This window comes from Labrus bergylta, chromosome 13 (genome assembly GCF_963930695.1).
Source record: "Labrus bergylta chromosome 13, fLabBer1.1, whole genome shotgun sequence".
Classification (NCBI taxonomy): domain Eukaryota; kingdom Metazoa; phylum Chordata; class Actinopteri; order Labriformes; family Labridae; genus Labrus; species Labrus bergylta.
The window spans coordinates 30,492,870-30,564,958 of NC_089207.1; positions in this window are offsets into that span (position 1 = coordinate 30,492,870).

Here is a 72,089-nt window from a genome sequence, read left to right on the forward strand (position 1 = left end):
ATCTTAGACTTTTTTGAAGTCGAAAAAATTCATGAACATTTTCAACTTTTTTGAAGTGTAAATCTTTTCATGAAAATTTTCAAACTTTTTGAAGTCGAAATCTTTACATGAAAATTTTCAAATTTTTTGAAGCAGAAATCTTTTCAAGAAAATCTTTGACTTTTTTGAAGCTGAAATCTTTTCATGAAAATCTTAGAATTTTTTGACGTCGAAAAAATTCATGAACATTTTCCACTTTTTTGAAGCCGAAATCTTTTCATGAAAATTTTCAAACTTTTTGAAGTCGAAATCTTTTCATGAAAATTTTCAACTTTTTTGAAGCAGAAATCTTTTCATGAAAATTGTCAACTATTTTGAAGCAGAAATCTTTTAATGAAAATTTTTAACTTTTTTGAAGTTGAAAAAATACATGAAAATTTTCAACTTTTTGAAGCAGAAATCTTTTCATGAAAATTTTCAACTTTTTTGAAGCCGAAATACTTCATGAAAATTTTTGACTTTTTTGAAGCCGAAATCTTTTAATGTAAATTTTCAATTTTTTGATGCCGAAATAGTTCATGAAAATTTTCAACATTTTTGAAGCCGAAATCTATTCATGAAAATGTTCGACTTTTTTTAAGTCGAAAAAATTCATGAACATTTTCAACTTTTTTGAAGTGTAAATCTTTTCATGAAAATTTTCCACTTTTTTGAAGCCGAAATCTTCTCATGAAAATTTTCAAGTTTTTGAAGCAGAAATCGTTTCATGAAAATCTTAGACTTTTTTGAAGTCGAAAAAATTCATGAACATTTTCAACTTTTTTGAAGTGTAAATCTTTTCATGAAAATTTTCAACTTTTTTGAAGCCGAAATCTTTTCATGAAATTTTTCAAGTTTTTGAAGCAGAAATCTTTTCATGAAAATCTTAGACTTTTTTGAAGTCGAGAAAATTCATGAACATTTTCAACTTTTTTGAAGTGTAAATCTTTTCATGAAAATTTTCAACTTTTTTGAAGCCGAAATCTTTTCATGAAAATTTTCAAGTTTTTGAAGCAGAAATCTTTTCATGAAAATCTTAGACTTTTTTGAAGTCGAAAAAATTCATGAACATTTTCAACTTTTTTGAAGTGTAAATCTTTTCATGAAAATTTTCAACTTTTTTGAAGCCGAAATCTTTTCATGAAAATTTTCAAGTTTTTGAAGCAGAAATCTTTTCATGAAAATCTTAGACTTTTTTGAAGTCGAAAAAATTCATGAACATTTTCAACTTTTTTGAAGTGTAAATCTTTTCATGAAAATTTTCAACTTTTTTGAAGCCGAAATCTTTTCATGAAAATTTTCAAGTTTTTGAAGCAGAAATCTTTTCATGAAAATCTTAGACTTTTTTCAAGTCGAAAAAATTCATGAACATTTTCAACTTTTTTGAAGTGTAAATCTTTTCATGAAAATTTTCAACTTTTTTGAAGCCGAAATCTTTTCATGAAAATTTTCAAGTTTTTGAAGCAGAAATCTTTTCATGAAAATCTTAGACTTTTTTCAAGTCGAAAAAATTCATGAACATTTTCAACTTTTTTGAAGTGTAAATCTTTTCATGAAAATTTTCAACTTTTTTGAAGCCGAAATCTTTTCATGAAAATTTTTACCTTTTTTAAAGCCAAAATCCTGTCATGAAAAATTTATACTTTTTTGAAGCAGTAATCTATTCATGAAAATTTTCGACTTTATTCAAACTGATATTCTACATTTTCTAACTCAAAGTGTCGTTTCAAAGTAAAAATACTGTTAGAGGGAGTGATTCAGACAAAATTAGATGAAACAGCTGTACTGGTAACAAATGAGCGCAGTTACATGAAATGACATCAAAATCATCATTCCCTGAGCCAGACAACGCTATTAACAACTTTAGTGATCAAATTGAGCGTATCTTGCGAAGCTGAGCTCGAAAGTGACATGAAACATGTTTTTGAGACATAAAGTGACACTTACAGTGAATACCTGTCCTGACTACATTTTCTAACTGAAAGCGTCGTTTCAAAGTAAAAATACTGTTAGAAGGAGTGATTCAGACAAAATTAGATGAAACAGCTGTACTGGTAACAAATGAGCGCAGTTACATGAAATGACATCAAAATCAACATTCCCTGAGCCAGACAACGCTATTAACAGCTTTAGTGATCAAATTGAGCCTTTCTTGCGAAGCTGAGCTCGAAAGTGACATGAAACATGTTTTTCAGACAAAAAGTGACACTTACTGTTCAGACTGCATTTTCTAACTCAAAGTGTCGTTTCAAAGTAAAAATACTGTTAGAAGGAGTTTTTCAGGCAAAATTAGATGAAACAGCTGTAGTGGTAAAAAATGAGCGCAGTTACATGAAATGACATCAAAATCAACATTCCCTGAGCCAGACAACGCTATTAACAGCTTTAGTGATCAAATTGAGCGTATCTTGCGAAGCTGAGCTCGAAAGTGACATGAAACATGTTTTTCAGACATAAAGTGACACTTACAGTGAATACCTGTTCTGACTACATTTTCTAACTGAAAGCGTCGTTTCAAAGTAAAAATACTGTTAGAAGGAGTGTTTCAGGCAAAATTAGATGAAACAGCTGTACTGGTAACAAACAACGATATTAACAGCTTTAGTGATCAAATTGAGCGTATCTTGCGAAGCTGAGCTCGAAAGTGACATGAAACATGTTTTTCAGACAAAAAGTGACACTTACTGTTCAGACTGCATTTTCTAACTCAAAGTGTCGTTTCAAAGTAAAAATACTGTTAGAAGGAGTTTTTCAGGCAAAATTAGATGAAACAGCTGTAGTGGTAAAAAATGAGCGCAGTTACATGAAATGACATCAAAATCAACATTCCCTGAGCCAGACAACGCTATTAACAGCTTTAGTGATCAAATTGAGCGTATCTTGCGAAGCTGAGCTCGAAAGTGACATGAAACATGTTTTTCAGACATAAAGTGACACTTACTGTTCAGACTGCATTTTCTAACTCAAAGTGTCGTTTCAAAGTAAAAATACTGTTAGAAGGAGTTTTTCAGGCAAAATTAGATGAAACAGCTGTAGTGGTAAAAAATGAGCGCAGTTACATGAAATGACATCAAAATCAACATTCCCTGAGCCAGACAACGCTATTAACAGCTTTAGTGATCAAATTGAGCGTATCTTGCGAAGCTGAGCTCGAAAGTGACATGAAACATGTTTTTCAGACATAAAGTGACACTTACTGTTCAGACTACATTTTCTAACTCAAAGTGTCGTTTCAAAGTAAAAATACTGTTAGAGGGAGTGATTCAGACAAAATTAGATGAAACAGCTGTAGTGGTAACAAATGAGCGCAGTTACATGAAATGACATCAAAATCAACATTCCCTGAGCCAGACAACGCTATTAACAGCTTTAGTGATCAAATTGAGCGTATCTTGCGAAGCTGAGCTCGAAAGTGACATGAAACATGTTTTTGAGACATAAAGTGACACTTACAGTGAATACCTGTTCTGACTACATTTTCTAACTGAAAGCGTCGTTTCAAAGTAAAAATACTGTTAGAAGGAGTGTTTCAGGCAAAATTAGATGAAACAGCTGTAGTGGTAAAAAATGAGCGCAGTTACATGAAATGACATCAAAATCAACATTCCCTGAGCCAGACAACGCTATTAACAGCTTTAGTGATCAAATTGAGCGTATCTTGCGAAGCTGAGCTCGAAAGTGACATGAAACATGTTTTTCAGACATAAAGTGACACTTACTGTTCAGACTACATTTTCTAACTCAAAGTGCCGTTTCAAAGTAAAAATACTGTTAGAAGGAGTGATTCAGACAAAATTAGTTGAAACAGCTGTACTGCTAACAATCAACGATATTAACAGCTTTAGTGATCAAATTGAGCGTATCTTGCGAAGCTGAGCTCGAAAGTGACATGAAACATGTTTTTGAGACATAAAGTGACACTTACTGTTCAAAACATGTTTCATGTCACTTTCGAGCTCAGCTTCGCAAGATACGCTCAATTTGATCACTAAAGCTGTTAATAGCGTTGTCTGTCTCAGGGAATGTTGATTTTGATGTCATTTCATGTAACTGCGCTCATTTGTTACCAGTGCTGCTGTTTCATCTTATTTTTGATGAATCACTCCTTCTAACAGTATTTTTACTTTGAAACGACACTTTGAGTTAAAAAATGTAGTCAGGACAGGTATTCACTGTAAGTGTCACTTTATGTCTCAAAAACATGTTTCATGTCACTTTCGAGCTCAGCTTCGCAAGAAAGGCTCAATTTGATCACTAAAGCTGTTAATAGCGTTGTCTGGCTCAGGGAATGTTGATTTTGATGTCATTTCATGTAACTGCGCTCATTTGTTACCAGTGCTGCTGTTTCATCTAATTTTGTCTGAATCACTCCTTCTAACAGTATTTTTACTTTGAAACGACACTTTGAGTTAGAAAATGTAGTCAGGACAGGTATTCACTGTAAGTGTCACTTTATGTCTGAAAAACATGTTTCATGTCACTTTCGAGCTCAGCTTCGCAAGATACGCTCAATTTGATCACTAAAGCTGTTAATAGCGTTGTCTGGCTCAGGGAATGTTGATTTTGATGTCATTTCATGTAACTGCGCTCATTTGTTACCAGTACAGCTGTTTCATCTAATATTGTCTGAATCACTCCTTCTAACAGTATTTTTACTTTGAAACGGCACTTTGAGTTAGAAAATGTAGTCTGAACAGTAAGTGTCACTTTATGTCTCACAAACATGTTTCATGTCACTTTCGAGCTCAGCTTCGCAAGATACGCTCAATTTGATCACTAAAGCTGTTAATATCGTTGTTTGTTACCAGTACAGCTGTTTCATCTAATTTTGTCTGAATCACGCCTTCTAACAGTATTTTTACTTTGAAACGACACTTTGAGTGAGAAAATGTAGTCTGAAAAGTAAGTGTCACTTTATGTCCCAAAAACATGTTTCATGTCACTTTCGAGCTCAGCTTCGCAAGATACGCTCAATTTGATCACTAAAGCTGTTAATAGCGTTGTCTGGCTCAGGGAATGTTGATTTTGATGTCATTTCATGTAACTGCGCTCATTTCTTACCAGTACAGCTGTTTCATCTAATTTTGTCTGAATCACTCCTTCTAACAGTATTTTTACTTTGAAACGACACTTTGAGTTAGAAAATGTAGAATATCAGTTTGAATAAAGTTGAAAATTTACATATAAAGATTTCAGCTTTAAAAAAGTTGAAAACTTTCATGAAGTATTTCAGCTTTGAAAAAGTTGAAAACTTTCATGAAGTATTTCGACTTCAAAAAAGTTGAAAATTTTCATGAAAAGATTTCATTTTCAAAAAAGTTCAAAATTTACATGAAAAGATTTCTGTTTCAAAAAAGTTGAAAATTTCAAGCTTTTTAAAAAGTTGAAAATTTTCATGAAGTATTTTTGCTTCAAAAAGTTGAAAACTTTCATGAAAAGATTTCGGCTTCAAAAAAGTTGAAAATTTCAAGCTTTTTAAAAAGTTGAAAATTTTCATGAAGTATTTTTGCTTCAAAAAGTTGAAAATTTTCATGAAAAGATTTCTGCTTGAAAATTTTCATAAAAGTATTTCTGCATTAAAAAAGTCAAAGATTTTCATGAAAAGATTTCGGATTTAAAAAAGTTGAAAATTTTCATAAAAAGATTTCTGCTTCAAAAAAGTTGAAAATTTTCATGAAAAGATTTAGGCTTCAAAAAAGTCGAAGATTTTCATGAAAAGATTTCTGCATGAAAATTTTCATGAAAAGATTTCTGCTTCAAAAAAGTCGAAGATTTTCATGAAAAGATTTCGGCTACAAAAAAGTTGAAAATTTTCATAAAAAGATTTCTGCTTCAAAAAAGTCGAAGATTTTCATGAAAAGATTTCGGCTACAAAAAAGTTGAAAATTTTCATAAAAAGATTTCTGCTTCAAAAAAGTCGAAGATTTTCATGAAAAGATTTCGGCTTCAAAAAAGTTGAAAATTTTCATGAAGTATTTCGGTTTCAAAAAAGTTGAAAATTTACATGAAAAGATTTCAGCTTCAAAAAAGTTGAAAATTTTCATGAAAAGATTTCTGCTTGAAAATTTTCATGAAAAGATTTCTGCTTCAACAAAGTTGAAAATTTTCATGAAAAGATTTCTGCTTCAACAAAGTTAAAAATTTTCATGAAAAGATTTAGCCTTCAAAAAAGTTGAAAATTTTCATGAAAAGATTTCGGCTTCAAAAAAGTTGAACATTTTCATAAAGTATTTCTGCTTCAAAAAAGTTGAAGATTTTCATGAAAAGATTTCGGCTTCAACAAAGTTGAAAATTTTCATGACAGGATTTTGGCTTTAAAAAAGGTAAAAAATTTCATGAAGTATTTCAGCTTCAAAAAATTTGAAAATTTTGATGAAAAGATTTCTGCTTCAAAAAAGTTCAAAATTTTCATGAAAAGATTTCGGCTTCAAAAAAGTTGAACATTTCCATGAAGTATTTCTGCTTCAAAAAAGTTGAAGATTTTCATGAAAAGATTTTTGCTTCAAAAAAGTTGAAAATTTTCATGAAGTATTTCGGTTTCAAAAAAGTTAAAAATTTACATGAAAAGATTTCGGCTTCAAAAAAGTTGAAAATTTTGATGAAAAGGTTTCATTTTCAAAAAAGTTGATAATTTTTATGAAAAGATTTCTGCTTCAAAAAAGTTGAAAATTTTCATGACAAGATTTTGGCTTCAAAAAAGTTGAAAATTTCCATGAAAAGATTTCAGCTTCAACAAAATTGAAATTTTTCATTACAGGATTTTGGCTTTAAAAAAGTTGAAAATTTTCATGAAAAGATTTCTGCTTTAAAATTTTCATGAAAAGATTTCTGCTTCAACAAAGTTGAAAATTTTCATGAAAAGATTTCTGCTTCAACAAAATTGAAATTTTTCATTACAGGATTTTGGCTTTAAAAAAGTTGAAAATTTTCATGAAAAGATTTCTGCTTCAACAAAATTGAAAATTTTCATAAAGTATTTCGGCATCAAAAAATTTGAAAATTTACATTAAAAGATTTCGGCTTTCAAAAAAGTCAAAAATTTTCATGAATTATTTCGGCTTCAAAAAAGTTGAAAATTTTCATGAAAAGATTTCGGCTTCAAAAAGTCAAAAATTTTCATGAAGTATTTTGGCTTCAAAAAAGTTGAAAATTTTCATGAACTATTTCGGCATCAAAAAAGTTGAAAATTTTCATAAAAAGATTTCGGCTTCAAAAAAGTCAAAAATTTTCATGAAGTATTTTGGTTTCAAAAAAGTTGAAAATTTACATGAAAAGATTTCAGCTTCAAAAAAGTTGAAAATTTTCATGAAAAGATTTCTGCTTTAAAATTTTCATGAAAAGATTTCTGCTTCAACAAAGTTGAAAATTTTCATGAAAAGATTACTGCTTCAACAAAGTTAAAAATTTTCATGAAAAGATTTAGCCTTCAAAAAAGTTGAAAATTTTCATGAAAAGATTTCGGCTTCAAAAAAGTTGAACATTTTCATGAAGTATTTCAGCTTCAAAAAATTTGAAAATTTTGATGAAAAGATTTTTGCTTCAAAAAAGTTGAAGATCTTCATGAAACGATTTCTGCTTCAAAAAAGTTGAACATTTTCATGAAAAAATTTCAGCTTCAAAAAAGTTGAAAATTTTCATGAAGTATTTCGGTTTCAAAAAAGTTAAAAATTTACATGAAAAGATTTCGGCTTCAAAAAAGTTGAAAATTTTGATAAAAAAGGTTTCATTTTCAAAAAAGTTGATAATTTTTATGAAAAGATTTCTGCTTCAAAAAAGTTGAAAATTTTCATGAAAAGATTTTGGCTTCAAAAAAGTTGAAAATTTCCATGAAAAGATTTCAGCTTCAACAAAATTGAAATTTTTCATGAAAAGAGTTCGGCTTCAAAAAAGTTGAACATTTTCATAAAGTATTTCTGCTTCAAAAAAGTTGAAGATTTTCATGAAAAGATTTCGGCTTCAACAAAGTTGAAAATTTTCATGACAGGATTTTGGCTTTAAAAAAGGTAAAAAATTTCATGAAGTATTTCAGCTTCAAAAAATTTGAAAATTTTGATGAAAAGATTTTTGCTTCAAAAAAGTTCAAAATTTTCATGAAAAGATTTCGGCTTCAAAAAAGTTGAACATTTCCATGAAGTATTTCTGCTTCAAAAAAGTTGAAGATTTTCATGAAAAGATTTTTGCTTCAAAAAAGTTGAAGATCTTCATGAAACGATTTCTGCTTCAAAAAAGTTGAACATTTTCATGAAAAAATTTCAGCTTCAAAAAAGTTGAAAATTTTCATGAAGTATTTCGGTTTCAAAAAAGTTAAAAATTTACATGAAAAGATTTCGGCTTCAAAAAAGTCAAAAATTTTGATGAAAAGGTTTCATTTTCAAAAAAGTTGATAATTTTGATGAAAAGATTTCTGCTTCAAAAAAGTTCAAAATTTTCATGAAAAGATTTCGGCTTTAAAAAAGTTGAAAACTTTCATGAAAAGATTTCGGCTTCAAAAAAGTCAAAGATTTTCATGAAGTATTTCGGCTTCAAAAAAGTTGAAAATTTTCATGAAAATCTTCGACTTTCTTCATGCTGGCTGAGTTTTTCTTTGTTCTATCTTTTGAAATCAATTTATTTTATGATTGAATATTCCAAGTATTCTTTAAATATCTTGTTTTTGATTACCACCAATCACTATTTCCATTTTTACTTTCATGCTTTATGAACAAAAATAGCTTTTTTTATTACTACATCAAGTTTACACACATGGGTCAAAAATGACCCATACATCCAAGTGTGATTTAAAATTAAATGAATTAATACTATAATAATAATTTGTTTCAAGTAATTACTTTAGCAGTGAGTGGAGCCAAACACTTATGTATTTCATATTTGCAACATGTTTATTTGTCATTTTGTCACACATACACATACCTCTGATAACAGATAACACGGCTGTTGAACTGAACTGTATCTGTAATTTAACAACTGTAAACTGGTGAATGTGACCAAACAAAATGAAATACAACTGAACACATCACTAGAGCACAAATTGCCTTCTCAATTTTGACATGCCTCACAAATGATCACTAAGAGTTTGTGCTCCTTGCACACAGGCCTGGTGCACTGGGAACACTAGCTGCTGACTTTTCTGTCTTTGGTAACTGGGCAGATCGTGCACCTCTTCCTCTTCCTTTGGCCCTCCTGTCTGATGTCCTCTTGTGGCTGGGTGGTGGCTGTGTTTTGTTTTTTAAACCCACATCTTCCCATTGTTTCTTCTTCTGACTGCTGTCATCCACTGCTTTGTCATCATGCATAGTGCTCAGGAGGACAACAGCTTTTCCCTTCTTCTGCACATAGCTCACCATGGTCATGTTGCCATTGAATCCGAATTCTGAGCTATGAATCTCCCGTGATTTGGATGGCTTCATGATAGGTGGTATGTCCGATTTGTTCTGGCAAAGAGTCCCAACAATGGTCAGGTTCTTCTCGAGGAGCTTCTCAGCCAGCGGGACACTGGTGAAGAAGTTGCTAATTGTGATGTTGAGAGGGGGAAAAGATTGTAAATTTACTCAACATGGAATTCTTTAAACTCTAACGCCATAATCTGTTGCATTGCATTGCATTTTATTCTGTTTTACTATTTTGCTTACAGAGAAATCAAATAAAAAAATAAAATACACATTATTAAAGATTGGGAAAAAGTATGTAGGTATATTGTGCTAAAACTTAATACATTAGTTTCTCTATTGTACTTTACATTCACCTGTCTGTCTGATTCCACTGCACAATTGCTGGACGACATTCTCTCCAAGGTTCCTCTGAACCTCCTCTCCTGGCTGTCTCCCGGTATAGACAATTCCATCTATTGCATAAGGTACCCTTGCGTCGCACATCCAGAAGATTTTTATCCCATATTTTGCAGGCTTGCTGGGCATGTGTTGCCGTAACTTGCACCTGCCTCGGAATGGCACAAGCTGCTCATCTATGGTGACACAGTCACTGGGGATGAACTTTCTTCTGCAGTTGTCCAGGAAACAGTCCCACACGTACCTAAATGTCGCCATGTGGTGTGTTTCCAGTCGCAGAGCCCTGGTCCTCTTGTCGTCAAACCGTATGACGCGGCGGATATCTTCATATCTCCTAAGCCCCATGGTGGCCTTGTAAATTGGATTTTGCAGCGGATCCACAAACAGCTCCCGCAAGGCCACATCCCAGCTCTTCTCCCCCCCTGTAAGAATTGATGAAGGCCATCAATTCTTCTTTATCAATGCTTCTCCACTCTTTCCCTTTTGCTGTGGCTGTTCTTTGTCCCTCTAAGTTGGTACATATTAGAACCTCCTCAATGATGTTGTCACTCATGAACATATCCCAGGCATCTTTTGGTGAAACAGCTGGTGATCCAGGTGTAGGTCCTGGGCAGCTCCTCAGAATGTTATGGCTTCTTGTTCTGCCATGAATGGGGGGATTCTCATTCCAGTAAGATCCGTTTTTACTCAATCTATTGGACTGGGTCTGAGTTTCCTCTTCAGAGGACTCATCAGATGAGTCTTCTGTATCATCAGAGGAGTCTTCTTCATGGATTCCCAGACACACCCACAACTCCAGCTTGACCCTCTGGCAAATATTCTGGGTCATCATCATCAGAAATTTCAGACTCTGAATCAAGACAAATTGCCTCCTCATCTGGTTCTTCCTGCAGCATCGCTACAACCATCTCAGTAGTAAATCTGGGACCAGCCATACTCTGGATAAAGAAAATCAAAAGCACAATACAATTTTCAGATGCACATCAATATACATACACATACATACAGTTTTATTTTGGTGACTTGGCTAAGTAGCTTAGCTAAGTACTTTGCTAAGTAGCCTAGCAATCTACATAATAGTTAGCTAACTACAATAGAATTAGCTAACTAAAATAGAAGTGTCAACAGCTAGCTAGCTAATAGTAATTACTTGTAACTTTCTGACAAGTAATGTACTCACTCTCAAGGTAACCTAAACCTAATCAAATGTTATGTGCAGTTATCTTTCACAATTGTCATCAAATATTTTCTAAAGTGATGTTAGAACAATTTAAAAACAATACTTACATGTATTAGATGTTCCAAGGGAGCTGTGCTGAGCTGTGAAATGTCTGAAACAACCACGTTTCACAGCAAATGCTATAGTAAATGCATGTGGGTCGTTTCTGGGGTCGTTTCTGACTTGATGTAGAAATACAAAAGCTGTGCTCGTTCATAAAGTAAGAAAGGAAAAATACAAATGATGATTTGTGCTTAACAAAAACAAGATATTTACTGCATACTTGGAAAAGAAAATGATAAAATGTATTTATTTCAAAGATATATCATAGAAACACTCAGCCATACATGAAATAACATAGAAAGTGGATTCATTTTTGACCCATGTTGTGCATTAGAAGGGTAATGATACAAAAATGTTTTTTATTCAAAAAGTAAGAAAGGAAAAAATAAAATAAGGATGTATGATGATCAAAAACAAGTTAATTGAGGAATACCTTGAATACTGAATGAAGAGATGAATTTATTGCAAAGATGTAGAAAATAAAAACTCAACCGGGTCACTTTGACATTTTTAAAGCAGAAATACTTCATGAAAATTTTCAACTTTTTTGAAGCCAAAATCTTTTCATGAAAATTTTCAACTTTTTTGAAGCAGAAATCTTTTCATGAAATACTTCGACTTTTTTGAAGCCGAAATACTTGATGAAAATTCTTACCTTTTTTAAAGCCATAATGCTGTCATGAAAATTTTCAACTTTTTTGAAGCTGAAATCTTTTCATGAAAATTTTCAACTTTTTTGAAGCCGAAATCTTTTCATGTAAATTTTCAACTTTTTTGAAGCCGAAATCTTTTCATAAAAATTTTCAACTTTTTTGAAGCAGAAATCTTTTCATGAAAATTTTCAACTTTTTTGAAGCCGAAATCTTTTCATGAAAATTTTCAACTTTTTGAAGCAGAAATCTTTTCATGAAAATCTTCAACTTCTTTGAAGCCGAAATACTTGATGAAAATTTTCAACTTTTTTGAAGCCGAAATCTTTTCATGAAAATCTTCAACTTCTTTGAAGCCGAAATACTTGATGAAAATTTTCAACTTTTTTGAAGCCGAAATCTTTTCATGAAAATTTTCAACTTTTTTGAAGCCGAAATACTTCATGAAAGTTTTGGAATTTTTTGAAGCCGAAATCTTTTAATGAAAATTTTCAACTTTTTTGAAGCAGAAATCTTTTCATGAAAATCTTCGACTTTTTTGAAGTCGAAATAGTTCATGAAAGTTTTCAACCTTTTTGAAGCCGAAATCTTTTAATGAAAATTTTCAACTTTTTTGAAGCAGAAATCTTTTCATGAAATACTTCGACTTTTTTGAAGCCGAAATAGTTGATGAAAATTCTTACCTTTTTTAAAGCCATAATGGTGTCATGAAAATTTTCAACTTTTTTGAAGCTGAAATCTTTTCATGAAAATTTTCAACTTTTTTGAAGCCGAAATCTTTTCATGTAAATTTTCAACTTTTTTGAAGCCGAAATCTTTTCATGAAATACTTTGACTTTTTTGAAGCCGAAATACTTGATGAAAATTTTCAACTTTTTTGAAGCCGAAATCTTTTCATGAAAATTTTCAACTTTTTTGAAGCCGAAATCTTTTCATGAAAATTTTCAACTTTTTGGAGCCGAAATCTTGTCATGAAAATTTTTACCTTTTTTAAAGCCAAAATCCTGTCATGAAAATTTTCAACTTTTTTGAAGCAGAAATCTTTTCAAGAAAATCTTTGACTTTTTTAAAGCTGAAATCTTTTCATGAAAATCTTAGAATTTTTTGACGTCGAAAAAATTCATGAACATTTTCCACTTTTTTGAAGCCGAAATCTTTTCATGAAAATTTTCAAACTTTTTGAAGTCGAAATCTTTTCATGAAAATTTTCAAATTTTTTGAAGCAGAAATCTTTTCAAGAAAATCTTTGACTTTTTTGAAGCTGAAATCTTTTCATGAAAATCTGAGAATTTTTTGACGTCGAAAAAATTCATGAACATTTTCCACTTTTTTGAAGCCGAAATCTTTTCATGAAAATTTTCAAACTTTTTGAAGTCGAAATCTTTTCATGAAAATTTTCAACTTTTTTGAAGCAGAAATCTTTTCATGAAAATTGTCAACTATTTTGAAGCAGAAATCTTTTAATGAAAATTTTTAACTTTTTTGAAGTTGAAAAAATACATGAAAATTTTCAACTTTTTGAAGCAGAAATCTTTTCATGAAAATTTTCAACTTTTTTGAAGCCGAAATACTTCATGAAAATTTTTGACTTTTTTGAAGCCGAAATCTTTTAATGTAAATTTTCAATTTTTTGATGCCGAAATAGTTCATGAAAATTTTCAACATTTTTGAAGCCGAAATCTATTCATGAAAATGTTCGACTTTTTTTAAGTCGAAAAAATTCATGAACATTTTCAACTTTTTTGAAGTGTAAATCTTTTCATGAAAATTTTCCACTTTTTTGAAGCCGAAATCTTCTCATGAAAATTTTCAAGTTTTTGAAGCAGAAATCGTTTCATGAAAATCTTAGACTTTTTTGAAGTCGAAAAAATTCATGAACATTTTCAACTTTTTTGAAGTGTAAATCTTTTCATGAAAATTTTCAACTTTTTTGAAGCAGAAATCTTTTCATGAAAATTTTCAAGTTTTTGAAGCAGAAATCTTTTCATGAAAATCTTAGACTTTTTTGAAGTCGAAAAAATTCATGAACATTTTCAACTTTTTTGAAGTGTAAATCTTTTCATGAAAATTTTCAACTTTTTTGAAGCCGAAATCTTTTCATGAAAATTTTCAAGTTTTTGAAGCAGAAATCTTTTCATGAAAATCTTAGACTTTTTTGAAGTCGAAAAAATTCATGAACATTTTCAACTTTTTTGAAGTGTAAATCTTTTCATGAAAATTTTCAACTTTTTTGAAGCCGAAATCTTTTCATGAAAATTTTCAAGTTTTTGAAGCAGAAATCTTTTCATGAAAATCTTAGACTTTTTTGAAGTCGAAAAAATTCATGAACATTTTCAACTTTTTTGAAGTGTAAATCTTTTCATGAAAATTTTCAACTTTTTTGAAGCCGAAATCTTTTCATGAAAATTTTCAAGTTTTTGAAGCAGAAATCTTTTCATGAAAATCTTAGACTTTTTTGAAGTCGAAAAAATTCATGAACATTTTCAACTTTTTTGAAGTGTAAATCTTTTCATGAAAATTTTCAACTTTTTTGAAGCCGAAATCTTTTCATGAAAATTTTCAAGTTTTTGAAGCAGAAATCTTTTCATGAAAATCTTAGACTTTTTTGAAGTCGAAAAAATTCATGAACATTTTCAACTTTTTTGAAGTGTAAATCTTTTCATGAAAATTTTCAACTTTTTTGAAGCCGAAATCTTTTCATGAAAATTTTCAAGTTTTTGAAGCAGAAATCTTTTCATGAAAATCTTAGACTTTTTTGAAGTCGAAAAAATTCATGAACATTTTCAACTTTTTTGAAGTGTAAATCTTTTCATGAAAATTTTCAACTTTTTTGAAGCCGAAATCTTTTCATGAAAATTTTCAAATTTTTTGAAGCAGAAATCTTTTCAAGAAAATCTTTGACTTTTTTGAAGCTGAAATCTTTTCATGAAAATCTTAGAATTTTTTGACGTCGAAAAAATTCATGAACATTTTCCACTTTTTTGAAGCCGAAATCTTTTCATGAAAATTTTCAAACTTTTTGAAGTCGAAATCTTTTCATGAAAATTTTCAACTTTTTTGAAGCAGAAATCTTTTCATGAAAATTGTCAACTATTTTGAAGCAGAAATCTTTTAATGAAAATTTTTAACTTTTTGAAGCAGAAATCTTTTCATGAAAATTTTCAACTTTTTTGAAGCCGAAATACTTCATGAAAATTTTTGACTTTTTTGAAGCCGAAATCTTTTAATGTAAATTTTCAATTTTTTGATGCCGAAATAGTTCATGAAAATTTTCAACATTTTTGAAGCCGAAATCTATTCATGAAAATGTTCGACTTTTTTTAAGTCGAAAAAATTCATGAACATTTTCAACTTTTTTGAAGTGTAAATCTTTTCATGAAAATTTTCCACTTTTTTGAAGCCGAAATCTTCTCATGAAAATTTTCAAGTTTTTGAAGCAGAAATCGTTTCATGAAAATCTTAGACTTTTTTGAAGTCGAAAAAATTCATGAACATTTTCAACTTTTTTGAAGTGTAAATCTTTTCATGAAAATTTTCAACTTTTTTGAAGCCGAAATCTTTTCATGAAAATTTTCAAGTTTTTGAAGCAGAAATCTTTTCATGAAAATCTTAGACTTTTTTGAAGTCGAAAAAATTCATGAACATTTTCAACTTTTTTGAAGTGTAAATCTTTTCATGAAAATTTTCAACTTTTTTGAAGCCGAAATCTTTTCATGAAAATTTTCAAGTTTTTGAAGCAGAAATCTTTTCATGAAAATCTTAGACTTTTTTGAAGTCGAAAAAATTCATGAACATTTTCAACTTTTTTGAAGTGTAAATCTTTTCATGAAAATTTTCAACTTTTTTGAAGCCGAAATCTTTTCATGAAAATTTTCAAGTTTTTGAAGCAGAAATCTTTTCATGAAAATCTTAGACTTTTTTGAAGTCGAAAAAATTCATGAACATTTTCAACTTTTTTGAAGTGTAAATCTTTTCATGAAAATTTTCAACTTTTTTGAAGCCGAAATCTTTTCATGAAAATTTTCAAGTTTTTGAAGCAGAAATCTTTTCATGAAAATCTTAGACTTTTTTGAAGTCGAAAAAATTCATGAACATTTTCAACTTTTTTGAAGTGTAAATCTTTTCATGAAAATTTTCCACTTTTTTGAAGTCGAAATCTTTTCATGAAAATTTTCAAGTTTTTGAAGCAGAAATCTTTTCATGAAAATCTTAGACTTTTTTGAAGTCGAAAAAATTCATGAACATTTTCAACTTTTTTGAAGTGTAAATCTTTTCATGAAAATTTTCAACTTTTTTGAAGCCGAAATCTTTTCATGAAAATTTTCAAGTTTTTGAAGCAGAAATCTTTTCATGAAAATCTTAGACTTTTTTGAAGTCGAAAAAATTCATGAACATTTTCAACTTTTTTGAAGTGTAAATCTTTTCATGAAAATTTTCAACTTTTTTGAAGCCGAAATCTTTTCATGAAAATTTTCAAGTTTTTGAAGCAGAAATCTTTTCATGAAAATCTTAGACTTTTTTGAAGTCGAAAAAATTCATGAACATTTTCAACTTTTTTGAAGTGTAAATCTTTTCATGAAAATTTTCAACTTTTTTGAAGCCGAAATCTTTTCATGAAAATTTTCAAGTTTTTGAAGCAGAAATCTTTTCATGAAAATCTTAGACTTTTTTGAAGTCGAAAAAATTCATGAACATTTTCAACTTTTTTGAAGTGTAAATCTTTTCATGAAAATTTTCAAACTTTTTGAAGTCGAAATCTTTTCATGAAAATTTTCAAATTTTTTGAAGCAGAAATCTTTTCAAGAAAATCTTTGACTTTTTTGAAGCTGAAATCTTTTCATGAAAATCTTAGAATTTTTTGACGTCGAAAAAATTCATGAACATTTTCCACTTTTTTGAAGCCGAAATCTTTTCATGAAAATTTTCAAACTTTTTGAAGTCGAAATCTTTTCATGAAAATTGTCAACTATTTTGAAGCAGAAATCTTTTAATGAAAATTTTTAACTTTTTTGAAGTTGAAAAAATACATGAAAATTTTCAACTTTTTGAAGCAGAAATCTTTTCATGAAAATTTTCAACTTTTTTGAAGCCGAAATACTTCATGAAAATTTTTGACTTTTTTGAAGCCGAAATCTTTTAATGTAAATTTTCAATTTTTTGATGCCGAAAAATAGTTCATGAAAATTTTCAACATTTTTGAAGCCGAAATCTATTCATGAAAATGTTCGACTTTTTTTAAGTCGAAAAAATTCATGAACATTTTCAACTTTTTTGAAGTGTAAATCTTTTCATGAAAATTTTCCACTTTTTTGAAGCCGAAATCTTCTCATGAAAATTTTCAAGTTTTTGAAGCAGAAATCTTTTCATGAAAATCTTAGACTTTTTTGAAGTCGAAAAAATTCATGAACATTTTCAACTTTTTTGAAGTGTAAATCTTTTCATGAAAATTTTCAACTTTTTTGAAGCAGAAATCTTTTCATGAAAATTTTCAAGTTTTTGAAGCAGAAATCTTTTCATGAAAATCTTAGACTTTTTTGAAGTCGAAAAAATTCATGAACATTTTCAACTTTTTTGAAGTGTAAATCTTTTCATGAAAATTTTCAACTTTTTTGAAGCCGAAATCTTTTCATGAAAATTTTCAAGTTTTTGAAGCAGAAATCTTTTCATGAAAATCTTAGACTTTTTTGAAGTCGAAAAAATTCATGAACATTTTCAACTTTTTTGAAGTGTAAATCTTTTCATGAAAATTTTCAACTTTTTTGAAGCTGAAATCTTTTCATGAAAATTTTCAAGTTTTTGAAGCAGAAATCTTTTCATGAAAATCTTAGACTTTTTTGAAGTCGAAAAAATTCATGAACATTTTCAACTTTTTTGAAGTGTAAATCTTTTCATGAAAATTTTCAACTTTTTTGAAGCCGAAATCTTTTCATGAAAATTTTCAAGTTTTTGAAGCAGAAATCTTTTCATGAAAATCTTAGACTTTTTTGAAGTCGAAAAAATTCATGAACATTTTCAACTTTTTTGAAGTGTAAATCTTTTCATGAAAATTTTCAACTTTTTTGAAGCCGAAATCTTTTCATGAAAATTTTCAAGTTTTTGAAGCAGAAATCTTTTCATGAAAATCTTAGACTTTTTTGAAGTCGAAAAAATTCATGAACATTTTCAACTTTTTTGAAGTGTAAATCTTTTCATGAAAATTTTCAAACTTTTTGAAGTCGAAATCTTTTCATGAAAATTTTCAAATTTTTTGAAGCAGAAATCTTTTCAAGAAAATCTTTGACTTTTTTGAAGCTGAAATCTTTTCATGAAAATCTTAGAATTTTTTGACTTCGAAAAAATTCATGAACATTTTCCACTTTTTGAAGCCGAAATCTTTTCATGAAAATTTTCAAACTTTTTGAAGTCGAAATCTTTTCATGAAAATTTTCAACTTTTTTGAAGCAGAAATCTTTTCATGAAAATTGTCAACTATTTTGAAGCAGAAATCTTTTAATGAAAATTTTTAACTTTTTGAAGCAGAAATCTTTTCATGAAAATTTTCAAGTTTTTTGAAGCCGAAATACTTCATGAAAATTTTTGACTTTTTTGAAGCCGAAATCTTTTAATGTAAATTTTCAATTTTTTGATGCCGAAATAGTTCATGAAAATTTTCAACATTTTTGAAGCCGAAATCTATTCATGAAAATGTTCGACTTTTTTTAAGTCGAAAAAATTCATGAACATTTTCAACTTTTTTGAAGTGTAAATCTTTTCATGAAAATTTTCCACTTTTTTGAAGCCGAAATCTTCTCATGAAAATTTTCAAGTTTTTGAAGCAGAAATCGTTTCATGAAAATCTTAGACTTTTTTGAAGTCGAAAAAATTCATGAACATTTTCAACTTTTTTGAAGTGTAAATCTTTTCATGAAAATTTTCAACTTTTTTGAAGCCGAAATCTTTTCATGAAAATTTTCAAGTTTTTGAAGCAGAAATCTTTTCATGAAAATCTTAGACTTTTTTGAAGTCGAAAAAATTCATGAACATTTTCAACTTTTTTGAAGTGTAAATCTTTTCATGAAAATTTTCAACTTTTTTGAAGCCGAAATCTTTTCATGAAAATTTTCAAGTTTTTGAAGCAGAAATCTTTTCATGAAAATCTTAGACTTTTTTGAAGTCGAAAAAATTCATGAACATTTTCAACTTTTTTGAAGTGTAAATCTTTTCATGAAAATTTTCAACTTTTTTGAAGCCGAAATCTTTTCATGAAAATTTTCAAGTTTTTGAAGCAGAAATCTTTTCATGAAAATCTTAGACTTTTTTGAAGTCGAAAAAATTCATGAACATTTTCAACTTTTTTGAAGTGTAAATCTTTTCATGAAAATTTTCAACTTTTTTGAAGCCGAAATCTTTTCATGAAAATTTTCAAGTTTTTGAAGCAGAAATCTTTTCATGAAAATCTTAGACTTTTTTGAAGTCGAAAAAATTCATGAACATTTTCAACTTTTTTGAAGTGTAAATCTTTTCATGAAAATTTTCAACTTTTTTGAAGCCGAAATCTTTTCATGAAAATTTTCAAGTTTTTGAAGCAGAAATCTTTTCATGAAAATCTTAGACTTTTTTGAAGTCGAAAAAATTCATGAACATTTTCAACTTTTTTGAAGTGTAAATCTTTTCATGAAAATTTTCAAACTTTTTGAAGTCGAAATCTTTTCATGAAAATTTTCAAATTTTTTGAAGCAGAAATCTTTTCAAGAAAATCTTTGACTTTTTTGAAGCTGAAATCTTTTCATGAAAATCTTAGAATTTTTTGACGTCGAAAAAATTCATGAACATTTTCCACTTTTTTGAAGCCGAAATCTTTTCATGAAAATTTTCAAACTTTTTGAAGTCGAAATCTTTTCATGAAAATTTTCAACTTTTTTGAAGCAGAAATCTTTTCATGAAAATTGTCAACTATTTTGAAGCAGAAATCTTTTAATGAAAATTTTTAACTTTTTTGAAGTTGAAAAAATACATGAAAATTTTCAACTTTTTGAAGCAGAAATCTTTTCATGAAAATTTTCAACTTTTTTGAAGCCGAAATACTTCATGAAAATTTTTGACTTTTTTGAAGCCGAAATCTTTTAATGTAAATTTTCAATTTTTTGATGCCGAAAAATAGTTCATGAAAATTTTCAACATTTTTGAAGCCGAAATCTATTCATGAAAATGTTCGACTTTTTTTAAGTCGAAAAAATTCATGAACATTTTCAACTTTTTTGAAGTGTAAATCTTTTCATGAAAATTTTCCACTTTTTTGAAGCCGAAATCTTCTCATGAAAATTTTCAAGTTTTTGAAGCAGAAATCGTTTCATGAAAATCTTAGACTTTTTTGAAGTCGAAAAAATTCATGAACATTTTCAACTTTTTTGAAGTGTAAATCTTTTCATGAAAATTTTCAACTTTTTTGAAGCAGAAATCTTTTCATGAAAATTTTCAAGTTTTTGAAGCAGAAATCTTTTCATGAAAATCTTAGACTTTTTTGAAGTCGAAAAAATTCATGAACATTTTCAACTTTTTTGAAGTGTAAATCTTTTCATGAAAATTTTCAACTTTTTTGAAGCCGAAATCTTTTCATGAAAATTTTCAAGTTTTTGAAGCAGAAATCTTTTCATGAAAATCTTAGACTTTTTTGAAGTCGAAAAAATTCATGAACATTTTCAACTTTTTTGAAGTGTAAATCTTTTCATGAAAATTTTCAACTTTTTTGAAGCCGAAATCTTTTCATGAAAATTTTCAAGTTTTTGAAGCAGAAATCTTTTCATGAAAATCTTAGACTTTTTTGAAGTCGAAAAAATTCATGAACATTTTCAACTTTTTTGAAGTGTAAATCTTTTCATGAAAATTTTCAACTTTTTTGAAGCCGAAATCTTTTCATGAAAATTTTCAAGTTTTTGAAGCAGAAATCTTTTCATGAAAATCTTAGACTTTTTTGAAGTCGAAAAAATTCATGAACATTTTCAACTTTTTTGAAGTGTAAATCTTTTCATGAAAATTTTCAACTTTTTTGAAGCCGAAATCTTTTCATGAAAATTTTCAAGTTTTTGAAGCAGAAATCTTTTCATGAAAATCTTAGACTTTTTTGAAGTCGAAAAAATTCATGAACATTTTCAACTTTTTTGAAGTGTAAATCTTTTCATGAAAATTTTCAACTTTTTTGAAGCCGAAATCTTTTCATGAAAATTTTCAAGTTTTTGAAGCAGAAATCTTTTCATGAAAATCTTAGACTTTTTTGAAGTCGAAAAAATTCATGAACATTTTCAACTTTTTTGAAGTGTAAATCTTTTCATGAAAATTTTCAACTTTTTTGAAGCCGAAATCTTTTCATGAAAATTTTCAAGTTTTTGAAGCAGAAATCTTTTCATGAAAATCTTAGACTTTTTTGAAGTCGAAAAAATTCATGAACATTTTCAACTTTTTTGAAGTGTAAATCTTTTCATGAAAATTTTCAACTTTTTTGAAGCCGAAATCTTTTCATGAAAATTTTCAAGTTTTTGAAGCAGAAATCTTTTCATGAAAATCTTAGACTTTTTTGAAGTCGAAAAAATTCATGAACATTTTCAACTTTTTTGAAGTGTAAATCTTTTCATGAAAATTTTCAACTTTTTTGAAGCCGAAATCTTTTCATGAAAATTTTCAAGTTTTTGAAGCAGAAATCTTTTCATGAAAATCTTAGACTTTTTTGAAGTCGAAAAAATTCATGAACATTTTCAACTTTTTTGAAGTGTAAATCTTTTCATGAAAATTTTCAAACTTTTTGAAGTCGAAATCTTTTCATGAAAATTTTCAAATTTTTTGAAGCAGAAATCTTTTCAAGAAAATCTTTGACTTTTTTGAAGCTGAAATCTTTTCATGAAAATCTTAGAATTTTTTGACGTCGAAAAAATTCATGAACATTTTCCACTTTTTTGAAGCCGAAATCTTTTCATGAAAATTTTCAAACTTTTTGAAGTCGAAATCTTTTCATGAAAATTTTCAACTTTTTTGAAACAGAAATCTTTTCATGAAAATTGTCAACTATTTTGAAGCAGAAATCTTTTAATGAAAATTTTTAACTTTTTGAAGCAGAAATCTTTTCATGAAAATTTTCAAGTTTTTTGAAGCCGAAATACTTCATGAAAATTTTTGACTTTTTTGAAGCCGAAATCTTTTAATGTAAATTTTCAATTTTTTGATGCCGAAATAGTTCATGAAAATTTTCAAGTTTTTGAAGCAGAAATCTTTTCATGAAAATCTTAGACTTTTTTGAAGTCGAAAAAATTCATGAACATTTTCAACTTTTTTGAAGTGTAAATCTTTTCATGAAAATTTTCAACTTTTTTGAAGCCGAAATCTTTTCATGAAAATTTTCAAGTTTTTGAAGCAGAAATCTTTTCATGAAAATCTTAGACTTTTTTGAAGTCGAAAAAATTCATGAACATTTTCAACTTTTTTGAAGTGTAAATCTTTTCATGAAAATTTTCAACTTTTTTGAAGCTGAAATCTTTTCATGAAAATTTTCAAGTTTTTGAAGCAGAAATCTTTTCATGAAAATCTTAGACTTTTTTGAAGTCGAAAAAATTCATGAACATTTTCAACTTTTTTGAAGTGTAAATCTTTTCATGAAAATTTTCAACTTTTTTGAAGCCGAAATCTTTTCATGAAAATTTTCAAGTTTTTGAAGCAGAAATCTTTTCATGAAAATCTTAGACTTTTTTGAAGTCGAAAAAATTCATGAACATTTTCAACTTCTTTGAAGTGTAAATCTTTTCATGAAAATTTTCAACTTTTTTGAAGCCGAAATCTTTTCATGAAAATTTTCAAGTTTTTGAAGCAGAAATCTTTTCATGAAAATCTTAGACTTTTTTGAAGTCGAAAAAATTCATGAACATTTTCAACTTTTTTGAAGTGTAAATCTTTTCATGAAAATTTTCAAACTTTTTGAAGTCGAAATCTTTTCATGAAAATTTTCAAATTTTTTGAAGCAGAAATCTTTTCAAGAAAATCTTTGACTTTTTTGAAGCTGAAATCTTTTCATGAAAATCTTAGAATTTTTTGACTTCGAAAAAATTCATGAACATTTTCCACTTTTTGAAGCCGAAATCTTTTCATGAAAATTTTCAAACTTTTTGAAGTCGAAATCTTTTCATGAAAATTTTCAACTTTTTTGAAGCAGAAATCTTTTCATGAAAATTGTCAACTATTTTGAAGCAGAAATCTTTTAATGAAAATTTTTAACTTTTTTGAAGTTGAAAAAATACATGAAAATTTTCAACTTTTTGAAGCAGAAATCTTTTCATGAAAATTTTCAACTTTTTTGAAGCCGAAATACTTCATGAAAATTTTTGACTTTTTTGAAGCCGAAATCTTTTAATGTAAATTTTCAATTTTTTGATGCCGAAAAATAGTTCATGAAAATTTTCAACATTTTTGAAGCCGAAATCTATTCATGAAAATGTTCGACTTTTTTTAAGTCGAAAAAATTCATGAACATTTTCAACTTTTTTGAAGTGTAAATCTTTTCATGAAAATTTTCCACTTTTTTGAAGCCGAAATCTTCTCATGAAAATTTTCAAGTTTTTGAAGCAGAAATCGTTTCATGAAAATCTTAGACTTTTTTGAAGTCGAAAAAATTCATGAACATTTTCAACTTTTTTGAAGTGTAAATCTTTTCATGAAAATTTTCAACTTTTTTGAAGCAGAAATCTTTTCATGAAAATTTTCAAGTTTTTGAAGCAGAAATCTTTTCATGAAAATCTTAGACTTTTTTGAAGTCGAAAAAATTCATGAACATTTTCAACTTTTTTGAAGTGTAAATCTTTTCATGAAAATTTTCAACTTTTTTGAAGCCGAAATCTTTTCATGAAAATTTTCAAGTTTTTGAAGCAGAAATCTTTTCATGAAAATCTTAGACTTTTTTGAAGTCGAAAAAATTCATGAACATTTTCAACTTTTTTGAAGTGTAAATCTTTTCATGAAAATTTTCAACTTTTTTGAAGCCGAAATCTTTTCATGAAAATTTTCAAGTTTTTGAAGCAGAAATCTTTTCATGAAAATCTTAGACTTTTTTGAAGTCGAAAAAATTCATGAACATTTTCAACTTTTTTGAAGTGTAAATCTTTTCATGAAAATTTTCAACTTTTTTGAAGCCGAAATCTTTTCATGAAAATTTTCAAGTTTTTGAAGCAGAAATCTTTTCATGAAAATCTTAGACTTTTTTGAAGTCGAAAAAATTCATGAACATTTTCAACTTTTTTGAAGTGTAAATCTTTTCATGAAAATTTTCAACTTTTTTGAAGCCGAAATCTTTTCATGAAAATTTTCAAGTTTTTGAAGCAGAAATCTTTTCATGAAAATCTTAGACTTTTTTGAAGTCGAAAAAATTCATGAACATTTTCAACTTTTTTGAAGTGTAAATCTTTTCATGAAAATTTTCAACTTTTTTGAAGCTGAAATCTTTTCATGAAAATTTTCAAGTTTTTGAAGCAGAAATCTTTTCATGAAAATCTTAGACTTTTTTGAAGTCGAAAAAATTCATGAACATTTTCAACTTTTTTGAAGTGTAAATCTTTTCATGAAAATTTTCAACTTTTTTGAAGCCGAAATCTTTTCATGAAAATTTTCAAGTTTTTGAAGCAGAAATCTTTTCATGAAAATCTTAGACTTTTTTGAAGTCGAAAAAATTCATGAACATTTTCAACTTTTTTGAAGTGTAAATCTTTTCATGAAAATTTTCAACTTTTTTGAAGCCGAAATCTTTTCATGAAAATTTTCAAGTTTTTGAAGCAGAAATCTTTTCATGAAAATCTTAGACTTTTTTGAAGTCGAAAAAATTCATGAACATTTTCAACTTTTTTGAAGTGTAAATCTTTTCATGAAAATTTTCAAACTTTTTGAAGTCGAAATCTTTTCATGAAAATTTTCAAATTTTTTGAAGCAGAAATCTTTTCAAGAAAATCTTTGACTTTTTTGAAGCTGAAATCTTTTCATGAAAATCTTAGAATTTTTTGACTTCGAAAAAATTCATGAACATTTTCCACTTTTTGAAGCCGAAATCTTTTCATGAAAATTTTCAAACTTTTTGAAGTCGAAATCTTTTCATGAAAATTTTCAACTTTTTTGAAGCAGAAATCTTTTCATGAAAATTGTCAACTATTTTGAAGCAGAAATCTTTTAATGAAAATTTTTAACTTTTTGAAGCAGAAATCTTTTCATGAAAATTTTCAACTTTTTTGAAGCCGAAATACTTCATGAAAATTTTTGACTTTTTTGAAGCCGAAATCTTTTAATGTAAATTTTCAATTTTTTGATGCCGAAAAATAGTTCATGAAAATTTTCAACATTTTTGAAGCCGAAATCTATTCATGAAAATGTTCGACTTTTTTTAAGTCGAAAAAATTCATGAACATTTTCAACTTTTTTGAAGTGTAAATCTTTTCATGAAAATTTTCCACTTTTTTGAAGCCGAAATCTTCTCATGAAAATTTTCAAGTTTTTGAAGCAGAAATCGTTTCATGAAAATCTTAGACTTTTTTGAAGTCGAAAAAATTCATGAACATTTTCAACTTTTTTGAAGTGTAAATCTTTTCATGAAAATTTTCAACTTTTTTGAAGCAGAAATCTTTTCATGAAAATTTTCAAGTTTTTGAAGCCGAAATACTTCATGAAAATTTTTGACTTTTTTGAAGCCGAAATCTTTTAATGTAAATTTTCAATTTTTTGATGCCGAAATAGTTCATGAAAATTTTCAACATTTTTGAAGCCGAAATCTATTCATGAAAATGTTCGACTTTTTTTAAGTCGAAAAAATTCATGAACATTTTCAACTTTTTTGAAGTGTAAATCTTTTCATGAAAATTTTCCACTTTTTTGAAGCCGAAATCTTCTCATGAAAATTTTCAAGTTTTTGAAGCAGAAATCGTTTCATGAAAATCTTAGACTTTTTTGAAGTCGAAAAAATTCATGAACATTTTCAACTTTTTTGAAGTGTAAATCTTTTCATGAAAATTTTCAACTTTTTTGAAGCCGAAATCTTTTCATGAAAATTTTCAAGTTTTTGAAGCAGAAATCTTTTCATGAAAATCTTAGACTTTTTTGAAGTCGAAAAAATTCATGAACATTTTCAACTTTTTTGAAGTGTAAATCTTTTCATGAAAATTTTCAACTTTTTTGAAGCCGAAATCTTTTCATGAAAATTTTCAAGTTTTTGAAGCAGAAATCTTTTCATGAAAATCTTAGACTTTTTTGAAGTCGAAAAAATTCATGAACATTTTCAACTTTTTTGAAGTGTAAATCTTTTCATGAAAATTTTCAACTTTTTTGAAGCCGAAATCTTTTCATGAAAATTTTCAAGTTTTTGAAGCAGAAATCTTTTCATGAAAATCTTAGACTTTTTTGAAGTCGAAAAAATTCATGAACATTTTCAACTTTTTTGAAGTGTAAATCTTTTCATGAAAATTTTCAACTTTTTTGAAGCCGAAATCTTTTCATGAAAATTTTCAAGTTTTTGAAGCAGAAATCTTTTCATGAAAATCTTAGACTTTTTTGAAGTCGAAAAAATTCATGAACATTTTCAACTTTTTTGAAGTGTAAATCTTTTCATGAAAATTTTCAACTTTTTTGAAGCCGAAATCTTTTCATGAAAATTTTCAAGTTTTTGAAGCAGAAATCTTTTCATGAAAATCTTAGACTTTTTTGAAGTCGAAAAAATTCATGAACATTTTCAACTTTTTTGAAGTGTAAATCTTTTCATGAAAATTTTCAAACTTTTTGAAGTCGAAATCTTTTCATGAAAATTTTCAAATTTTTTGAAGCAGAAATCTTTTCAAGAAAATCTTTGACTTTTTTGAAGCTGAAATCTTTTCATGAAAATCTTAGAATTTTTTGACGTCGAAAAAATTCATGAACATTTTCCACTTTTTTGAAGCCGAAATCTTTTCATGAAAATTTTCAAACTTTTTGAAGTCGAAATCTTTTCATGAAAATTTTCAACTTTTTTGAAGCAGAAATCTTTTCATGAAAATTGTCAACTATTTTGAAGCAGAAATCTTTTAATGAAAATTTTTAACTTTTTTGAAGTTGAAAAAATACATGAAAATTTTAAACTTTTTGAAGCAGAAATCTTTTCATGAAAATTTTCAACTTTTTTGAAGCCGAAATACTTCATGAAAATTTTTGACTTTTTTGAAGCCGAAATCTTTTAATGTAAATTTTCAATTTTTTGATGCCGAAAAATAGTTCATGAAAATTTTCAACATTTTTGAAGCCGAAATCTATTCATGAAAATGTTCGACTTTTTTTAAGTCGAAAAAATTCATGAACATTTTCAACTTTTTTGAAGTGTAAATCTTTTCATGAAAATTTTCCACTTTTTTGAAGCCGAAATCTTCTCATGAAAATTTTCAAGTTTTTGAAGCAGAAATCGTTTCATGAAAATCTTAGACTTTTTTGAAGTCGAAAAAATTCATGAACATTTTCAACTTTTTTGAAGTGTAAATCTTTTCATGAAAATTTTCAACTTTTTTGAAGCAGAAATCTTTTCATGAAAATTTTCAAGTTTTTGAAGCAGAAATCTTTTCATGAAAATCTTAGACTTTTTTGAAGTCGAAAAAATTCATGAACATTTTCAACTTTTTTGAAGTGTAAATCTTTTCATGAAAATTTTCAACTTTTTTGAAGCCGAAATCTTTTCATGAAAATTTTCAAGTTTTTGAAGCAGAAATCTTTTCATGAAAATCTTAGACTTTTTTGAAGTCGAAAAAATTCATGAACATTTTCAACTTTTTTGAAGTGTAAATCTTTTCATGAAAATTTTCAACTTTTTTGAAGCCGAAATCTTTTCATGAAAATTTTCAAGTTTTTGAAGCAGAAATCTTTTCATGAAAATCTTAGACTTTTTTGAAGTCGAAAAAATTCATGAACATTTTCAACTTTTTTGAAGTGTAAATCTTTTCATGAAAATTTTCAACTTTTTTGAAGCCGAAATCTTTTCATGAAAATTTTCAAGTTTTTGAAGCAGAAATCTTTTCATGAAAATCTTAGACTTTTTTGAAGTCGAAAAAATTCATGAACATTTTCAACTTTTTTGAAGTGTAAATCTTTTCATGAAAATTTTCAACTTTTTTGAAGCTGAAATCTTTTCATGAAAATTTTCAAGTTTTTGAAGCAGAAATCTTTTCATGAAAATCTTAGACTTTTTTGAAGTCGAAAAAATTCATGAACATTTTCAACTTTTTTGAAGTGTAAATCTTTTCATGAAAATTTTCAACTTTTTTGAAGCCGAAATCTTTTCATGAAAATTTTCAAGTTTTTGAAGCAGAAATCTTTTCATGAAAATCTTAGACTTTTTTGAAGTCGAAAAAATTCATGAACATTTTCAACTTTTTTGAAGTGTAAATCTTTTCATGAAAATTTTCAACTTTTTTGAAGCCGAAATCTTTTCATGAAAATTTTCAAGTTTTTGAAGCAGAAATCTTTTCATGAAAATCTTAGACTTTTTTGAAGTCGAAAAAATTCATGAACATTTTCAACTTTTTTGAAGTGTAAATCTTTTCATGAAAATTTTCAAACTTTTTGAAGTCGAAATCTTTTCATGAAAATTTTCAAATTTTTTGAAGCAGAAATCTTTTCAAGAAAATCTTTGACTTTTTTGAAGCTGAAATCTTTTCATGAAAATCTTAGAATTTTTTGACTTCGAAAAAATTCATGAACATTTTCCACTTTTTGAAGCCGAAATCTTTTCATGAAAATTTTCAAACTTTTTGAAGTCGAAATCTTTTCATGAAAATTTTCAACTTTTTTGAAGCAGAAATCTTTTCATGAAAATTGTCAACTATTTTGAAGCAGAAATCTTTTAATGAAAATTTTTAACTTTTTGAAGCAGAAATCTTTTCATGAAAATTTTCAAGTTTTTTGAAGCCGAAATACTTCATGAAAATTTTTGACTTTTTTGAAGCCGAAATCTTTTAATGTAAATTTTCAATTTTTTGATGCCGAAATAGTTCATGAAAATTTTCAACATTTTTGAAGCCGAAATCTATTCATGAAAATGTTCGACTTTTTTTAAGTCGAAGAAATTCATGAACATTTTCAACTTTTTTGAAGTGTAAATCTTTTCATGAAAATTTTCCACTTTTTTGAAGCCGAAATCTTCTCATGAAAATTTTCAAGTTTTTGAAGCAGAAATCGTTTCATGAAAATCTTAGACTTTTTTGAAGTCGAAAAAATTCATGAACATTTTCAACTTTTTTGAAGTGTAAATCTTTTCATGAAAATTTTCAACTTTTTTGAAGCCGAAATCTTTTCATGAAAATTTTCAAGTTTTTGAAGCAGAAATCTTTTCATGAAAATCTTAGACTTTTTTGAAGTCGAAAAAATTCATGAACATTTTCAACTTTTTTGAAGTGTAAATCTTTTCATGAAAATTTTCAACTTTTTTGAAGCCGAAATCTTTTCATGAAAATTTTCAAGTTTTTGAAGCAGAAATCTTTTCATGAAAATCTTAGACTTTTTTGAAGTCGAAAAAATTCATGAACATTTTCAACTTTTTTGAAGTGTAAATCTTTTCATGAAAATTTTCAACTTTTTTGAAGCCGAAATCTTTTCATGAAAATTTTCAAGTTTTTGAAGCAGAAATCTTTTCATGAAAATCTTAGACTTTTTTGAAGTCGAAAAAATTCATGAACATTTTCAACTTTTTTGAAGTGTAAATCTTTTCATGAAAATTTTCAACTTTTTTGAAGCCGAAATCTTTTCATGAAAATTTTCAAGTTTTTGAAGCAGAAATCTTTTCATGAAAATCTTAGACTTTTTTGAAGTCGAAAAAATTCATGAACATTTTCAACTTTTTTGAAGTGTAAATCTTTTCATGAAAATTTTCAACTTTTTTGAAGCCGAAATCTTTTCATGAAAATTTTCAAGTTTTTGAAGCAGAAATCTTTTCATGAAAATCTTAGACTTTTTTGAAGTCGAAAAAATTCATGAACATTTTCAACTTTTTTGAAGTGTAAATCTTTTCATGAAAATTTTCAACTTTTTTGAAGCTGAAATCTTTTCATGAAAATTTTCAAGTTTTTGAAGCAGAAATCTTTTCATGAAAATCTTAGACTTTTTTGAAGTCGAAAAAATTCATGAACATTTTCAACTTTTTTGAAGTGTAAATCTTTTCATGAAAATTTTCAACTTTTTTGAAGCCGAAATCTTTTCATGAAAATTTTCAAGTTTTTGAAGCAGAAATCTTTTCATGAAAATCTTAGACTTTTTTGAAGTCGAAAAAATTCATGAACATTTTCAACTTTTTTGAAGTGTAAATCTTTTCATGAAAATTTTCAACTTTTTTGAAGCCGAAATCTTTTCATGAAAATTTTCAAGTTTTTGAAGCAGAAATCTTTTCATGAAAATCTTAGACTTTTTTGAAGTCGAAAAAATTCATGAACATTTTCAACTTTTTTGAAGTGTAAATCTTTTCATGAAAATTTTCAAACTTTTTGAAGTCGAAATCTTTTCATGAAAATTTTCAAATTTTTTGAAGCAGAAATCTTTTCAAGAAAATCTTTGACTTTTTTGAAGCTGAAATCTTTTCATGAAAATCTTAGAATTTTTTGACTTCGAAAAAATTCATGAACATTTTCCACTTTTTGAAGCCGAAATCTTTTCATGAAAATTTTCAAACTTTTTGAAGTCGAAATCTTTTCATGAAAATTTTCAACTTTTTTGAAGCAGAAATCTTTTCATGAAAATTGTCAACTATTTTGAAGCAGAAATCTTTTAATGAAAATTTTTAACTTTTTGAAGCAGAAATCTTTTCATGAAAATTTTCAAGTTTTTTGAAGCCGAAATACTTCATGAAAATTTTTGACTTTTTTGAAGCCGAAATCTTTTAATGTAAATTTTCAATTTTTTGATGCCGAAATAGTTCATGAAAATTTTCAACATTTTTGAAGCCGAAATCTATTCATGAAAATGTTCGACTTTTTTTAAGTCGAAGAAATTCATGAACATTTTCAACTTTTTTGAAGTGTAAATCTTTTCATGAAAATTTTCCACTTTTTTGAAGCCGAAATCTTCTCATGAAAATTTTCAAGTTTTTGAAGCAGAAATCGTTTCATGAAAATCTTAGACTTTTTTGAAGTCGAAAAAATTCATGAACATTTTCAACTTTTTTGAAGTGTAAATCTTTTCATGAAAATTTTCAACTTTTTTGAAGCCGAAATCTTTTCATGAAAATTTTCAAGTTTTTGAAGCAGAAATCTTTTCATGAAAATCTTAGACTTTTTTGAAGTCGAAAAAATTCATGAACATTTTCAACTTTTTTGAAGTGTAAATCTTTTCATGAAAATTTTCAACTTTTTTGAAGCCGAAATCTTTTCATGAAAATTTTCAAGTTTTTGAAGCAGAAATCTTTTCATGAAAATCTTAGACTTTTTTGAAGTCGAAAAAATTCATGAACATTTTCAACTTTTTTGAAGTGTAAATCTTTTCATGAAAATTTTCAACTTTTTTGAAGCCGAAATCTTTTCATGAAAATTTTCAAGTTTTTGAAGCAGAAATCTTTTCATGAAAATCTTAGACTTTTTTGAAGTCGAAAAAATTCATGAACATTTTCAACTTTTTTGAAGTGTAAATCTTTTCATGAAAATTTTCAACTTTTTTGAAGCCGAAATCTTTTCATGAAAATTTTCAAGTTTTTGAAGCAGAAATCTTTTCATGAAAATCTTAGACTTTTTTGAAGTCGAAAAAATTCATGAACATTTTCAACTTTTTTGAAGTGTAAATCTTTTCATGAAAATTTTCAAACTTTTTGAAGTCGAAATCTTTTCATGAAAATTTTCAAATTTTTTGAAGCAGAAATCTTTTCAAGAAAATCTTTGACTTTTTTGAAGCTGAAATCTTTTCATGAAAATCTTAGAATTTTTTGACGTCGAAAAAATTCATGAACATTTTCCACTTTTTTGAAGCCGAAATCTTTTCATGAAAATTTTCAAACTTTTTGAAGTCGAAATCTTTTCATGAAAATTTTCAACTTTTTTGAAGCAGAAATCTTTTCATGAAAATTGTCAACTATTTTGAAGCAGAAATCTTTTAATGAAAATTTTTAACTTTTTTGAAGTTGAAAAAATACATGAAAATTTTCAACTTTTTGAAGCAGAAATCTTTTCATGAAAATTTTCAACTTTTTTGAAGCCGAAATACTTCATGAAAATTTTTGACTTTTTTGAAGCCGAAATCTTTTAATGTAAATTTTCAATTTTTTGATGCCGAAAAATAGTTCATGAAAATTTTCAACATTTTTGAAGCCGAAATCTATTCATGAAAATGTTCGACTTTTTTTAAGTCGAAAAAATTCATGAACATTTTCAACTTTTTTGAAGTGTAAATCTTTTCATGAAAATTTTCCACTTTTTTGAAGCCGAAATCTTCTCATGAAAATTTTCAAGTTTTTGAAGCAGAAATCGTTTCATGAAAATCTTAGACTTTTTTGAAGTCGAAAAAATTCATGAACATTTTCAACTTTTTTGAAGTGTAAATCTTTTCATGAAAATTTTCAACTTTTTTGAAGCCGAAATCTTTTCATGAAAATTTTCAAGTTTTTGAAGCAGAAATCTTTTCATGAAAATCTTAGACTTTTTTGAAGTCGAAAAAATTCATGAACATTTTCAACTTTTTTGAAGTGTAAATCTTTTCATGAAAATTTTCAACTTTTTTGAAGCCGAAATCTTTTCATGAAAATTTTCAAGTTTTTGAAGCAGAAATCTTTTCATGAAAATCTTAGACTTTTTTGAAGTCGAAAAAATTCATGAACATTTTCAACTTTTTTGAAGTGTAAATCTTTTCATGAAAATTTTCAACTTTTTTGAAGCCGAAATCTTTTCATGAAAATTTTCAAGTTTTTGAAGCAGAAATCTTTTCATGAAAATCTTAGACTTTTTTGAAGTCGAAAAAATTCATGAACATTTTCAACTTTTTTGAAGTGTAAATCTTTTCATGAAAATTTTCAACTTTTTTGAAGCCGAAATCTTTTCATGAAAATTTTCAAGTTTTTGAAGCAGAAATCTTTTCATGAAAATCTTAGACTTTTTTGAAGTCGAAAAAATTCATGAACATTTTCAACTTTTTTGAAGTGTAAATCTTTTCATGAAAATTTTCAACTTTTTTGAAGCCGAAATCTTTTCATGAAAATTTTCAAGTTTTTGAAGCAGAAATCTTTTCATGAAAATCTTAGACTTTTTTGAAGTCGAAAAAATTCATGAACATTTTCAACTTTTTTGAAGTGTAAATCTTTTCATGAAAATTTTCAACTTTTTTGAAGCCGAAATCTTTTCATGAAAATTTTCAAGTTTTTGAAGCAGAAATCTTTTCATGAAAATCTTAGACTTTTTTGAAGTCGAAAAAATTCATGAACATTTTCAACTTTTTTGAAGTGTAAATCTTTTCATGAAAATTTTCAACTTTTTTGAAGCCGAAATCTTTTCATGAAAATTTTCAAGTTTTTGAAGCAGAAATCTTTTCATGAAAATCTTAGACTTTTTTGAAGTCGAAAAAATTCATGAACATTTTCAACTTTTTTGAAGTGTAAATCTTTTCATGAAAATTTTCAACTTTTTTGAAGCCGAAATCTTTTCATGAAAATTTTCAAGTTTTTGAAGCAGAAATCTTTTCATGAAAATCTTAGACTTTTTTGAAGTCGAAAAAATTCATGAACATTTTCAACTTTTTTGAAGTGTAAATCTTTTCATGAAAATTTTCAAACTTTTTGAAGTCGAAATCTTTTCATGAAAATTTTCAAATTTTTTGAAGCAGAAATCTTTTCAAGAAAATCTTTGACTTTTTTGAAGCTGAAATCTTTTCATGAAAATCTTAGAATTTTTTGACGTCGAAAAAATTCATGAACATTTTCCACTTTTTTGAAGCCGAAATCTTTTCATGAAAATTTTCAAACTTTTTGAAGTCGAAATCTTTTCATGAAAATTTTCAACTTTTTTGAAGCAGAAATCTTTTCATGAAAATTTTCAAGTTTTTGAAGCAGAAATCTTTTCATGAAAATCTTAGACTTTTTTCAAGTCGAAAAAATTCATGAACATTTTCAACTTTTTTGAAGTGTAAATCTTTTCATGAAAATTTTCAACTTTTTTGAAGCCGAAATCTTTTCATGAAAATTTTTACCTTTTTTAAAGCCAAAATCCTGTCATGAAAAATTTATACTTTTTTGAAGCAGTAATCTATTCATGAAAATTTTCGACTTTATTCAAACTGATATTCTACATTTTCTAACTCAAAGTGTCGTTTCAAAGTAAAAATACTGTTAGAAGGAGTGATTCAGACAAAATTAGATGAAACAGCTGTACTGGTAACAAATGAGCGCAGTTACATGAAATGACATCAAAATCATCATTCCCTGAGCCAGACAACGCTATTAACAACTTTAGTGATCAAATTGAGCGTATCTTGCGAAGCTGAGCTCGAAAGTGACATGAAACATGTTTTTGAGACATAAAGTGACACCTACAGTGAATACCTGTCCTGACTACATTTTCTAACTGAAAGCGTCGTTTCAAAGTAAAAATACTGTTAGAAGGAGTGATTCAGACAAAATTAGATGAAACAGCTGTAGTGGTAACAAATGAGCGCAGTTACATGAAATGACATCAAAATCAACATTCCCTGAGCCAGACAACGCTATTAACAGCTTTAGTGATCAAATTGAGCGTATCTTGCGAAGCTGAGCTCGAAAGTGACATGAAACATGTTTTTGAGACATAAAGTGACACTTACAGTGAATACCTGTTCTGACTACATTTTCTAACTGAAAGCGTCGTTTCAAAGTAAAAATACTGTTAGAAGGAGTGTTTCAGGCAAAATTAGATGAAACAGCTGTAGTGGTAACAAATGAGCGCAGTTACATGAAATGACATCAAAATCAACATTCCCTGAGCCAAACAACGCTATTAACAGCTTTAGTGATCAAATTGAGCGTATCTTGCGAAGCTGAGCTCGAAAGTGACATGAAACATGTTTTTCAGACATAAAGTGACACTTACTGTTCAGACTACATTTTCTAACTCAAAGTGCCGTTTCAAAGTAAAAATACTGTTAGAAGGAGTGATTCAGACAAAATTAGTTGAAACAGCTGTACTGCTAACAATCAACGATATTAACAGCTTTAGTGATCAAATTGAGCGTATCTTGCGAAGCTGAGCTCGAAAGTGACATGAAACATGTTTTTGAGACATAAAGTGACACTTACTGTTCAAAACATGTTTCATGTCACTTTCGAGCACAACTTCGCAAGATACGCTCAATTTGATCACTAAAGCTTTTAATAGCGTTGTCTGGCTCAGGGAATGTTGATTTTGATGTTATTTCATGTAACTGCGCTCATTTGTTACCAGTACAACTGTTTCATCTAATTTTGTCTGAATCACTCCTTCTAACAGTATTTTTACTTTGAAACGGCACTTTGAGTTAAAAATGTAGTCTGAACAGTAAGTTTCACTTTATGTCTCAAAAACTTGTTTCATGTCACTTTCGAGCTCAGCTTCGCAAGATACGCTCAATTTGATCACTAAAGCTGTTAATATCGTTGTTTGTTACCAGTGCTGCTGTTTCATCTAATTTTGTCTGAATCACTCCTTCTAACAGTATTTTTACTTTGAAACGACACTTTGAGTTAGAAAATGTAGTCAGAACAGGTATTCACTGTAAGTGTCACTTTATGTCTCAAAAACATGTTTCATGTCACTTTCGAGCTCAGCTTCGCAAGATACGCTCAATTTGATCACTAAAGCTGTTAATAGCGTTGTCTGTCTCAGGGAATGTTGATTTTGATGTCATTTCATGTAACTGCGCTCATTTGTTACCAGTGCTGCTGTTTCATCTTATTTTTGATGAATCACTCCTTCTAACAGTATTTTTACTTTGAAACGACACTTTGAGTTAAAAAATGTAGTCAGGACAGGTATTCACTGTAAGTGTCACTTTATGTCTCAAAAACATGTTTCATGTCACTTTCGAGCTCAGCTTCGCAAGAAAGGCTCAATTTGATCACTAAAGCTGTTAATAGCGTTGTCTGGCTCAGGGAATGTTGATTTTGATGTCATTTCATGTAACTGCGCTCATTTGTTACCAGTGCTGCTGTTTCATCTAATTTTGTCTGAATCACTCCTTCTAACAGTATTTTTACTTTGAAACGACACTTTGAGTTAGAAAATGTAGTCAGGACAGGTATTCACTGTAAGTGTCACTTTATGTCTGAAAAACATGTTTCATGTCACTTTCGAGCTCAGCTTCGCAAGATACGCTCAATTTGATCACTAAAGCTGTTAATAGCGTTGTCTGGCTCAGGGAATGTTGATTTTGATGTCATTTCATGTAACTGCGCTCATTTGTTACCAGTACAGCTGTTTCATCTAATATTGTCTGAATCACTCCTTCTAACAGTATTTTTACTTTGAAACGGCACTTTGAGTTAGAAAATGTAGTCTGAACAGTAAGTGTCACTTTATGTCTCAAAAACATGTTTCATGTCACTTTCGAGCTCAGCTTCGCAAGATACGCTCAATTTGATCACTAAAGCTGTTAATATCGTTGTTTGTTACCAGTACAGCTGTTTCATCTAATTTTGTCTGAATCACGCCTTCTAACAGTATTTTTACTTTGAAACGACACTTTGAGTGAGAAAATGTAGTCTGAAAAGTAAGTGTCACTTTATGTCTCAAAAACATGTTTCATGTCACTTTCGAGCTCAGCTTCGCAAGATACGCTCAATTTGATCACTAAAGCTGTTAATAGCGTTGTCTGGCTCAGGGAATGTTGATTTTGATGTCATTTCATGTAACTGCGCTCATTTCTTACCAGTACAGCTGTTTCATCTAATTTTGTCTGAATCACTCCTTCTAACAGTATTTTTACTTTGAAACGACACTTTGAGTTAGAAAATGTAGAATATCAGTTTGAATAAAGTTGAAAATTTACATATAAAGATTTCAGCTTTAAAAAAGTTGAAAACTTTCATGAAGTATTTCGACTTCAAAAAAGTTGAAAATTTTCATGAAAAGATTTCATTTTCAAAAAAGTTCAAAATTTACATGAAAAGATTTCTGTTTCAAAAAAGTTGAAAATTTCAAGCTTTTTAAAAAGTTGAAAATTTTCATGAAGTATTTTTGCTTCAAAAAGTTGAAAACTTTCATGAAAAGATTTCGGCTTCAAAAAAGTTGAAAATTTTCATGAAAAGATTTCTGCTTCAAAATTTTCATGAAAAGATTCATGAAAAGATTTCGGATTTAAAAAAGTTGAAAATTCTAATGAAAACATTTCGGCTTCAAAAAAGTTGAAAATTTTCATGAAGTATTTCGGTTTCAAAAAAGTTGAAAATTTACATGAAAAGATTTCTGCTTAAAAAAATTGAAAATTTTCATGAAAAGATTTCTGCTTGAAAATTTTCATAAAAGTATTTCTGCATTAAAAAAGTCAAAGATTTTCATGAAAAGATTTCGGATTTAAAAAAGTTGAAAATTTTCATAAAAAGATTTCTGCTTCAAAAAAGTTGAAAATTTTCATGAAAAGATTTAGGCTTCAAAAAAGTCGAAGATTTTCATGAAAAGATTTCTGCATGAAAATTTTCATGAAAAGATTTCTGCTTCAAAAAAGTCGAAGATTTTCATGAAAAGATTTCGGCTTCAAAAAAGTTGAAAATTTTCATGAAGTATTTTGGTTTCAAAAAAGTTGAAAATTTACATGAAAAGATTTCAGCTTCAACAAAGTTGAAAATTTTCATGAAAAGATTTCTGCTTCAACAAAGTTAAAAATTTTCAAGAAAAGATTTAGCCTTCAAAAAAGTTGAAAATTTTCATGAAAAGATTTCGGCTTCAAAAAAGTTGAACATTTTCATAAAGTATTTCAGCTTCAAAAAATTTGAAAATTTTGATGAAAAGATTTCTGCTTCAAAAAAGTTCAAAATTTTCATGAAAAGATTTCGGCTTCAAAAAAGTTGAACATTTCCATGAAGTATTTCTGCTTCAAAAAAGTTGAAGATTTTCATGAAAAGATTTTTGCTTCAAAAAAGTTGAAAATTTTCATGAAGTATTTCGGTTTCAAAAAAGTTAAAAATTTACATGAAAAGATTTCGGCTTCAAAAAAGTTGAAAATTTTGATGAAAAGGTTTCATTTTCAAAAAAGTTGATAATTTTTATGAAAAGATTTCTGCTTCAAAAAAGTTGAAAATTTTCATGAAAAGATTTTGGCTTCAAAAAAGTTAAAAATTTCCATGAAAAGATTTCAGCTTCAACAAAATTGAAATTTTTCATTACAGGATTTTGGCTTTAAAAAAGTTGAAAATTTTCATGAAAAGATTTCTGCTTAAAAAAAGTTGAAAATTTTCATAAAAAGATTTCTGCTTCAAAAAAGTCGAAGATTTTCATGAAAAGATTTCGGCTTCAAAAAAGTCAAAAATTTTCATGAAGTATTTTGGTTTCAAAAAAGTTGAAAATTTACATGAAAAGATTTCGGCTTCAAAAAAGTTGAAAATTTTCATGAAAAGATTTCTGCTTTAAAATTTTCATGAAAAGATTTCTGCTTCAACAAAGTTGAAAATTTTCATGAAAAGATTTCTGCTTCAACAAAATTGAAATTTTTCATTACAGGATTTTGGCTTTAAAAAAGTTGAAAATTTTCATGAAAAGATTTCTGCTTCAACAAAATTGAAAATTTTCATAAAGTATTTCGGCATCAAAAAATTTGAAAATTTACATTAAAAGATTTCGGCTTTCAAAAAAGTCAAAAATTTTCATGAATTATTTCGGCTTCAAAAAAGTTGAAAATTTTCATGAAAAGATTTCGGCTTCAAAAAGTCAAAAATTTTCATGAAGTATTTTGGCTTCAAAAAAGTTGAAAATTTTCATGAACTATTTCGGCATCAAAAAAGTTGAAAATTTTCATAAAAAGATTTCTGCTTCAAAAAAGTCGAAGATTTTCATGAAAAGATTTCGGCTTCAAAAAAGTCAAAAATTTTCATGAAGTATTTTGGTTTCAAAAAAGTTGAAAATTTACATGAAAAGATTTCAGCTTAAAAAAAGTTGAAAATTTTCATGAAAAGATTTCTGCTTTAAAATTTTCATGAAAAGATTTCTGCTTCAAAAAAGTTGAAAATTTTCATAAAAAGATTTCTGCTTCAAAAAAGTCGAAGATTTTCATGAAAAGATTTCGGCTTCAAAAAAGTCAAAAATTTTCATGAAGTATTTTGGTTTCAAAAAAGTTGAAAATTTACATGAAAAGATTTCAGCTTCAAAAAAGTTGAAAATTTTCATGAAAAGATTTCTGCTTTAAAATTTTCATGAAAAGATTTCTGCTTCAACAAAGTTGAAAATTTTCATGAAAAGATTACTGCTTCAACAAAGTTAAAAATTTTCATGAAAAGATTTAGCCTTCAAAAAAGTTGAAAATTTTCATGAAAAGATTTCGGCTTCAAAAAAGTTGAACATTTTCATGAAGTATTTCAGCTTCAAAAAATTTGAAAATTTTGATGAAAAGATTTTTGCTTCAAAAAAGTTGAAGATCTTCATGAAACGATTTCTGCTTCAAAAAAGTTGAACATTTTCATGAAAAAATTTCAGCTTCAAAAAAGTTGAAAATTTTCATGAAGTATTTCGGTTTCAAAAAAGTTAAAAATTTACATGAAAAGATTTCGGCTTCAAAAAAGTTGAAAATTTTGATGAAAAGGTTTCATTTTCAAAAAAGTTGATAATTTTTATGAAAAGATTTCTGCTTCAAAAAAGTTGAAAATTTTCATGAAAAGATTTTGGCTTCAAAAAAGTTGAAAATTTCCATGAAAAGATTTCAGCTTCAACAAAATTGAAATTTTTCATGAAAAGAGTTCGGCTTCAAAAAAGTTGAACATTTTCATAAAGTATTTCTGCTTCAAAAAAGTTGAAGATTTTCATGAAAAGATTTCGGCTTCAACAAAGTTGAAAATTTTCATGACAGGATTTTGGCTTTAAAAAAGGTAAAAAATTTCATGAAGTATTTCAGCTTCAAAAAATTTGAAAATTTTGATGAAAAGATTTCTGCTTCAAAAAAGTTCAAAATTTTCATGAAAAGATTTCGGCTTCAAAAAAGTTGAACATTTCCATGAAGTATTTCTGCTTCAAAAAAGTTGAAGATTTTCATGAAAAGATTTTTGCTTCAAAAAAGTTGAAAATTTTCATGAAGTATTTCGGTTTCAAAAAAGTTAAAAATTTACATGAAAAGATTTCGGCTTCAAAAAAGTTGAAAATTTTGATGAAAAGGTTTCATTTTCAAAAAAGTTGATAATTTTTATGAAAAGATTTCTGCTTCAAAAAAGTTGAAAATTTTCATGACAAGATTTTGGCTTCAAAAAAGTTGAAAATTTCCATGAAAAGATTTCAGCTTCAACAAAATTGAAATTTTTCATTACAGGATTTTGGCTTTAAAAAAGTTGAAAATTTTCATGAAAAGATTTCTGCTTCAAAAAAGTTGAAAATATTCATAACAAGATTTCTGCTTCAAAAAAGTCAAAGATTTTCATGAAAAGATTTCGGCTTCAAAAAAGTCAAAAATTTTCATGAAGTATTTTGGTTTCAAAAAAGTTGAAAATTTACATGAAAAGATTTCGGCTTCAAAAAAGTTGAAAATTTTCATGAAAAGATTTCTGCTTTAAAATTTTCATGAAAAGATTTCTGCTTCAACAAAGTTGAAAATTTTCATGAAAAGATTTCTGCTTCAACAAAATTGAAATTTTTCATTACAGGATTTTGGCTTTAAAAAAGTTGAAAATTTTCATGAAAAGATTTCTGCTTCAACAAAATTGAAATTTTTCATTACAGGATTTTGGCTTTAAAAAAGTTGAAAATTTTCATGAAAAGATTTCTGCTTCAAAAAAGTTGAAAATTTTCATAAAAAGATTTCTGCTTCAAAAAAGTCGAAGATTTTCATGAAAAGATTTCGGCTTCAAAAAAGTTGAACATTTTCATGAAGTATTTCAGCTTCAAAAAATTTGAAAATTTTGATGAAAAGATTTTTGCTTCAAAAAAGTTGAAGATCTTCATGAAACGATTTCTGCTTCAAAAAAGTTGAACATTTTCATGAAAAAATTTCAGCTTCAAAAAAGTTGAAAATTTTCATGAAGTATTTCGGTTTCAAAAAAGTTAAAAATTTACATGAAAAGATTTCGGCTTCAAAAAAGTTGAAAATTTTGATGAAAAGGTTTCATTTTCAAAAAAGTTGATAATTTTTATGAAAAGATTTCTGCTTCAAAAAAGTTGAAAATTTTCATGAAAAGATTTTGGCTTCAAAAAAGTTGAAAATTTCCATGAAAAGATTTCAGCTTCAACAAAATTGAAATTTTTCATGAAAAGAGTTCGGCTTCAAAAAAGTTGAACATTTTCATAAAGTATTTCTGCTTCAAAAAAGTTGAAGATTTTCATGAAAAGATTTCGGCTTCAACAAAGTTGAAAATTTTCATGACAGGATTTTGGCTTTAAAAAAGGTAAAAAATTTCATGAAGTATTTCAGCTTCAAAAAATTTGAAAATTTTGATGAAAAGATTTCTGCTTCAAAAAAGTTCAAAATTTTCATGAAAAGATTTCGGCTTCAAAAAAGTTGAACATTTCCATGAAGTATTTCTGCTTCAAAAAAGTTGAAGATTTTCATGAAAAGATTTTTGCTTCAAAAAAGTTGAAAATTTTCATGAAAAGATTTCGGCTTCAAAAAAGTTGAAAATTTTGATGAAAAGGTTTCATTTTCAAAAAAGTTGATAATTTTTATGAAAAGATTTCTGCTTCAAAAAAGTTGAAAATTTTCATGACAAGATTTTGGCTTCAAAAAAGTTGAAAATTTCCATGAAAAGATTTCAGCTTCAACAAAATTGAAATTTTTCATTACAGGATTTTGGCTTTAAAAAAGTTGAAAATTTTCATGAAAAGATTTCTGCTTCAAAAAAGTTGAAAATATTCATAACAAGATTTCTGCTTCAAAAAAGTCAAAGATTTTCATGAAAAGATTTCGGCTTCAAAAAAGTCAAAAATTTTCATGAAGTATTTTGGTTTCAAAAAAGTTGAAAATTTACATGAAAAGATTTCGGCTTCAAAAAAGTTGAAAATTTTCATGAAAAGATTTCTGCTTTAAAATTTTCATGAAAAGATTTCTGCTTCAACAAAGTTGAAAATTTTCATGAAAAGATTTCTGCTTCAACAAAATTGAAATTTTTCATTACAGGATTTTGGCTTTAAAAAAGTTGAAAATTTTCATGAAAAGATTTCTGCTTCAACAAAATTGAAATTTTTCATTACAGGATTTTGGCTTTAAAAAAGTTGAAAATTTTCATGAAAAGATTTCTGCTTCAAAAAAGTTGAAAATTTTCATAAAAAGATTTCTGCTTCAAAAAAGTCGAAGATTTTCATGAAAAGATTTCGGCTTCAAAAAAGTCAAAAATTTTCATGAAGTATTTTGGTTTCAAAAAAGTTGAAAATTTACATGAAAAGATTTCAGCTTCAAAAAAGTTGAAAATTTTCATGAAAAGATTTCTGCTTTAAAATTTTCATGAAAAGATTTCTGCTTCAAAAAAGTTGAAAATTTTCATAAAAAGATTTCTGCTTCAAAAAAGTCGAAGATTTTCATGAAAAGATTTTGGCTTCAAAAAAGTCAAAAATTTTCATGAAGTATTTTGGTTTCAAAAAAGTTGAAAATTTACATGAAAAGATTTCAGCTTCAAAAAAGTTGAAAATTTTCATGAAAAGATTTCTGCTTTAAAATTTTCATGAAAAGATTTCTGCTTCAACAAAGTTGAAAATTTTCATGAAAAGATTTCTGCTTCAACAAAGTTAAAAATTTTCATGAAAAGATTTCGGCTTCAAAAAAGTTGAACATTTTCATGAAGTATTTCAGCTTCAAAAAATTTGAAAATTTTGATGAAAAGATTTTTGCTTCAAAAAAGTTGAAGATCTTCATGAAACGATTTCTGCTTCAAAAAAGTTGAACATTTTCATGAAAAAATTTCAGCTTCAAAAAAGTTGAAAATTTTCATGAAGTATTTCGGTTTCAAAAAAGTTAAAAATTTACATGAAAAGATTTCGGCTTCAAAAAAGTCAAAAATTTTGATGAAAAGGTTTCATTTTCAAAAAAGTTGATAATTTTGATGAAAAGATTTCTGCTTCAAAAAAGTTCAAAATTTTCATGAAAAGATTTCGGCTTTAAAAAAGTTGAAAACTTTCATGAAAAGATTTCGGCTTCAAAAAAGTCAAAGATTTTCATGAAGTATTTCGGCTTCAAAAAAGTTGAAAATTTTCATGAAAATCTTCGACTTTCTTCATGCTGGCTGAGTTTTTCTTTGTTCTATCTTTTGAAATCAATTTATTTTATGATTGAATATTCCAAGTATTCTTTAAATATCTTGTTTTTGATTACCACCAATCACTATTTCCATTTTTACTTTCATGCTTTATGAACAAAAATAGCTTTTTTTATTACTACATCAAGTTTACACACATGGGTCAAAAATGACCCATACATCCAAGTGTGATTTAAAATTAAATGAATTAATACTATAATAATAATTTGTTTCAAGTAATTACTTTAGCAGTGAGTGGAGCCAAACACTTATGTATTTCATATTTGCAACATGTTTATTTGTCATTTTGTCACACATACACATACCTCTGATAACAGATAACACGGCTGTTGAACTGAACTGTATCTGTAATTTAACAACTGTAAACTGGTGAATGTGACCAAACAAAATGAAATACAACTGAACACATCACTAGAGCACAAATTGCCTTCTCAATTTTGACATGCCTCACAAATGATCACTAAGAGTTTGTGCTCCTTGCACACAGGCCTGGTGCACTGGGAACACTAGCTGCTGACTTTTCTGTCTTTGGTAACTGGGCAGATCGTGCACCTCTTCCTCTTCCTTTGGCCCTCCTGTCTGATGTCCTCTTGTGGCTGGGTGGTGGCTGTGTTTTGTTTTTTAAACCCACATCTTCCCATTGTTTCTTCTTCTGACTGCTGTCATCCACTGCTTTGTCATCATGCATAGTGCTCAGGAGGACAACAGCTTTTCCCTTCTTCTGCACATAGCTCACCATGGTCATGTTGCCATTGAATCCGAATTCTGAGCTATGAATCTCCCGTGATTTGGATGGCTTCATGATAGGTGGTATGTCCGATTTGTTCTGGCAAAGAGTCCCAACAATGGTCAGGTTCTTCTCGAGGAGCTTCTCAGCCAGCGGGACACTGGTGAAGAAGTTGCTAATTGTGATGTTGCGACCTATGAGAGGGGGAAAAGATTGTAAATTTACTCGACATGGAATTCTTTAAACTCTAACGCCATAATCTGTTGCATTGCATTGCATTTTATTCTGTTTTACTATTTTGCTTACAGAGAAATCAAATAAAAAAATAAAATACACATTATTAAAGATTGGGAAAAAGTATGTAGGTATTGTGCTAAAACTTAATACATTAGTTTCTCTATTGTACTTTACATTCACCTGTCTGTCTGATTCCACTGCACAATTGCTGGACGACATTCTCTCCAAGGTTCCTCTGAACCTCCTCTCCTGGCTGTCTCCCGGTATAGACAATTCCATCTATTGCATAAGGTACCCTTGCGTCGCACATCCAGAAGATTTTTATCCCATATTTTGCAGGCTTGCTGGGCATGTGTTGCCGTAACTTGCACCTGCCTCGGAATGGCACAAGCTGCTCATCTATGGTGACACAGTCACTGGGGATGAACTTTCTTCTGCAGTTGTCCAGGAAACAGTCCCACACGTACCTAAATGTCGCCATGTGGTGTGTTTCCAGCCGCAGAGCCCTGGTCCTCTTGTCGTCAAACCGTATGACGCGGCGGATATCTTCATATCTCCTAAGCCCCATGGTGGCCTTGTAAATTGGATTTTGCAGCGGATCCACAAACAGCTCCTGCAAGGCCACATCCCAGCTCTTCTCCCCCCCTGCAAGAATTGATGAAGGCCATCAATTCTTCTTTATCAATGCTTCTCCACTCTTTCCCTTTTGCTGTGGCTGTTCTTCGTCCCTCTAAGTTGGTACATATTAGAACCTCCTCAATGATGTTGTCACTCATGAACATATCCCAGGCATCTTTTGGTGAAACAGCTGGTGATCCAGGTGTAGGTCCTGGGCAGCTCCTCAGAATGTTATGGCTTCTTGTTCTGCCATGAATGGGGGGATTCTCATTCCAGTAAGATCCGTTTTTACTCAATCTATTGGACTGGGTCTGAGTTTCCTCTTCAGAGGACTCATCAGATGAGTCTTCTGTATCATCAGAGGAGTCTTCTTCATGGATTCCCAGACACACCCACAACTCCAGCTTGACCCTCTGGCAAATATTCTGGGTCATCATCATCAGAAATTTCAGACTCTGAATCAAGACAAATTGCCTCCTCATCTGGTTCTTCCTGCAGCATCGCTACAACCATCTCAGTAGTAAATCTGGGACCAGCCATACTCTGGATAAAGAAAATCAAAAGCACAATAAAATTTTCAGATGCACATCAATATACATACACATACATAGAGTTTTATTTTGGTGACTTGGCTAAGTAGCTTAGCTAAGTACTTTGCTAAGTAGCCTAGCAATCTACATAATAGTTAGCTAACTACAATAGAATTAGCTAACTAAAATAGAAGTGTCAACAGCTAGCTAGCTAATAGTAATTACTTGTAACTTTCTGACAAGTAATGTACTCACTCTCAAGGTAACCTAAACCTAATCAAATGTTATGTACAGTTATCTTTCACAATTGTCATCAAATATTTTCTAAAGTGATGTTAGAACAATTTAAAAACAATACTTACATGTATTAGATGTTCCAAGGGAGCTGTGCTGAGCTGTGAAATGTCTGAAACAACCACGTTTCACAGCAAATGCTATAGTAAATGCATGTGGGTCGTTTCTGGGGTCGTTTCTGACTTGATGTAAAAATACAAAAGCTGTGCTCGTTCATAAAGTAAGAAAGGAAAAATACAAATGATGATTTGTGCTTAACAAAAACAAGATATTTACTGCATACTTGGAAAAGAAAATGATAAAATGTATTTATTTCAAAGATATATCATAGAAACACTCAGCCATACATGAAATAACATAGAAAGTGGATTCATTTTTGACCCATGTTGTGCATTAGAAGGGTAATGATACAAAAATGTTTTTTATTCAAAAAGTAAGAAAGGAAAAAATAAAATAAGGATGTATGATGATCAAAAACAAGTTAATTGAGGAATACCTTGAATACTGAATGAAGAGATGAATTTATTGCAAAGATGTAGAAAATAAAAACTCAACCGGGTCACTTTGACATTTTTAAAGCAGAAATACTTCATGAAAATTTTCAACTTTTTTGAAGCCAAAATCTTTTCATGAAAATTTTCAACTTTTTTGAAGCAGAAATCTTTTCATGAAATACTTCGACTTTTTTGAAGCCGAAATACTTGATGAAAATTCTTACCTTTTTTAAAGCCATAATGCTGTCATGAAAATTTTCAACTTTTTTGAAGCTGAAATCTTTTCATGAAAATTTTCAACTTTTTTGAAGCCGAAATCTTTTCATGTAAATTTTCAACTTTTTTGAAGCCGAAATCTTTTCATGAAAATTTTCAACTTTTTTGAAGCAGAAATCTTTTCATGAAATACTTTGACTTTTTTGAAGCCGAAATACTTGATGAAAATTTTCAACTTTTTTGAAGCCGAAATCTTTTCATGAAAATTTTCAACTTTTTTGAAGCCGAAATCTTTTCATGAAAATTTTCAACTTTTTGAAGCAGAAATCTTTTCATGAAAATCTTCAACTTCTTTGAAGCCGAAATACTTGATGAAAATTTTCAACTTTTTTGAAGCCGAAATCTTTTCATGAAAATCTTCAACTTCTTTGAAGCCGAAATACTTGATGAAAATTTTCAACTTTTTTGAAGCCGAAATCTTTTCATGAAAATTTTCAACTTTTTTGAAGCCGAAATCTTTTCATGAAAATTTTCAACTTTTTTGAAGCCGAAATCTTTTAATGAAAATTTTCAACTTTTTTGAAGCAGAAATCTTTTCATGAAAATCTTCGACTTTTTTGAAGTCGAAATAGTTCATGAAAGTTTTCAACCTTTTTGAAGCCGAAATCTTTTAATGAAAATTTTCAACTTTTTTGAAGCAGAAATCTTTTCATGAAATACTTCGACTTTTTTGAAGCCGAAATAGTTGATGAAAATTCTTACCTTTTTTAAAGCCATAATGGTGTCATGAAAATTTTCAACTTTTTTGAAGCTGAAATCTTTTCATGAAAATTTTCAACTTTTTTGAAGCCGAAATCTTTTCATGTAAATTTTCAACTTTTTTGAAGCCGAAATCTTTTCATGAAATACTTTGACTTTTTTGAAGCCGAAATACTTGATGAAAATTTTCAACTTTTTTGAAGCCGAAATCTTTTCATGAAAATTTTCAACTTTTTTGAAGCCGAAATCTTTTCATGAAAATTTTCAACTTTTTGGAGCCGAAATCTTGTCATGAAAATTTTTACCTTTTTTAAAGCCAAAATCCTGTCATGAAAATTTTCAACTTTTTTGAAGCAGAAATCTTTTCAAGAAAATCTTTGACTTTTTTGAAGCTGAAATCTTTTCATGAAAATCTTAGAATTTTTTGACGTCGAAAAAATTCATGAACATTTTCCACTTTTTTGAAGCCGAAATCTTTTCATGAAAATTTTCAAACTTTTTGAAGTCGAAATCTTTTCATGAAAATTTTCAAATTTTTTGAAGCAGAAATCTTTTCAAGAAAATCTTTGACTTTTTTGAAGCTGAAATCTTTTCATGAAAATCTTAGAATTTTTTGACGTCGAAAAAATTCATGAACATTTTCCACTTTTTTGAAGCCGAAATCTTTTCATGAAAATTTTCAAACTTTTTGAAGTCGAAATCTTTTCATGAAAATTTTCAACTTTTTTGAAGCAGAAATCTTTTCATGAAAATTGTCAACTATTTTGAAGCAGAAATCTTTTAATGAAAATTTTTAACTTTTTTGAAGTTGAAAAAATACATGAAAATTTTCAACTTTTTGAAGCAGAAATCTTTTCATGAAAATTTTCAACTTTTTTGAAGCCGAAATACTTCATGAAAATTTTTGACTTTTTTGAAGCCGAAATCTTTTAATGTAAATTTTCAATTTTTTGATGCCGAAATAGTTCATGAAAATTTTCAACATTTTTGAAGCCGAAATCTATTCATGAAAATGTTCGACTTTTTTTAAGTCGAAAAAATTCATGAACATTTTCAACTTTTTTGAAGTGTAAATCTTTTCATGAAAATTTTCCACTTTTTTGAAGCCGAAATCTTCTCATGAAAATTTTCAAGTTTTTGAAGCAGAAATCGTTTCATGAAAATCTTAGACTTTTTTGAAGTCGAAAAAATTCATGAACATTTTCAACTTTTTTGAAGTGTAAATCTTTTCATGAAAATTTTCAACTTTTTTGAAGCCGAAATCTTTTCATGAAAATTTTTACCTTTTTTAAAGCCAAAATCCTGTCATGAAAAATTTATACTTTTTTGAAACAGTAATCTATTCATGAAAATTTTCGACTTTATTCAAACTGATATTCTACATTTTCTAACTCAAAGTGTCGTTTCAAAGTAAAAATACTGTTAGAAGGAGTGATTCAGACAAAATTAGATGAAACAGCTGTACTGGTAACAAATGAGCGCAGTTACATGAAATGACATCAAAATCATCATTCCCTGAGCCAGACAACGCTATTAACAACTTTAGTGATCAAATTGAGCGTATCTTGCGAAGCTGAGCTCGAAAGTGACATGAAACATGTTTTTGAGACATAAAGTGACACTTACAGTGAATACCTGTCCTGACTACATTTTCTAACTGAAAGCGTCGTTTCAAAGTAAAAATACTGTTAGAAGGAGTGATTCAGACAAAATTAGATGAAACAGCTGTACTGGTAACAAATGAGCGCAGTTACATGAAATGACATCAAAATCAACATTCCCTGAGCCAGACAACGCTATTAACAGCTTTAGTGATCAAATTGAGCGTATCTTGCGAAGCTGAGCTCGAAAGTGACATGAAACATGTTTTTCAGACAAAAAGTGACACTTACTGTTCAGACTGCATTTTCTAACTCAAAGTGTCGTTTCAAAGTAAAAATACTGTTAGAAGGAGTTTTTCAGGCAAAATTAGATGAAACAGCTGTAGTGGTAAAAAATGAGCGCAGTTACATGAAATGACATCAAAATCAACATTCCCTGAGCCAGACAACGCTATTAACAGCTTTAGTGATCAAATTGAGCGTATCTTGCGAAGCTGAGCTCGAAAGTGACATGAAACATGTTTTTCAGACATAAAGTGACACTTACTGTTCAGACTACATTTTCTAACTCAAAGTGTCGTTTCAAAGTAAAAATACTGTTAGAGGGAGTGATTCAGACAAAATTAGATGAAACAGCTGTACTGGTAACAAACAACGCTATTAACAGCTTTAGTGATCAAATTGAGCGTATCTTGCGAAGCTGAGCTCGAAAGTGACATGAAACATGTTTTTCAGACAAAAAGTGACACTTACTGTTCAGACTGCATTTTCTAACTCAAAGTGTCGTTTCAAAGTAAAAATACTGTTAGAAGGAGTTTTTCAGGCAAAATTAGATGAAACAGCTGTAGTGGTAAAAAATGAGCGCAGTTACATGAAATGACATCAAAATCAACATTCCCTGAGCCAGACAACGCTATTAACAGCTTTAGTGATCAAATTGAGCGTATCTTGCGAAGCTGAGCTCGAAAGTGACATGAAACATGTTTTTCAGACATAAAGTGACACTTACTGTTCAGACTACATTTTCTAACTCAAAGTGTCGTTTCAAAGTAAAAATACTGTTAGAGGGAGTGATTCAGACAAAATTAGATGAAACAGCTGTAGTGGTAACAAATGAGAGCAGTTACATGAAATGACATCAAAATCAACATTCCCTGAGCCAGACAACGCTATTAACAGCTTTAGTGATCAAATTGAGCGTATCTTGCGAAGCTGAGCTCGAAAGTGACATGAAACATGTTTTTGAGACATAAAGTGACACTTACTGTTCAAAACATGTTTCATGTCACTTTCGAGCACAACTTCGCAAGATACGCTCAATTTGATCACTAAAGCTTTTAATAGCGTTGTCTGGCTCAGGGAATGTTGATTTTGATGTTATTTCATGTAACTGCGCTCATTTGTTACCAGTACAACTGTTTCATCTAATTTTGTCTGAATCACTCCTTCTAACAGTATTTTTACTTTGAAACGGCACTTTGAGTTAAAAATGTAGTCTGAACAGTAAGTTTCACTTTATGTCTCAAAAACTTGTTTCATGTCACTTTCGAGCTCAGCTTCGCAAGATACGCTCAATTTGATCACTAAAGCTGTTAATATCGTTGTTTGTTACCAGTGCTGCTGTTTCATCTAATTTTGTCTGAATCACTCCTTCTAACAGTATTTTTACTTTGAAACGACACTTTGAGTTAGAAAGTGTAGTCAGAACAGGTATTCACTGTAAGTGTCACTTTATGTCTCAAAAACATGTTTCATGTCACTTTCGAGCTCAGCTTCGCAAGATACGCTCAATTTGATCACTAAAGCTGTTAATAGCGTTGTCTGTCTCAGGGAATGTTGATTTTGATGTCATTTCATGTAACTGCGCTCATTTGTTACCAGTGCTGCTGTTTCATCTTATTTTTGATGAATCACTCCTTCTAACAGTATTTTTACTTTGAAACGACACTTTGAGTTAAAAAATGTAGTCAGGACAGGTATTCACTGTAAGTGTCACTTTATGTCTCAAAAACATGTTTCATGTCACTTTCGAGCTCAGCTTCGCAAGAAAGGCTCAATTTGATCACTAAAGCTGTTAATAGCGTTGTCTGGCTCAGGGAATGTTGATTTTGATGTCATTTCATGTAACTGCGCTCATTTGTTACCAGTGCTGCTGTTTCATCTAATTTTGTCTGAATCACTCCTTCTAACAGTATTTTTACTTTGAAACGACACTTTGAGTTAGAAAATGTAGTCAGGACAGGTATTCACTGTAAGTGTCACTTTATGTCTGAAAAACATGTTTCATGTCACTTTCGAGCTCAGCTTCGCAAGATACGCTCAATTTGATCACTAAAGCTGTTAATAGCGTTGTCTGGCTCAGGGAATGTTGATTTTGATGTCATTTCATGTAACTGCGCTCATTTGTTACCAGTACAGCTGTTTCATCTAATTTTGCCTGAATCACTCCTTCTAACAGTATTTTTACTTTGAAACGGCACTTTGAGTTAGAAAATGTAGTCTGAACAGTAAGTGTCACTTTATGTCTCAAAAACATGTTTCATGTCACTTTCGAGCTCAGCTTCGCAAGATACGCTCAATTTGATCACTAAAGCTGTTAATATCGTTGTTTGTTACCAGTACAGCTGTTTCATCTAATTTTGTCTGAATCACGCCTTCTAACAGTATTTTTACTTTGAAACGACACTTTGAGTGAGAAAATGTAGTCTGAAAAGTAAGTGTCACTTTATGTCCCAAAAACATGTTTCATGTCACTTTCGAGCTCAGCTTCGCAAGATACGCTCAATTTGATCACTAAAGCTGTTAATAGCGTTTTCTGGCTCAGGGAATGTTGATTTTGATGTCATTTCATGTAACTGCGCTCATTTCTTACCAGTACAGCTGTTTCATCTAATTTTGTCTGAATCACTCCTTCTAACAGTATTTTTACTTTGAAACGACACTTTGAGTTAGAAAATGTAGAATATCAGTTTGAATAAAGTTGAAAATTTACATATAAAGATTTCAGCTTTAAAAAAGTTGAAAACTTTCATGAAGTATTTCAGCTTTGAAAAAGTTGAAAACTTTCATGAAGTATTTCGACTTCAAAAAAGTTGAAAATTTTCATGAAAAGATTTCATTTTCAAAAAAGTTCAAAATTTACATGAAAAGATTTCTGTTTCAAAAAAGTTGAAAATTTCAAGCTTTTTAAAAAGTTGAAAATTTTCATGAAGTATTTTTGCTTCAAAAAGTTGAAAACTTTCATGAAAAGATTTCGGCTTCAAAAAAGTTGAAAATTTTCATGAAAAGATTTCTGCTTCAAAATTTTCATGAAAAGATTCATGAAAAGATTTCGGATTTAAAAAAGTTGAAAATTCTAATGAAAACATTTCGGCTTCAAAAAAGTTGAAAATTTTCATGAAGTATTTCGGTTTCAAAAAAGTTGAAAATTTACATGAAAAGATTTCTGCTTAAAAAAATTGAAAATTTTCATGAAAAGATTTCTGCTTGAAAATTTTCATAAAAGTATTTCTGCATTAAAAAAGTCAAAGATTTTCATGAAAAGATTTCGGATTTAAAAAAGTTGAAAATTTTCATAAAAAGATTTCTGCTTCAAAAAAGTTGAAAATTTTCATGAAAAGATTTAGGCTTCAAAAAAGTCGAAGATTTTCATGAAAAGATTTCTGCATGAAAATTTTCATGAAAAGATTTCTGCTTCAAAAAAGTCGAAGATTTTCATGAAAAGATTTTGGCTACAAAAAAGTTGAAAATTTTCATAAAAAGATTTCTGCTTCAAAAAAGTCGAAGATTTTCATGAAAAGATTTCGGCTTCAAAAAAGTTGAAAATTTTCATGAAGTATTTTGGTTTCAAAAAAGTTGAAAATTTACATGAAAAGATTTCAGCTTCAAAAAAGTTTAAAATTTTCATGAAAAGATTTCTGTTTGAAAATTTTCATGAAAAGATTTCTGCTTCAACAAAGTTGAAAATTTTCATGAAAAGATTTCTGCTTCAACAAAGTTAAAAATTTTCATGAAAAGATTTAGCCTTCAAAAAAGTTGAAAATTTTCATGAAAAGATTTCGGCTTCAAAAAAGTTGAACATTTTCATAAAGTATTTCTGCTTCAAAAAAGTTGAAGATTTTCATGAAAAGATTTCGGCTTCAACAAAGTTGAAAATTTTCATGACAGGATTTTGGCTTTAAAAAAGGTAAAAAATTTCATGAAGTATTTCAGCTTCAAAAAATTTGAAAATTTTGATGAAAAGATTTCTGCTTCAAAAAAGTTCAAAATTTTCATGAAAAGATTTCTGCTTCAACAAAGTTAAAAATTTTCATGAAAAGATTTAGCCTTCAAAAAAGTTGAAAATTTTCATGAAAAGATTTCGGCTTCAAAAAAGTTGAACATTTTCATAAAGTATTTCTGCTTCAAAAAAGTTGAAGATTTTCATGAAAAGATTTCGGCTTCAACAAAGTTGAAAATTTTCATGACAGGATTTTGGCTTTAAAAAAGGTAAAAAATTTCATGAAGTATTTCAGCTTCAAAAAATTTGAAAATTTTGATGAAAAGATTTCTGCTTCAAAAAAGTTCAAAATTTTCATGAAAAGATTTCGGCTTCAAAAAAGTTGAACATTTCCATGAAGTATTTCTGCTTCAAAAAAGTTGAAGATTTTCATGAAAAGATTTTTGCTTCAAAAAAGTTGAAAATTTTCATGAAGTATTTCGGTTTCAAAAAAGTTAAAAATTTACATGAAAAGATTTCGGCTTCAAAAAAGTTGAAAATTTTGATGAAAAGGTTTCATTTTCAAAAAAGTTGATAATTTTTATGAAAAGATTTCTGCTTCAAAAAAGTTGAAAATTTTCATGACAAGATTTTGGCTTCAAAAAAGTTGAAAATTTCCATGAAAAGATTTCAGCTTCAACAAAATTGAAATTTTTCATTACAGGATTTTGGCTTTAAAAAAGTTGAAAATTTTCATGAAAAGATTTCTGCTTCAAAAAAGTTGAAAATTTTCATAAAAAGATTTCTGCTTCAAAAAAGTCGAAGATTTTCATGAAAAGATTTCGGCTTCAAAAAAGTCAAAAATTTTCATGAAGTATTTTGGTTTCAAAAAAGTTGAAAATTTACATGAAAAGATTTCGGCTTCAAAAAAGTTGAAAATTTTCATGAAAAGATTTCTGCTTTAAAATTTTCATGAAAAGATTTCTGCTTCAACAAAGTTGAAAATTTTCATGAAAAGATTTCTGCTTCAACAAAATTGAAATTTTTCATTACAGGATTTTGGCTTTAAAAAAGTTGAAAATTTTCATGAAAAGATTTCTGCTTCAACAAAATTGAAAATTTTCATAAAGTATTTCGGCATCAAAAAATTTGAAAATTTACATTAAAAGATTTCGGCTTTCAAAAAAGTCAAAAATTTTCATGAATTATTTCGGCTTCAAAAAAGTTGAAAATTTTCATGAAAAGATTTCGGCTTCAAAAAGTCAAAAATTTTCATGAAGTATTTTGGCTTCAAAAAAGTTGAAAATTTTCATGAACTATTTCGGCATCAAAAAAGTTGAAAATTTTCATAAAAAGATTTCTGCTTCAAAAAAGTCGAAGATTTTCATGAAAAGATTTCGGCTTCAAAAAAGTCAAAAATTTTCATGAAGTATTTTGGTTTCAAAAAAGTTGAAAATTTACATGAAAAGATTTCAGCTTAAAAAAAGTTGAAAATTTTCATGAAAAGATTTCTGCTTTAAAATTTTCATGAAAAGATTTCTGCTTCAAAAAAGTTGAAAATTTTCATAAAAAGATTTCTGCTTCAAAAAAGTCGAAGATTTTCATGAAAAGATTTCGGCTTCAAAAAAGTCAAAAATTTTCATGAAGTATTTTGGTTTAAAAAAGTTGAAAATTTACATGAAAAGATTTCAGCTTCAAAAAAGTTGAAAATTTTCATGAAAAGATTTCTGCTTTAAAATTTTCATGAAAAGATTTCGGCTTCAAAAAAGTTGAACATTTCCATGAAGTATTTCTGCTTCAAAAAAGTTGAAGATTTTCATGAAAAGATTTTTGCTTCAAAAAAGTTGAAAATTTTCATGAAGTATTTCGGTTTCAAAAAAGTTGAAAATTTTCATGAAAAGATTTCGGCTTCAAAAAAGTTGAACATTTTCATGAAGTATTTCAGCTTCAAAAAATTTGAAAATTTTGATGAAAAGATTTTTGCTTCAAAAAAGTTGAAGATCTTCATGAAACGATTTCTGCTTCAAAAAAGTTGAACATTTTCATGAAAAAATTTCAGCTTCAAAAAAGTTGAAAATTTTCATGAAGTATTTCGGTTTCAAAAAAGTTAAAAATTTACATGAAAAGATTTCGGCTTCAAAAAAGTTGAAAATTTTGATGAAAAGGTTTCATTTTCAAAAAAGTTGATAATTTTTATGAAAAGATTTCTGCTTCTAAAAAGTTGAAAATTTTCATGAAAAGATTTTGGCTTCAAAAAAGTTGAAAATTTCCATGAAAAGATTTCAGCTTCAACAAAATTGAAATTTTTCATGAAAAGAGTTCGGCTTCAAAAAAGTTGAACATTTTCATAAAGTATTTCTGCTTCAAAAAAGTTGAAGATTTTCATGAAAAGATTTCGGCTTCAACAAAGTTGAAAATTTTCATGACAGGATTTTGGCTTTAAAAAAGGTAAAAAATTTCATGAAGTATTTCAGCTTCAAAAAATTTGAAAATTTTGATGAAAAGATTTCTGCTTCAAAAAAGTTCAAAATTTTCATGAAAAGATTTCGGCTTCAAAAAAGTTGAACATTTCCATGAAGTATTTCTGCTTCAAAAAAGTTGAAGATTTTCATGAAAAGATTTTTGCTTCAAAAAAGTTGAAGATCTTCATGAAACGATTTCTGCTTCAAAAAAGTTGAACATTTTCATGAAAAAATTTCAGCTTCAAAAAAGTTGAAAATTTTCATGAAGTATTTCGGTTTCAAAAAAGTTAAAAATTTACATGAAAAGATTTCGGCTTCAAAAAAGTCAAAAATTTTGATGAAAAGGTTTCATTTTCAAAAAAGTTGATAATTTTGATGAAAAGATTTCTGCTTCAAAAAAGTTCAAAATTTTCATGAAAAGATTTCGGCTTTAAAAAAGTTGAAAACTTTCATGAAAAGATTTCGGCTTCAAAAAAGTCAAAGATTTTCATGAAGTATTTCGGCTTCAAAAAAGTTGAAAATTTTCATGAAAATCTTCGACTTTCTTCATGCTGGCTGAGTTTTTCTTTGTTCTATCTTTTGAAATCAATTTATTTTATGATTGAATATTCCAAGTATTCTTTAAATATCTTGTTTTTGATTACCACCAATCACTATTTCCATTTTTACTTTCATGCTTTATGAACAAAAATAGCTTTTTTTATTACTACATCAAGTTTACACACATGGGTCAAAAATGACCCATACATCCAAGTGTGATTTAAAATTAAATGAATTAATACTATAATAATAATTTGTTTCAAGTAATTACTTTAGCAGTGAGTGGAGCCAAACACTTATGTATTTCATATTTGCAACATGTTTATTTGTCATTTTGTCACACATACACATACCTCTGATAACAGATAACACGGCTGTTGAACTGAACTGTATCTGTAATTTAACAACTGTAAACTGGTGAATGTGACCAAACAAAATGAAATACAACTGAACACATCACTAGAGCACAAATTGCCTTCTCAATTTTGACATGCCTCACAAATGATCACTAAGAGTTTGTGCTCCTTGCACACAGGCCTGGTGCACTGGGAACACTAGCTGCTGACTTTTCTGTCTTTGGTAACTGGGCAGATCGTGCACCTCTTCCTCTTCCTTTGGCCCTCCTGTCTGATGTCCTCTTGTGGCTGGGTGGTGGCTGTGTTTTGTTTTTTAAACCCACATCTTCCCATTGTTTCTTCTTCTGACTGCTGTCATCCACTGCTTTGTCATCATGCATAGTGCTCAGGAGGACAACAGCTTTTCCCTTCTTCTGCACATAGCTCACCATGGTCATGTTGCCATTGAATCCGAATTCTGAGCTATGAATCTCCCGTGATTTGGATGGCTTCATGATAGGTGGTATGTCCGATTTGTTCTGGCAAAGAGTCCCAACAATGGTCAGGTTCTTCTCGAGGAGCTTCTCAGCCAGCGGGACACTGGTGAAGAAGTTGCTAATTGTGATGTTGAGAGGGGGAAAAGATTGTAAATTTACTCAACATGGAATTCTTTAAACTCTAACGCCATAATCTGTTGCATTGCATTGCATTTTATTCTGTTTTACTATTTTGCTTACAGAGAAATCAAATAAAAAAATAAAATACACATTATTAAAGATTGGGAAAAAGTATGTAGGTATATTGTGCTAAAACTTAATACATTAGTTTCTCTATTGTACTTTACATTCACCTGTCTGTCTGATTCCACTGCACAATTGCTGGACGACATTCTCTCCAAGGTTCCTCTGAACCTCCTCTCCTGGCTGTCTCCCGGTATAGACAATTCCATCTATTGCATAAGGTACCCTTGCGTCGCACATCCAGAAGATTTTTATCCCATATTTTGCAGGCTTGCTGGGCATGTGTTGCCGTAACTTGCACCTGCCTCGGAATGGCACAAGCTGCTCATCTATGGTGACACAGTCACTGGGGATGAACTTTCTTCTGCAGTTGTCCAGGAAACAGTCCCACACATACCTAAATGCCGCCATGTGGTCTGTTTCCAGTCGCAGAGCCCTGGTCCTCTTGTCGTCAAACCGTATGACGCGGCGGATATCTTCATATCTCCTAAGCCCCATGGTGGCCTTGTAAATTGGATTTTGCAGCGGATCCACAAACAGCTCCCGCAAGGCCACATCCCAGCTCTTCTCCCCCCCTGTAAGAATTGATGAAGGCCATCAATTCTTCTTTATCAATGCTTCTCCACTCTTTCCCTTTTGCTGTGGCTGTTCTTTGTCCCTCTAAGTTGGTACATATTAGAACCTCCTCAATGATGTTGTCACTCATGAACATATCCCAGGCATCTTTTGGTGAAACAGCTGGTGATCCAGGTGTAGGTCCTGGGCAGCTCCTCAGAATGTTATGGCTTCTTGTTCTGCCATGAATGGGGGGATTCTCATTCCAGTAAGATCCGTTTTTACTCAATCTATTGGACTGGGTCTGAGTTTCCTCTTCAGAGGACTCATCAGATGAGTCTTCTGTATCATCAGAGGAGTCTTCTTCATGGATTCCCAGACACACCCACAACTCCAGCTTGACCCTCTGGCAAATATTCTGGGTCATCATCATCAGAAATTTCAGACTCTGAATCAAGACAAATTGCCTCCTCATCTGGTTCTTCCTGCAGCATCGCTACAACCATCTCAGTAGTAAATCTGGGACCAGCCATACTCTGGATAAAGAAAATCAAAAGCACAATACAATTTTCAGATGCACATCAATATACATACACATACATACAGTTTTATTTTGGTGACTTGGCTAAGTAGCTTAGCTAAGTACTTTGCTAAGTAGCCTAGCAATCTACATAATAGTTAGCTAACTACAATAGAATTAGCTAACTAAAATAGAAGTGTCAACAGCTAGCTAGCTAATAGTAATTACTTGTAACTTTCTGACAAGTAATGTACTCACTCTCAAGGTAACCTAAACCTAATCAAATGTTATGTGCAGTTATCTTTCACAATTGTCATCAAATATTTTCTAAAGTGATGTTAGAACAATTTAAAAACAATACTTACATGTATTAGATGTTCCAAGGGAGCTGTGCTGAGCTGTGAAATGTCTGAAACAACCACGTTTCACAGCAAATGCTATAGTAAATGCATGTGGGTCGTTTCTGGGGTCGTTTCTGACTTGATGTAGAAATACAAAAGCTGTGCTCGTTCATAAAGTAAGAAAGGAAAAATACAAATGATGATTTGTGCTTAACAAAAACAAGCTATTTACTGCATACTTGGAAAAGAAAATGATAAAATGTATTTATTTCAAAGATATATCATAGAAACACTCAGCCATACATGAAATAACATAGAAAGTGGATTCATTTTTGACCCATGTTGTGCATTAGAAGGGTAATGATACAAAAATGTTTTTTATTCAAAAAGTAAGAAAGGAAAAAATAAAATAAGGATGTATGATGATCAAAAACAAGTTAATTGAGGAATACCTTGAATACTGAATGAAGAGATGAATTTATTGCAAAGATGTAGAAAATAAAAACTCAACCGGGTCACTTTGACATTTTTAAAGCAGAAATACTTCATGAAAATTTTCAACTTTTTTGAAGCCAAAATCTTTTCATGAAAATTTTCAACTTTTTTGAAGCAGAAATCTTTTCATGAAATACTTCGACTTTTTTGAAGCCGAAATACTTGATGAAAATTCTTACCTTTTTTAAAGCCATAATGCTGTCATGAAAATTTTCAACTTTTTTGAAGCTGAAATCTTTTCATGAAAATTTTCAACTTTTTTGAAGCCGAAATCTTTTCATGTAAATTTTCAACTTTTTTGAAGCCGAAATCTTTTCATAAAAATTTTCAACTTTTTTGAAGCAGAAATCTTTTCATGAAATACTTTGACTTTTTTGAAGCCGAAATACTTGATGAAAATTTTCAACTTTTTTGAAGCCGAAATCTTTTCATGAAAATTTTCAACTTTTTTGAAGCCGAAATCTTTTCATGAAAATTTTCAACTTTTTTGAAGCCGAAATCTTTTCATGAAAATTTTCAACTTTTTGAAGCAGAAATCTTTTCATGAAAATCTTCAACTTCTTTGAAGCCGAAATACTTGATGAAAATTTTCAACTTTTTTGAAGCCGAAATCTTTTCATGAAAATCTTCAACTTCTTTGAAGCCGAAATACTTGATGAAAATTTTCAACTTTTTTGAAGCCGAAATCTTTTCATGAAAATTTTCAACTTTTTTGAAGCCGAAATACTTCATGAAAGTTTTGGAATTTTTTGAAGCCGAAATCTTTTAATGAAAATTTTCAACTTTTTTGAAGCAGAAATCTTTTCATGAAAATCTTCGACTTTTTTGAAGTCGAAATAGTTCATGAAAGTTTTCAACCTTTTTGAAGCCGAAATCTTTTAATGAAAATTTTCAACTTTTTTGAAGCAGAAATCTTTTCATGAAATACTTCGACTTTTTTGAAGCCGAAATAGTTGATGAAAATTCTTACCTTTTTTAAAGCCATAATGGTGTCATGAAAATTTTCAACTTTTTTGAAGCTGAAATCTTTTCATGAAAATTTTCAACTTTTTTGAAGCCGAAATCTTTTCATGTAAATTTTCAACTTTTTTGAAGCCGAAATCTTTTCATGAAATACTTTGACTTTTTTGAAGCCGAAATACTTGATGAAAATTTTCAACTTTTTTGAAGCCGAAATCTTTTCATGAAAATTTTCAACTTTTTTGAAGCAGAAATCTTTTCAAGAAAATCTTTGACTTTTTTAAAGCTGAAATCTTTTCATGAAAATCTTAGAATTTTTTGACGTCGAAAAAATTCATGAACATTTTCCACTTTTTTGAAGCCGAAATCTTTTCATGAAAATTTTCAAACTTTTTGAAGTCGAAATCTTTTCATGAAAATTTTCAAATTTTTTGAAGCAGAAATCTTTTCAAGAAAATCTTTGACTTTTTTGAAGCTGAAATCTTTTCATGAAAATCTGAGAATTTTTTGACGTCGAAAAAATTCATGAACATTTTCCACTTTTTTGAAGCCGAAATCTTTTCATGAAAATTTTCAAACTTTTTGAAGTCGAAATCTTTTCATGAAAATTTTCAACTTTTTTGAAGCAGAAATCTTTTCATGAAAATTGTCAACTATTTTGAAGCAGAAATCTTTTAATGAAAATTTTTAACTTTTTTGAAGTTGAAAAAATACATGAAAATTTTCAACTTTTTGAAGCAGAAATCTTTTCATGAAAATTTTCAACTTTTTTGAAGCCGAAATACTTCATGAAAATTTTTGACTTTTTTGAAGCCGAAATCTTTTAATGTAAATTTTCAATTTTTTGATGCCGAAATAGTTCATGAAAATTTTCAACATTTTTGAAGCCGAAATCTATTCATGAAAATGTTCGACTTTTTTTAAGTCGAAAAAATTCATGAACATTTTCAACTTTTTTGAAGTGTAAATCTTTTCATGAAAATTTTCCACTTTTTTGAAGCCGAAATCTTCTCATGAAAATTTTCAAGTTTTTGAAGCAGAAATCGTTTCATGAAAATCTTAGACTTTTTTGAAGTCGAAAAAATTCATGAACATTTTCAACTTTTTTGAAGTGTAAATCTTTTCATGAAAATTTTCAACTTTTTTGAAGCAGAAATCTTTTCATGAAAATTTTCAAGTTTTTGAAGCAGAAATCTTTTCATGAAAATCTTAGACTTTTTTGAAGTCGAAAAAATTCATGAACATTTTCAACTTTTTTGAAGTGTAAATCTTTTCATGAAAATTTTCAACTTTTTTGAAGCCGAAATCTTTTCATGAAAATTTTCAAGTTTTTGAAGCAGAAATCTTTTCATGAAAATCTTAGACTTTTTTGAAGTCGAAAAAATTCATGAACATTTTCAACTTTTTTGAAGTGTAAATCTTTTCATGAAAATTTTCAACTTTTTTGAAGCCGAAATCTTTTCATGAAAATTTTCAAGTTTTTGAAGCAGAAATCTTTTCATGAAAATCTTAGACTTTTTTGAAGTCGAAAAAATTCATGAACATTTTCAACTTTTTTGAAGTGTAAATCTTTTCATGAAAATTTTCAACTTTTTTGAAGCCGAAATCTTTTCATGAAAATTTTCAAGTTTTTGAAGCAGAAATCTTTTCATGAAAATCTTAGACTTTTTTGAAGTCGAAAAAATTCATGAACATTTTCAACTTTTTTGAAGTGTAAATCTTTTCATGAAAATTTTCAACTTTTTTGAAGCCGAAATCTTTTCATGAAAATTTTCAAGTTTTTGAAGCAGAAATCTTTTCATGAAAATCTTAGACTTTTTTGAAGTCGAAAAAATTCATGAACATTTTCAACTTTTTTGAAGTGTAAATCTTTTCATGAAAATTTTCAACTTTTTTGAAGCCGAAATCTTTTCATGAAAATTTTCAAGTTTTTGAAGCAGAAATCTTTTCATGAAAATCTTAGACTTTTTTGAAGTCGAAAAAATTCATGAACATTTTCAACTTTTTTGAAGTGTAAATCTTTTCATGAAAATTTTCAACTTTTTTGAAGCCGAAATCTTTTCATGAAAATTTTCAAGTTTTTGAAGCAGAAATCTTTTCATGAAAATCTTAGACTTTTTTGAAGTCGAAAAAATTCATGAACATTTTCAACTTTTTTGAAGTGTAAATCTTTTCATGAAAATTTTCAACTTTTTTGAAGCCGAAATCTTTTCATGAAAATTTTCAAGTTTTTGAAGCAGAAATCTTTTCATGAAAATCTTAGACTTTTTTGAAGTCGAAAAAATTCATGAACATTTTCAACTTTTTTGAAGTGTAAATCTTTTCATGAAAATTTTCAAACTTTTTGAAGTCGAAATCTTTTCATGAAAATTTTCAAATTTTTTGAAGCAGAAATCTTTTCAAGAAAATCTTTGACTTTTTTGAAGCTGAAATCTTTTCATGAAAATCTTAGAATTTTTTGACGTCGAAAAAATTCATGAACATTTTCCACTTTTTTGAAGCCGAAATCTTTTCATGAAAATTTTCAAACTTTTTGAAGTCGAAATCTTTTCATGAAAATTTTCAACTTTTTTGAAGCAGAAATCTTTTCATGAAAATTGTCAACTATTTTGAAGCAGAAATCTTTTAATGAAAATTTTTAACTTTTTTGAAGTTGAAAAAATACATGAAAATTTTCAACTTTTTGAAGCAGAAATCTTTTCATGAAAATTTTCAACTTTTTTGAAGCCGAAATACTTCATGAAAATTTTTGACTTTTTTGAAGCCGAAATCTTTTAATGTAAATTTTCAATTTTTTGATGCCGAAAAATAGTTCATGAAAATTTTCAACATTTTTGAAGCCGAAATCTATTCATGAAAATGTTCGACTTTTTTTAAGTCGAAAAAATTCATGAACATTTTCAACTTTTTTGAAGTGTAAATCTTTTCATGAAAATTTTCCACTTTTTTGAAGCCGAAATCTTCTCATGAAAATTTTCAAGTTTTTGAAGCAGAAATCGTTTCATGAAAATCTTAGACTTTTTTGAAGTCGAAAAAATTCATGAACATTTTCAACTTTTTTGAAGTGTAAATCTTTTCATGAAAATTTTCAACTTTTTTGAAGCAGAAATCTTTTCATGAAAATTTTCAAGTTTTTGAAGCAGAAATCTTTTCATGAAAATCTTAGACTTTTTTGAAGTCGAAAAAATTCATGAACATTTTCAACTTTTTTGAAGTGTAAATCTTTTCATGAAAATTTTCAACTTTTTTGAAGCCGAAATCTTTTCATGAAAATTTTCAAGTTTTTGAAGCAGAAATCTTTTCATGAAAATCTTAGACTTTTTTGAAGTCGAAAAAATTCATGAACATTTTCAACTTTTTTGAAGTGTAAATCTTTTCATGAAAATTTTCAACTTTTTTGAAGCCGAAATCTTTTCATGAAAATTTTCAAGTTTTTGAAGCAGAAATCTTTTCATGAAAATCTTAGACTTTTTTGAAGTCAAAAAAATTCATGAACATTTTCAACTTTTTTGAAGTGTAAATCTTTTCATGAAAATTTTCAACTTTTTTGAAGCCGAAATCTTTTCATGAAAATTTTCAAGTTTTTGAAGCAGAAATCTTTTCATGAAAATCTTAGACTTTTTTGAAGTCGAAAAAATTCATGAACATTTTCAACTTTTTTGAAGTGTAAATCTTTTCATGAAAATTTTCAACTTTTTTGAAGCCGAAATCTTTTCATGAAAATTTTCAAGTTTTTGAAGCAGAAATCTTTTCATGAAAATCTTAGACTTTTTTGAAGTCGAAAAAATTCATGAACATTTTCAACTTTTTTGAAGTGTAAATCTTTTCATGAAAATTTTCAACTTTTTTGAAGCCGAAATCTTTTCATGAAAATTTTCAAGTTTTTGAAGCAGAAATCTTTTCATGAAAATCTTAGACTTTTTTGAAGTCGAAAAAATTCATGAACATTTTCAACTTTTTTGAAGTGTAAATCTTTTCATGAAAATTTTCAACTTTTTTGAAGCCGAAATCTTTTCATGAAAATTTTCAAGTTTTTGAAGCAGAAATCTTTTCATGAAAATCTTAGACTTTTTTGAAGTCGAAAAAATTCATGAACATTTTCAACTTTTTTGAAGTGTAAATCTTTTCATGAAAATTTTCAACTTTTTTGAAGCCGAAATCTTTTCATGAAAATTTTCAAGTTTTTGAAGCAGAAATCTTTTCATGAAAATCTTAGACTTTTTTGAAGTCGAAAAAATTCATGAACATTTTCAACTTTTTTGAAGTGTAAATCTTTTCATGAAAATTTTCAAACTTTTTGAAGTCGAAATCTTTTCATGAAAATTTTCAAATTTTTTGAAGCAGAAATCTTTTCAAGAAAATCTTTGACTTTTTTGAAGCTGAAATCTTTTCATGAAAATCTTAGAATTTTTTGACGTCGAAAAAATTCATGAACATTTTCCACTTTTTTGAAGCCGAAATCTTTTCATGAAAATTTTCAAACTTTTTGAAGTCGAAATCTTTTCATGAAAATTTTCAACTTTTTTGAAGCAGAAATCTTTTCATGAAAATTGTCAACTATTTTGAAGCAGAAATCTTTTAATGAAAATTTTTAACTTTTTGAAGCAGAAATCTTTTCATGAAAATTTTCAACTTTTTTGAAGCCGAAATACTTCATGAAAATTTTTGACTTTTTTGAAGCCGAAATCTTTTAATGTAAATTTTCAATTTTTTGATGCCGAAATAGTTCATGAAAATTTTCAACATTTTTGAAGCCGAAATCTATTCATGAAAATGTTCGACTTTTTTTAAGTCGAAAAAATTCATGAACATTTTCAACTTTTTTGAAGTGTAAATCTTTTCATGAAAATTTTCCACTTTTTTGAAGCCGAAATCTTCTCATGAAAATTTTCAAGTTTTTGAAGCAGAAATCGTTTCATGAAAATCTTAGACTTTTTTGAAGTCGAAAAAATTCATGAACATTTTCAACTTTTTTGAAGTGTAAATCTTTTCATGAAAATTTTCAACTTTTTTGAAGCCGAAATCTTTTCATGAAAATTTTCAAGTTTTTGAAGCAGAAATCTTTTCATGAAAATCTTAGACTTTTTTGAAGTCGAAAAAATTCATGAACATTTTCAACTTTTTTGAAGTGTAAATCTTTTCATGAAAATTTTCAAACTTTTTGAAGTCGAAATCTTTTCATGAAAATTTTCAAATTTTTTGAAGCAGAAATCTTTTCAAGAAAATCTTTGACTTTTTTGAAGCTGAAATCTTTTCATGAAAATCTTAGAATTTTTTGACGTCGAAAAAATTCATGAACATTTTCCACTTTTTTGAAGCCGAAATCTTTTCATGAAAATTTTCAAACTTTTTGAAGTCGAAATCTTTTCATGAAAATTTTCAACTTTTTTGAAGCAGAAATCTTTTCATGAAAATTGTCAACTATTTTGAAGCAGAAATCTTTTAATGAAAATTTTTAACTTTTTGAAGCAGAAATCTTTTCATGAAAATTTTCAACTTTTTTGAAGCCGAAATACTTCATGAAAATTTTTGACTTTTTTGAAGCCGAAATCTTTTAATGTAAATTTTCAATTTTTTGATGCCGAAATAGTTCATGAAAATTTTCAACATTTTTGAAGCCGAAATCTATTCATGAAAATGTTCGACTTTTTTTAAGTCGAAAAAATTCATGAACATTTTCAACTTTTTTGAAGTGTAAATCTTTTCATGAAAATTTTCCACTTTTTTGAAGCCGAAATCTTCTCATGAAAATTTTCAAGTTTTTGAAGCAGAAATCGTTTCATGAAAATCTTAGACTTTTTTGAAGTCGAAAAAATTCATGAACATTTTCAACTTTTTTGAAGTGTAAATCTTTTCATGAAAATTTTCAACTTTTTTGAAGCCGAAATCTTTTCATGAAAATTTTCAAGTTTTTGAAGCAGAAATCTTTTCATGAAAATCTTAGACTTTTTTGAAGTCGAAAAAATTCATGAACATTTTCAACTTTTTTGAAGTGTAAATCTTTTCATGAAAATTTTCAACTTTTTTGAAGCCGAAATCTTTTCATGAAAATTTTCAAGTTTTTGAAGCAGAAATCTTTTCATGAAAATCTTAGACTTTTTTGAAGTCGAAAAAATTCATGAACATTTTCAACTTTTTTGAAGTGTAAATCTTTTCATGAAAATTTTCAACTTTTTTGAAGCCGAAATCTTTTCATGAAAATGTTCAAGTTTTTGAAGCAGAAATCTTTTCATGAAAATCTTAGACTTTTTTGAAGTCGAAAAAATTCATGAACATTTTCAACTTTTTTGAAGTGTAAATCTTTTCATGAAAATTTTCAACTTTTTTGAAGCCGAAATCTTTTCATGAAAATTTTCAAGTTTTTGAAGCAGAAATCTTTTCATGAAAATCTTAGACTTTTTTGAAGTCGAAAAAATTCATGAACATTTTCAACTTTTTTGAAGTGTAAATCTTTTCATGAAAATTTTCAACTTTTTTGAAGCCGAAATCTTTTCATGAAAATTTTCAAGTTTTTGAAGCAGAAATCTTTTCATGAAAATCTTAGACTTTTTTGAAGTCGAAAAAATTCATGAACATTTTCAACTTTTTTGAAGTGTAAATCTTTTCATGAAAATTTTCAACTTTTTTGAAGCCGAAATCTTTTCATGAAAATTTTCAAGTTTTTGAAGCAGAAATCTTTTCATGAAAATCTTAGACTTTTTTGAAGTCGAAAAAATTCATGAACATTTTCAACTTTTTTGAAGTGTAAATCTTTTCATGAAAATTTTCAACTTTTTTGAAGCCGAAATCTTTTCATGAAAATTTTCAAGTTTTTGAAGCAGAAATCTTTTCATGAAAATCTTAGACTTTTTTGAAGTCGAAAAAATTCATGAACATTTTCAACTTTTTTGAAGTGTAAATCTTTTCATGAAAATTTTCAAACTTTTTGAAGTCGAAATCTTTTCATGAAAATTTTCAAATTTTTTGAAGCAGAAATCTTTTCAAGAAAATCTTTGACTTTTTTGAAGCTGAAATCTTTTCATGAAAATCTTAGAATTTTTTGACGTCGAAAAAATTCATGAACATTTTCCACTTTTTTGAAGCCGAAATCTTTTCATGAAAATTTTCAAACTTTTTGAAGTCGAAATCTTTTCATGAAAATTTTCAACTTTTTTGAAGCAGAAATCTTTTCATGAAAATTGTCAACTATTTTGAAGCAGAAATCTTTTAATGAAAATTTTTAACTTTTTTGAAGTTGAAAAAATACATGAAAATTTTCAACTTTTTGAAGCAGAAATCTTTTCATGAAAATTTTCAACTTTTTTGAAGCCGAAATACTTCATGAAAATTTTTGACTTTTTTGAAGCCGAAATCTTTTAATGTAAATTTTCAATTTTTTGATGCCGAAAAATAGTTCATGAAAATTTTCAACATTTTTGAAGCCGAAATCTATTCATGAAAATGTTCGACTTTTTTGAAGTCGAAAAAATTCATGAACATTTTCAACTTTTTTGAAGTGTAAATCTTTTCATGAAAATTTTCAACTTTTTTGAAGCCGAAATCTTTTCATGAAAATTTTCAAGTTTTTGAAGCAGAAATCTTTTCATGAAAATCTTAGACTTTTTTGAAGTCGAAAAAATTCATGAACATTTTCAACTTTTTTGAAGTGTAAATCTTTTCATGAAAATTTTCAACTTTTTTGAAGCCGAAATCTTTTCATGAAAATTTTCAAGTTTTTGAAGCAGAAATCTTTTCATGAAAATCTTAGACTTTTTTGAAGTCGAAAAAATTCATGAACATTTTCAACTTTTTTGAAGTGTAAATCTTTTCATGAAAATTTTCAAACTTTTTGAAGTCGAAATCTTTTCATGAAAATTTTCAAATTTTTTGAAGCAGAAATCTTTTCAAGAAAATCTTTGACTTTTTTGAAGCTGAAATCTTTTCATGAAAATCTTAGAATTTTTTGACGTCGAAAAAATTCATGAACATTTTCCACTTTTTTGAAGCCGAAATCTTTTCATGAAAATTTTCAAACTTTTTGAAGTCGAAATCTTTTCATGAAAATTTTCAACTTTTTTGAAGCAGAAATCTTTTCATGAAAATTGTCAACTATTTTGAAGCAGAAATCTTTTAATGAAAATTTTTAACTTTTTTGAAGTTGAAAAAATACATGAAAATTTTCAACTTTTTGAAGCAGAAATCTTTTCATGAAAATTTTCAACTTTTTTGAAGCCGAAATACTTCATGAAAATTTTTGACTTTTTTGAAGCCGAAATCTTTTAATGTAAATTTTCAATTTTTTGATGCCGAAAAATAGTTCATGAAAATTTTCAACATTTTTGAAGCCGAAATCTATTCATGAAAATGTTCGACTTTTTTTAAGTCGAAAAAATTCATGAACATTTTCAACTTTTTTGAAGTGTAAATCTTTTCATGAAAATTTTCCACTTTTTTGAAGCCGAAATCTTCTCATGAAAATTTTCAAGTTTTTGAAGCAGAAATCTTTTCATGAAAATCTTAGACTTTTTTGAAGTCGAAAAAATTCATGAACATTTTCAACTTTTTTGAAGTGTAAATCTTTTCATGAAAATTTTCAACTTTTTTGAAGCAGAAATCTTTTCATGAAAATTTTCAAGTTTTTGAAGCAGAAATCTTTTCATGAAAATCTTAGACTTTTTTGAAGTCGAAAAAATTCATGAACATTTTCAACTTTTTTGAAGTGTAAATCTTTTCATGAAAATTTTCAACTTTTTTGAAGCCGAAATCTTTTCATGAAAATTTTCAAGTTTTTGAAGCAGAAATCTTTTCATGAAAATCTTAGACTTTTTTGAAGTCGAAAAAATTCATGAACATTTTCAACTTTTTTGAAGTGTAAATCTTTTCATGAAAATTTTCAACTTTTTTGAAGCCGAAATCTTTTCATGAAAATTTTCAAGTTTTTGAAGCAGAAATCTTTTCATGAAAATCTTAGACTTTTTTGAAGTCGAAAAAATTCATGAACATTTTCAACTTTTTTGAAGTGTAAATCTTTTCATGAAAATTTTCAACTTTTTTGAAGCCGAAATCTTTTCATGAAAATTTTCAAGTTTTTGAAGCAGAAATCTTTTCATGAAAATCTTAGACTTTTTTGAAGTAGAAAAAATTCATGAACATTTTCAACTTTTTTGAAGTGTAAATCTTTTCATGAAAATTTTCAACTTTTTTGAAGCCGAAATCTTTTCATGAAAATTTTCAAGTTTTTGAAGCAGAAATCTTTTCATGAAAATCTTAGACTTTTTTGAAGTCGAAAAAATTCATGAACATTTTCAACTTTTTTGAAGTGTAAATCTTTTCATGAAAATTTTCAACTTTTTTGAAGCTGAAATCTTTTCATGAAAATTTTCAAGTTTTTGAAGCAGAAATCTTTTCATGAAAATCTTAGACTTTTTTGAAGTCGAAAAAATTCATGAACATTTTCAACTTTTTTGAAGTGTAAATCTTTTCATGAAAATTTTCAACTTTTTTGAAGCCGAAATCTTTTCATGAAAATTTTCAAGTTTTTGAAGCAGAAATCTTTTCATGAAAATCTTAGACTTTTTTGAAGTCGAAAAAATTCATGAACATTTTCAACTTTTTTGAAGTGTAAATCTTTTCATGAAAATTTTCAACTTTTTTGAAGCCGAAATCTTTTCATGAAAATTTTCAAGTTTTTGAAGCAGAAATCTTTTCATGAAAATCTTAGACTTTTTTGAAGTCGAAAAAATTCATGAACATTTTCAACTTTTTTGAAGTGTAAATCTTTTCATGAAAATTTTCAACTTTTTTGAAGCTGAAATCTTTTCATGAAAATTTTCAAGTTTTTGAAGCAGAAATCTTTTCATGAAAATCTTAGACTTTTTTGAAGTCGAAAAAATTCATGAACATTTTCAACTTTTTTGAAGTGTAAATCTTTTCATGAAAATTTTCAACTTTTTTGAAGCCGAAATCTTTTCATGAAAATTTTCAAGTTTTTGAAGCAGAAATCTTTTCATGAAAATCTTAGACTTTTTTGAAGTCGAAAAAATTCATGAACATTTTCAACTTTTTTGAAGTGTAAATCTTTTCATGAAAATTTTCAACTTTTTTGAAGCCGAAATCTTTTCATGAAAATTTTCAAGTTTTTGAAGCAGAAATCTTTTCATGAAAATCTTAGACTTTTTTGAAGTCGAAAAAATTCATGAACATTTTCAACTTTTTTGAAGTGTAAATCTTTTCATGAAAATTTTCAAACTTTTTGAAGTCGAAATCTTTTCATGAAAATTTTCAAATTTTTTGAAGCAGAAATCTTTTCAAGAAAATCTTTGACTTTTTTGAAGCTGAAATCTTTTCATGAAAATCTTAGAATTTTTTGACTTCGAAAAAATTCATGAACATTTTCCACTTTTTGAAGCCGAAATCTTTTCATGAAAATTTTCAAACTTTTTGAAGTCGAAATCTTTTCATGAAAATTTTCAACTTTTTTGAAGCAGAAATCTTTTCATGAAAATTGTCAACTATTTTGAAGCAGAAATCTTTTAATGAAAATTTTTAACTTTTTGAAGCAGAAATCTTTTCATGAAAATTTTCAAGTTTTTTGAAGCCGAAATACTTCATGAAAATTTTTGACTTTTTTGAAGCCGAAATCTTTTAATGTAAATTTTCAATTTTTTGATGCCGAAATAGTTCATGAAAATTTTCAACATTTTTGAAGCCGAAATCTATTCATGAAAATGTTCGACTTTTTTTAAGTCGAAAAAATTCATGAACATTTTCAACTTTTTTGAAGTGTAAATCTTTTCATGAAAATTTTCCACTTTTTTGAAGCCGAAATCTTCTCATGAAAATTTTCAAGTTTTTGAAGCAGAAATCGTTTCATGAAAATCTTAGACTTTTTTGAAGTCGAAAAAATTCATGAACATTTTCAACTTTTTTGAAGTGTAAATCTTTTCATGAAAATTTTCAACTTTTTTGAAGCCGAAATCTTTTCATGAAAATTTTCAAGTTTTTGAAGCAGAAATCTTTTCATGAAAATCTTAGACTTTTTTGAAGTCGAAAAAATTCATGAACATTTTCAACTTTTTTGAAGTGTAAATCTTTTCATGAAAATTTTCAACTTTTTTGAAGCCGAAATCTTTTCATGAAAATTTTCAAGTTTTTGAAGCAGAAATCTTTTCATGAAAATCTTAGACTTTTTTGAAGTCGAAAAAATTCATGAACATTTTCAACTTTTTTGAAGTGTAAATCTTTTCATGAAAATTTTCAACTTTTTTGAAGCCGAAATCTTTTCATGAAAATTTTCAAGTTTTTGAAGCAGAAATCTTTTCATGAAAATCTTAGACTTTTTTGAAGTCGAAAAAATTCATGAACATTTTCAACTTTTTTGAAGTGTAAATCTTTTCATGAAAATTTTCAACTTTTTTGAAGCCGAAATCTTTTCATGAAAATTTTCAAGTTTTTGAAGCAGAAATCTTTTCATGAAAATCTTAGACTTTTTTGAAGTCGAAAAAATTCATGAACATTTTCAACTTTTTTGAAGTGTAAATCTTTTCATGAAAATTTTCAACTTTTTTGAAGCCGAAATCTTTTCATGAAAATTTTCAAGTTTTTGAAGCAGAAATCTTTTCATGAAAATCTTAGACTTTTTTGAAGTCGAAAAAATTCATGAACATTTTCAACTTTTTTGAAGTGTAAATCTTTTCATGAAAATTTTCAAACTTTTTGAAGTCGAAATCTTTTCATGAAAATTTTCAAATTTTTTGAAGCAGAAATCTTTTCAAGAAAATCTTTGACTTTTTTGAAGCTGAAATCTTTTCATGAAAATCTTAGAATTTTTTGACGTCGAAAAAATTCATGAACATTTTCCACTTTTTTGAAGCCGAAATCTTTTCATGAAAATTTTCAAACTTTTTGAAGTCGAAATCTTTTCATGAAAATTTTCAACTTTTTTGAAGCAGAAATCTTTTCATGAAAATTGTCAACTATTTTGAAGCAGAAATCTTTTAATGAAAATTTTTAACTTTTTTGAAGTTGAAAAAATACATGAAAATTTTCAACTTTTTGAAGCAGAAATCTTTTCATGAAAATTTTCAACTTTTTTGAAGCCGAAATACTTCATGAAAATTTTTGACTTTTTTGAAGCCGAAATCTTTTAATGTAAATTTTCAATTTTTTGATGCCGAAAAATAGTTCATGAAAATTTTCAACATTTTTGAAGCCGAAATCTATTCATGAAAATGTTCGACTTTTTTTAAGTCGAAAAAATTCATGAACATTTTCAACTTTTTTGAAGTGTAAATCTTTTCATGAAAATTTTCCACTTTTTTGAAGCCGAAATCTTCTCATGAAAATTTTCAAGTTTTTGAAGCAGAAATCGTTTCATGAAAATCTTAGACTTTTTTGAAG